The sequence below is a fragment of the Mesoplodon bidens genome (assembly GCF_964165515.1).
Source record: "Mesoplodon bidens genome assembly, chromosome: 1".
In the NCBI taxonomy this organism is placed as follows: Eukaryota; Metazoa; Chordata; class Mammalia; order Artiodactyla; family Ziphiidae; genus Mesoplodon; species Mesoplodon bidens.
The window spans coordinates 189,854,970-189,927,058 of NC_138176.1; the positions used below are offsets into that span (position 1 = coordinate 189,854,970).

The 72,089-nt window shown below is 45.1% G+C and overlaps 1 protein-coding gene across 1 annotated transcript; it reads left to right on the forward strand.

Annotated features, from left to right (window-relative positions):
- Positions 1–8,119: 8,119 nt before the first annotated feature.
- Positions 8,120–41,800, forward strand: LOC308630019 (COP9 signalosome complex subunit 4-like; the record flags this gene model as incomplete). The annotated part of the gene is made up of 5 exons (XM_081258416.1): positions 8,120–8,200; positions 29,122–29,422; positions 33,923–34,038; positions 36,205–36,289; positions 41,280–41,800. 5 exons carry the CDS (start codon positions 8,120–8,122, stop codon positions 41,411–41,413), a joined length of 717 nt encoding a protein of 238 aa, XP_081114542.1. The 3' UTR covers positions 41,414–41,800.
- Between the last annotated feature and the right edge of the window lie 30,289 nt (positions 41,801–72,089).

Genomic DNA, 72,089 nt, shown 5'->3' on the forward strand with positions numbered 1-72,089 from the left:
TGAATCTGTTTCTTTTTTGTTATATTAACTAGTTTGTTTCATTTTCTAGATTCCACATATAAGTGATAACATACAGTATTTGTCTTTCTCTGACTTATTTTACTGAGCATGGTACTCTCTAGGTCCATCCATGTTGTGGCAAGTTACACAATTTCATTTTTTTTAGGGCTGAGTAGTATTGCATGGTGTATGTGTGTGTGTGTGTGTGTGTGCGCTGACAATGCGAGCAACAGCTATCGAGGGGGAGGCACTCCTGGCTGGGTCAAAGGCAGATCTTTGGTCTGCAGAGCATTTGTGCATAGTGGGCATACATTAAGGCGAAATTGGCACACCTCCCCTGTAAGGAAGAGAAGAGAGAGGTCACTGAGAAGCCACCAGAATTGGGAGCAGAAGGCTGTGGTTTCCTTGGTTCAAGGGGAGCAGGCTCAGGACCTGTTAGGATCCCCAGGGTGAGCCCTTGTTGATGCCCTTCCTCTCCCTGGGTGCTGGCCTCCAGTCTGTCCTCCTATTTCTAGACTCAGTTCAGACATTGGACATCTGCCCTCCCTTCTCCAGGGAACCCTGTTGTTCTGACTCTGGCCTGCCTTTGCTCTGGTGTTGAACTTGCCTGCTTCCTTCTGGACTGGGAGCCTATGGAGCAAAGACAAGGGCTGATTGCCACTGTAGCCCCAGCATTGCCCAGGCTCTCTTGATGAGTGTGTGCCAAAGGGCTGAGTCCCCACTACAATCCTCAGGCTGGGCTCTGGGCCCACAGGGCAAGGGCAGGTGGGGGCACCGTCAGACGGGTGATGGGCTATGGAGGCACATGGGCCCTTAGGTTTGGGTAAAGATTGATGCAGATCCTTTGGGACAGTGTAATCCGTCTGTAGCAAAAACTGCCCCTGGCTTTTCTGTCATTTCCTCCTTGTCCCCAGCTCCTGCTCAGCTTAGGACTCCCAGCTGAAGAGCCCAGATTGCCAGACAGGGTGCCCTAAGCACTCTGGAAGCTGGCAACAACTCTGAGCACTCAGCTCCAAGAGATGCAGACAGTGAGTAAGAAAGGGTCTCCATGCTCTGAGGCAGCATAAGGGAGAAGAGGGAGAACACCTTGGTCTTTCCCAGACTCCCAGCTCACTTCCAGTGGGCAGGTCCTCAAGGACCACGGGCTCTCTCTTTACCCCCCAAAATCTCATTGGCAACCAAGGCAGTCAGAACGTAGGAGCACAGTTTGAGCCATGGCCCCTGAGTGTGGACCCTTCTTAGCCTGATCTGTGCATCCCCACACCATGTACACTCACACCTTTGTGCCTTTGTGTCCCTCTGTTCTTTACATGAAGCATAGTATGCAAGGTGCCCTATAGAACAGTCCCTGCTCTCAAGGAAGCTTCTAGTTCAGTGGTTTGCTATGGTCGCTTGAATAAAGGCCCCGAATATATCCCAGTCCTAATCCGTGTCACCTGTGGATGTTGTAGGTCATATTGCAAAAGGGCCTTTGCAGGTGTGATTAAGGATCTTGAGATGGGGAGACTGTTCTAGGTTACCTGGGGGAGCTCCTACACTTGATCAAAGGGTCCTGTGACAGGGAAGCAGAGGGAGATTCGCCCAAAAAACAAGGCCATGTGACTGTGCAAGCAGAGAAGATTGAGGTGCTGCCCTGCTGCCTTGTAGATGGAGAAGGGCCAGGAGCCAAGGAACACACGGGATATAGCTCTGGAAGCTGAAAAGACAGGAAAAGCATTCTCTCCTGGAACCTCAGGAAGGAGTGTGTTCTGGAAGGGCCAATATTAGAAAAATTCCTCTGGGGATTAGAAGGTGGTGGAGCAGAGAGACACTGTCATTTCACAGAAGGTAACGGTGAACAAGACCGACTGCCATAGTGCGTGGACTGTGATAAGGACACTCCTGGGTACTGTGTCCCCATAGCCTGTCTGGGAATCTCCTGCTGCACATTCAGGGCTGGGCTTGGGGGCCGACTGTGGTCTGCAGAGACTGTAGGTCCCAGCTGACACCCCGTCACTTAGACCAAGATTGACTTTAAGCCTGGGACCAGAGCACGGAGGGCTTCAAGAAAGGAATCAGGACTCACTCCTGCACCTACTGGAATACTGGGGTATCCACAGAAATCCTGCAACACTAGGTCTCCAGGACGAAGGTTGGGAGGGACAAGGTCAAATGGGATGGGGGCAGAGGAGGGGGAGGGGTCACGTCCACCAGGCACAGTTACGGGCTCCCAGCCCCTCTCAGGATGAGCAGGGCTGATTTCAGGCAGCTCTGGCTGCTGCCACTTAACTCTCTGGGTGGTCCTGGCAAGTCCCCTGATGTGTCAAGCCTCAGTTTTGCCTCCAGCGAGCACACAGGTCACTGTGAGCCACAGACTGCTGGGCGGACTCGAGAGCTGGCATTGCAGGGGCCTGGCAGGGCCCTGGGCAGCTATAAGGCCCCCTAATCCGTCACTCTGCCACTTCCCCAACCTGAGCTTCGAAGAGTGGCCCTGGGAATGGGACCATTTCAGAGAGGTGCTCAGCACCCCTGCCCTTACCTCGCTGGGCAGGAAGGCCATAGCTGGCACCTTCCCTTGGTCCACCCTCTTGTCTCTTGCCTCCCTCTGCTTCAGCCCTCTGTCTTGCTCTGTCCCTCCTGGTCCTGAGTGAGCATCTCTGGGTGGCTGTCTCCACTGTTCAGGGCATAAGGCTGGGGTGGGGCTCTTATGACTATAAAGGGGCTGGTTCTGGGAGTGGCTCCAGGAGAATCAGGTGGCAAATGGGGCTTCTGTGCAATCACGGCTGGGACTCAGAGCTCGATTCAGACCCCTAACTGGGAGCCCAGCTGCCATAGGAGCCCTGACACCACTGTCACCAGACAGTGTCTCTGCTGGGTGTGAGCATGCCTCAGGTATGTCACCTGTAGTGTCCAGAGGCTTTCAGTCCTGTCTAGAGTTTCCAAACTTGGCGGCCCAGCCACCAAGAGCCAGTGTTTTCCTGATTCAGTGAATGTGATCAGTGCAGCCCTCACTACAGACCCTGAGACCACAACATCCTCTAAGTCCCTGACCCAGTGTGTACAAAATGTCTGAGCATGGGGACACCCAGGAATATGATGCCCAGGCAGATGATTATAAGGGAAATCAGGAGCACCATTCTCTATGGGCTTGGGGACTGAGTAGGGCCAACTCTGGTGGTTTCGGGGTAACCAACATGAGACCATGAGTGCTGAACCGAATGGGGGACAGAGCGGTGAGAAGGGTGGAGCCAGGCTCCGAATTCAAGTCCCGCTCTGCTGCTCCCAACCTTTGTGAGCTGGGACAAGTCACTCAGCATTTCTGTGGGTCAGACCCCCCTTGGTAAAGATGGGATAATAAGAGCACCTAAAAATACAGTTACTGGGAGGATGAAAACAGTGAAAACATGTAAAGTTCTTAGTCTAGCAACTGACCCAGAGAAAGGACACAATAAAATTATCTATCATTTTTATGATTAAATAACAAGGATGACAAGTGGAGAAATTGGGCTTCTCCACATTGTCACAGGCACTGACACAGGCGGGCATCTTTACTACCTGGTAAAACCAGTCAGTGTTGGCCAGACAATATTGGGGAGGGGGTGTCACCATGTCTTCCGCCACACCTGCAGCTGAGTGAGAAGCCCAGGAGGGTCTCATGGATGGGGTGCAGCCAGCAGTTCCACAGGGTCGGGTAGACAGTGGGGAGGGACAATGGACGGGAGTCCAATAGGCCTCTCCAGCCCTTTTCGCTTAAGATTGCAATTGCTGGGTATTGCTCTGGAGATGAAAGGTCCTGACATCCTTGAGACGAGGACGCAGGGGAAATGCACGGGCACCATGTTGAGAATCGTCTGGAGGCTCATGAGTTTCAGGTCTCCACGCCTTGGGCGTTCCTCTCGGCAGATGCCCGGAGAGGGCTCTCTGACCCAAAGTCCCAGGGGCAACTGTCAAGGGCAAAAGCAAGACCCCAGCCCACGGGGAGCATCCCTGTGCCCTGCTTACCATGTCCCTGGGTGGATACCACATCAGTGGCAGCTGGCTGCAGTGCTGGGCAATGTCACAAAAAGTATCCAGTTTTCCCTGAAAAGCAGACGTGGTTGTGAGGAAGCTACAGGCACAGACGCTGCCTCCAGATGGGTGGTGTCCCCTCTGTCTCCCATGGCTTCCCAGGGCTGTGTCCCCACAAACTGGCTGAGATAGCACTGCAGCCATCACCTGGGGCAGGGGGCTTAAAAGCCTTCTGTGATTGTTGGGAGCTCGTCACTGTGGGTCACAGATTGTTTTGGATTCTGGAACAGATCAGTACTTTTGGTGTAGGAGGAGAAGTCGGGGCTACTTTTGAAAAAAGTGTCAAAGTTTGGTGGAGATATGCAGTAGCCAAGGAGAGGTCTTCAAGGAGAAAGGTGAGGGGGGCATGGGGACTGGGCAGCAGCTTGAAGAAGAGGGAAGAGGGACTGCTCTTGGGGGGCTCAGAGGGAGAAGGCAGGGAAGAGACCCAGTCCCTGCTCAGGGGTAAGGGTCCTGAAATGGGGGGGAAAGAGAGAGATGAGGAAACTAAAAAACCGGTGAAAACGTGGACATGGTGTGGGCGGAAGGTGGGGCCGGGCCTGCGGCAGGAACGAGCCCATGGCAGGTGCTTCCTCCGTCTCTGGAAGGTGAGCTCTGGCTTCTCTGTGCCCTCACACTGACTCTCAGGGGAGATGCGGGGCCCGCCCTCTGGCTGCCGTTTGAAGCTCCCAGGAGGACCAATGGATCCCACAGCAACAGAGGCAGGACCAGGGGGAGGAAGGCAAAGTGAACCCAGAGATGGTGGGGTCTTTCTTCCTCACCTGCCACCTGGGGCCCTCTTCATCCCTTTCATCTCTTAGCCCCCTGCCAGCTGGGGTCTCAGTCACCTGGGGGAGGGAAGTGTCCTCAGGCCCCCTCCTCCATGTGGCCCTTGTCACCCCATCTCAGGGGCCTCAAGGACAATGCAGTGAGCTCTCTCCCTCCCTCACTGAGCAGACAGGAGCCATAGGCACTCCCGGGTAGTTTAATGCTGGTAAGATCTTGTCTCAGAAATATTTGTTACTGACCCGCATGAGGTTATTGGTAATTTGGTTTGTTCTCACTCATCCAGTCACTGGCCAGTGAAATCCAGGCCACTGCTGAAGCTGATGACAACCTCTGTGAGAACTAGGGAATGGCCGGCTGTGAGCCAGCCACCAACATCAAGAATCCTGGGCCCGTTCCAAGGGGGAGACCCTGGTGCTGGGACCCACATGGTCAAAGGCTAGCACCCATAAACTCATCTCCACCCAGCCAGGACTTTGAAGCCCAGGCCTCTGCTGCAGGAGGCCTGCAGGCTTCCTCCCACCCCCCCTGCTGTGAGGGCATTCTGTCTCCCTTCCTAAGGACACTTCTCACCTCCAGCAGCCTTATCCTGTCTTCTTGGCACCCACAGCTAGGGATAATCACTGCAGTATATATCCCTGCACGGGGCATGGCTTCTAGAGAGAAAATTATTGTTTGAGTCCTTGTCTGGAAGCTCCTAGGTGCAGACACATGACATCTGTTGCCTGGGCTCCTGTCAAGTACTGGCCAGTCAGCAAATGTTTCTTGGAGAATCAAGGACAAATGAGCAGCACCCAGCACAGTAAGAGAGTGGCCTCCATGTGAAAACCCCACCAACTCCTTTTGGTTTACAAAGATGGCTCTTTTCCAAATATCAACAAACTCTATCCTGTCCCCTTGCTTCCAGGCAGCCACCCTTGTAGTAGAAGCTGGGCGTGAGACTGTGCCATGTGACGGAGGCTGGCAGGGGTGTGGGCATTAGCAGGTGACAGGGCTGTATTCACCCGACTCTGGCAGATCCAGCCTCCCCAGGCCACACTGCAGCCAGTGTAGACGGCAGCCTGGGCAGTGACCCTGTTTCCCACCAGATCTCAGGCCCAGGCCCCCCTGCCTTGGGACACGGCACCCCTCCTCTAACTACTTCTTATGGGCCCTGGCTTGGCCCCTACCCCGGGTCAGCCCCAGCCTCGTCACCTGACCCTTGGTCCCTGTGCTCACCTGCGCTATGCCCCAACAGCTCAAATTCAGGTTAGGACTCCCTCCACCCTCCCCAGTCCCCAGTCCCTAAAGGCTAACCCTGCCACGACCCTCATCCTCACATGAGCCAGGGATGAAGACCAAGGAAATGGAGCCCAGCATACTTCAGATCCCGGGGATGGGACCAGGTCCCTGAAACCTGAGGATCCTTTTCCAAATGCTCGCGCGAGTCCTGGGAAGGATCAGTCTACAAAGAGTCTTTTGGGAATTGAGAAAAGGCCCATTTATATCACGAGGGACCATAGCTGTTTCTGAAATAGGCTACCCCATGTTGCTGATTCAGTGATAAAGGCCCTGGTGCAGGCTGTCTTCGGAGGTGGGGAACCGTGTTGTCTGGGTGACATTTTGTGAGTCTCAGGTCCTCTCTGGGGTCCCTCCCTGCCCTCTGTCACCCTCTTCTTTCTGCCACCTCTCTCTGCCCAGGTAGGTGGGAGCGGGAGGGGTGGGGGACGGCATCTCCCCATACACGTCAGAGGGCCTCTCTGTGCAGGTCAGTGTGGGCATCAAGTATGCTGACAATATCACTACGAAACACACCACTTACTTTTTCTGGTTTCTGGGCTGGTGGTGGCTCCTTGACGATCTAGGATGTTAAAGAGACATAAACACAGGCTGGAAGGGGCATGGAGGGCTCTGGCTTAGCTATGCAGACAGAAGGGGACCCCGCTCGGCAGCAGTAAGGGATCAAAACATGGGCTTTGGGGTGTCAACCTAGGTGCCCAGAGCCTGAGGGTCTGTGGCCAGCAGGATCCACCTCCCTGAGCCTCAGGCTCCTCAGTCATGAAAGGGGAATCGGTATCTCGGTGGAGGGTCAAGGGGGAGAGAGGCAGACTAAGGCCCCTGGTCCCTGGTCGAGTTTTCAGCAGCAGCCCTGACATCCTATGAAGACAAGAGAACACTCGCCACACCCCTCCTCCTCTCCCCTTCCCTCCCTCCCCCTGCAGCCCTCCCTGCCTCCCAGCCCTCAGGGATGACAGTCCACCACCCTCTCCGCGACCCGGCTTTCTCTCCTCACTTCTCGCCCTTTGCAGAAATTTGACCTGCTGGCTTCTATGCTGCTTTGCTTGTCCTTTCTCAGCTCTGCTTGATCCTCCTCTTCACCCACCGCTGGCCTGTGTCCTTGCAAACCCAGCCGGCCAGCGCCTCTGCCTTCCAACCCACCCCGGGCCAGTCCCTGTCCTTTATCATTATCAGGGCACCTGTCACACCCTCTGAAGGTGACATTTATCCTCAATGCCCCCCAGCTAACAATACCAGACCAGACACCAGATGGTGAGCTCCTGTGGGCAAGGGAGGCGGCTGCTTCATTTCCGCCCCTCTGTGCCCAGCACGGTGCCCTGCACATCCTGGTGACTTAGTGATGACTGATGAAGGAATGACCGAAGGCACCAGAGATGAACAGAGATCCATGCTGTTTTCAAAGGCGCAGCTGGCCCCGGGGTTAGCATCCTCCCGGCCAGCATCCTTCTCCCTTTGTACCATGAGTGCACTTGCAGACCCCTCTTTATCCCCGAACAGCCGAGGATCCCGGGGCCTTGGTCTACCTGAGTCCTTCAGAAGCCTGACTGCTGTGGGGCAGCCCTGGTCTCAGGAGGCCTGGGGTCCTTTTTCCCCAGTGGCTGGACATTCCATAGGCCACCTCCCTGTGAAGGTGAAAGCATGAAGCAGGTGGCCCCCTAGAAGCCCAGGCTGTGTCTATGCCCGGGATGGGAGGACAGAATCTGTGCCTTGTTTGCTGGTGTGAGGACCCCAGAGCTGAATGGAACCTGGCCACAGGCAGAATCATGGGGCAGGCATGGGGCTGGTCCCTCAGGGGTCGGTGAGGGCTGGATGCAGGCTGTGCGGGCAGGGGTCACTCAGCCTCTTGCAGCAGCAGATGCAGACAAGCAGCAATGGTATCACGACCAGGGACGGGATGAGTGTCGGGTACAAGAGATAATTGTTGGGACCTGGGCTCTGGGTGACAATCATGGGCACTGTGGTCTCCTCCTCTGCGACAACGGTAGTCACTGTGGTTGTTGTGACCACTGTAGTCACTGTGGTGGTTGTCATGGTGACAGTGGTAGGCACCGTGGTCTTCGTTGTCATCGTTGTCGTCGTCCTTGCTGTCGTCCTCCTGGTCCTGACGGTGGTAGGCACTGTGGTCACTGTGGTTGTAGTTGGGACAGCTGGGCTCTCCACAGTCTCATGCTGTACAGGGCACACATGACAAAGTCCTGGGGTTGGCCTGGGTGATCTCTTCCCGTGAACCCAATATCCACTTCCCACACCAGACCTCACAGTTCCCCTTCTCCTCAGGTTGCCTCATCCAGAGGGATCACAAAGGGGCGAGGAGATCATGGCTGGTGCCCAGAGAGCCAGTGTGGAGCCCTGGGCCCCAGACCCCACCACTGGCCCTGTTCCGAGACTCTCTTCAGGGCCCTGTCAAGGAAGCCCAGTCCTCTAAGGAGTGACAACACAGCCTTCACTGCCTCTCTTGGCTGTGAGCACAGGGCTTTTGTGAGGACCACAAAATGCTACGACACACAGATTGGTGAGGGAGGTGCTTCGGGGCCCCAGAGAGGTGTGGGTGCAGGAGCAGAGGCAGGACACCCTGCTCACCTCCCCGTAGCCTCCCTCTCCTACTTCCCCACTCTGCATCCTCGGGCCGAGCTACTCCCTCTCTCGGAGCCTCCGTCTGCACATCGGGAGTGAGGAAGAGAGCAGTTACTTGAGAGCGTTAGAGAGCAGCTATAGAAAGCCCACGCACATGCCAGGTCCACGTGTGGGATTAAGGAACGGGCTGTGTTCTCTTGTTTTGTGCATAACCAAGGGCACGTGTGCTGCATCTGTGGACCCGCGCTGCCCAGCCCTTCCCTACATCGAGCCTCTGCTTGAGAGAAGCAGGGGGTGAAGGGGGCAGAGAGAAGCTATGCCCAGGAAACAGGGAGGCCAAAAGGAGAGGCCGAGTGGGGCTGAGGGTGACCCTGTTCTGGGCCCGGAGCCATGGGTGGCTCTCGAGTTCTCAATGTGCCTGTGGATGGGGGCCATCCGGTGGTGGGACTCCTGCTGGGAAACGTGGAGGTGAATCTCAGGTCCAGAGGTGGATGTGCAGGGACCAGCGGAGACAGACACACAGGGGACCGTCACGCTGCGGGAATCCTCACTAGATGGGACTGGACACAAGTTTGGTGGCATTAGGCACACACGTCCCTCCTCCCAGGGGAACCTCACTCCAGGCTCACACGCTCTGTCCCCCATGGCGGGCTGCCCCAGGCTAAGGGGCCTGGAGGCTGTGGAGCTGGGAAAAGAGGGCCCCTGGGAGCAGCACTTTGTTCCCAGCTTCCTCTCCCTGAGCTGAGCCCTGCCCTTCCTACCAACCCTGCCAGCTTCCCAGCAACAGAGGGGAGAGTCCCCGTGCAGAGGTCAGAGCCAGTTAGGGGAGATGGGTAACTGTGGAGCATGAGAAAGGAGGAGTGGCCTCAGTGAGGTTGATGACATGTGCAAAGTGACAGCCGGTGTTCCCCAAATGGGTGTGGGAGGCCAGGGCTGTGACGGTCACGAGAGGGTCCAGAACCCTGCCCGCTGCTACACCAGCACAGTGCAAACACACCCTGACTATGCACGGCCACAGCTGCTTCCACCCTCCTGACCTCTGTGCCAGGGACCCCGACTTGGAAGGCCCAGGGTTCCTAGAGGCCCTGGACCCTGTCCCCTAGCACACAGTGCCCCAGCCTCTCCAACTCACCCCGGCTGGAATCCAGGATGGAGCCTTGAGCGCCCCACCACAAGGCTGGGGCCAGGGGAGGTGGCTAGGTGGGTCCAGGGTGGGCAGAGCCTCAGCACTCTTTCTGGAGTCTGCTTAGGGCTCGAATTGGTCCCTTTCAAGTGCCTTCAGTGACACTTGGTTCACAGAGAGAGCAGAGATTCTGCAAGACCTGGACAGCTGCCTGCAACCTTGGTGCTCTTGTAGAAGAATTTGCAATGAATTTTACCAATGTGATGAAGGGCTAAGGGCACCTGTCTGTCTGTAAGGTGCTGCCCGAGATGCCTGTCTCAGAAGCTACGTGCTCTGCCTTCCACAGGGACTTTGCTCCCCTCGCCTCATCTCCCCAGGATGTCTCTGCCTCCATCCACTTAGGGAGGCTCAGGCTTACCCTGTCATTCACACAGTTCTTGCTGGCAATTTTCAGGTCTTCGCCTCGAAGGTGACACCATTGTCCAGGGTGTAATCAATGAAGACCTCCCTAAAGCACAGAAAGGCAGAGGGTAAACACCAGATCAAATAGACACAGTTCTTGCGCTTGGCTCAGTCCTTAGCACACAGCTCTCCTCATGGAAATGACTTTGAACGTCAGCCATTCAGGGCTACCAGAGAGTAGACAGTAGGGGTAGGGGGCGTTCATCCCCAAGCACCATGAGATTGGCCTCTGCAATGAGGGCTGACCAGGCAGTGAGGAACCCTGCATGGGGTCAGATGCCCTCAAGACCAGGAGCGAAGTGACCAGGGATGGCTTTTTGGTGGCACCATGCCGATTCCTCTGTATGTACACGGTATGTTGGCTTCACTCGGAAAACTGCCTGGAGCAAAGGTACCAGCCCTGGGGCACACCAACTCCCACATCCTGCCCTCCTCAGCAGAGCCTGGGCCACCGTGGATCCCTGAGCTCCTCGGGGGATTGTCAACCAGGGCAGGTGCGGAGGATGCCCTGAGTCCTCCCAGAGACCGACATGTGCTGCCCCAGCAGAGGTGGCTTCTGATATTCTTGGCTCAGATGGCCCCCAAGCCTAATACTTACTTGTCAAATATATGTCCTGGGCAAATTAATTTTTTTGATTCATAAAAGTGGGTGTTTTATCTAGAAGAAAACCACGTGAGAGGAATGTCAGTGGACTTGTCCACCCATCCACCCCTCCCCTTCTGCCTGCCTTGGAAGCAGACCTGCCACTTTGGCAGAAGCAGCTTCTCTTCTCTGCCTTCTTCTGACATGTACCATGTGTCAAGTGTGTGCAGAGCTCTGGTATTTCGGTTTTTTAAACTTTATTTATTTAAGTACAGTTGATATACAATAAATATTCCCTAAATTACAAGTGTACAATACTGTGATTCACAGATTCACAGTACAACTTTTAAAAGTTGTACTCCATTTATAGTTGTTATAAAAGGCCCTGGTATTTAATGGGAACAAGGCACGCAGAGGCCCTGCTCTCAAGGACCTGACATTTGCGGGACTGGAGAGGGAGACAGACAATAAAGTAACAAACAATGAACAAAATACGTGCCGGAGTGAAAAGTGCAGTGACATCAATAAGTAAGGGACAGGATAGAGAAGGGAGGGGAAGAGACAGCTGCTTAGGAGCAGGTGACCTGTCCTGTCCTTTAGAGACTCAATTTCTCTTTAAGGGAAAGTGAAATATTTATACAGGACATGATGGGATGTCTGGGATTTGCTTCACAATAATCAATGGTGAGACTATCAGCAAAACCAGATTGGCCAGGATTGGTAATTCCTGAAAGTAGGGGAAGGCTGCTTCAAGGGCATTATACGATTTTTGCTACTTTTGTGTATTATTGAAAATTCCCACTAAAGATAAGGTCTTTCTGAGGCGGTGTTCCTGGAGCTGAAAGCGGATGAGGGGAAAGGCAGGGAAAGGCAGGGAGAGGTCTGGGGAAGAGGGTCTGGGCTGTGGACACCTGTTCCGGGGCCTGAGGCATAACTAGCTGAGCTTGTTGTGGGAAAGAGGTGAGTGAGGAGAGGGGGCGGGGCCTCGTGGGCCCTGGGCAGGGGTTTGGGCTTTATTCTGAGTTCAGTGAGCCTGTCGCGTGGCTCGCCAGGTTTGGGTAAGTTTGGACACAGAGGTAGCAGGGCCTGCAGGTGGACTGGATGTGGGACGAGAGCAAAGAGGAGTCAAGGACGACGTGCCCGTTAGTGAGCAGAGCGCCTGGGCGGGTGGTGGTGACATTTATGGACACAGGGAAGCCTGAGGGGAGCGGGGCTTCTGTGTTCGTGTTTGTTCTGTAATTTTATGGGATCTGGGAGGTGGCACTCTGGAGGCTAGGACAGTCTGTAACTAATAGCTGTGGAACCTTCTCTCTCCTGAACCCTAAATCTTCTCACACCCTGACAGTGGCCACAGGTCAGGCCTATTCTGCACAGATGGTCCTCTTCCAGGTGACCAGCTATCGGCCATAACTGAGTTGTCAGATTAGCTAGGAACTTCTGAACTGTTTTCCCCTCATTGGTGCTGACATAGAAACTAATCACCAGTAATGTTTAGGGGGAATGATTTGTGTCTGAGGGGTAGGGTGATTGGGATTAGTGTGAAAAAAAATCACAAGGAAATGTGGTGTAATTTCCATAGTATTCACAGAGCAGAGAGATTGAGGTGATGTAGGCCCCTCGTATACTGAGGGCCAAGGAAGGCATGGTTGGCTGCAGAGGAGCTTTCTTTTTTTTCTTTTAATTGAAGTATAGTTTTTTTTTATAATATTATACTAGTTTCAGGGGTATAGCATAGTGATTTAAAATTTTTAATAGATTATACTGCATTTAAATTTATTATAAAATATTGGCTCTATTCCTTGTGCTGTGCAATATAAACTGTAGCTTATTTGTTTTATGCATAGCAGTTTTTAACCTCTTAATCCCCTACCCCTGGATCTTGCTCCTCCCTGCTTCCCTCTTCCCGCTGGCAAACACTGGTTTGTTCTCTACATCTATGAGTCTGTTTCTGTTTTGTGATATTCAATCACTTGTTTTATTTTTTAGATTCCATGTGTACGTGATAACACAACAGTATTTTCTTTCTCTGTCTGACTTATTTCCCTTAGCATAAATACCCTGTAAGTCCATCCTTGTTGTTGCAAATTATGGAATTTCATTCTTTTTTATGGCTGAGTAATATTTCCTGAGCAATATATACCACATCTTTTGTACCTCTTCATCTGTGATGGACACTTATGTTGCTTCCATATCTTGTCTATTATAAATAATGCTGCTGTGAATGTTGGGGTTCATGTATCTTTTCAAATTAGTGGGTTTTTTTCTTCAGATATATATCCAGTAGTGGAATTGCTGGATCATATGGTAATTCTATTTTTACATTTTTGAGGAATCTCCATACTGTTTTCTCTAGTGGCTGCACCAATTTTTGGTGCAATACATTCCCACCAACAGTATACTGGGGTTCCCTTTTCTCCACATCCTGGCCAACATTTGATGAGAGCCATTTTGACAAGTGTGAGATGATATCTTATTGTGGTTTTGACTTGCATGATTAGTGATGTTGAGCATCTTTTTATATACCTGTCGGCTATCTGTATATCTTCTATGGAAAAATGTCTATTCAGGTCTTCCGCCCATGTTTTAACCGTTTTTTTTGACACTGAAGTGTTTGAGCTATTTATATATTTTGGATATTGACTCATCAGTCATATCATTTGTAAATATTTCCTCCCATTCAGTAGGTTATCTTTTCATTTTGTCAATAGTTTCTTTTGGTGTGCAAAAGGTTATAAGGTTAATTTGGTCCCATTTGTTTATCTTTGATTTTGTTTCCTTTGCCTTAGGCAACAGGTCCAAAAAGGTATTGCTACAATTTGTGTCAAAGAATATTCTGCCTATGTTTTCTTCTAGGAGTCGTATGGTTTCAGGTCTTATATTTACATCTTCAATGCATTTTTTTAATTGGAGTATAGTTGCTTTACAGTGTTGTGTTAGTTCCTGCTGTATAGCAAGGTGAATCAGCTATCTGTATACACACATCTGCCCTTTTGTGTATTTCCTTCCCATTTAGGTCACCACAGAGCACTGAGTAAAATTCCCTGTGCTATACAGCCAGTTCTCATTAGTTATCAATTTTATACAGTGTAGTGTATATATGTCAATCCCAATCTCCCAATCCATCCCACCCTGCCCCTTCACCCCTTGGTAACCATACGTGTGTTCTCTACATCTGTGTCTCTATTTCTGCTTTGCAGATAAGTTCATCTATACCATTATTCTAGATTCCACATATATGTGTTAATATACAATATTTGGTTTTGTCTTTCTGGCTTACCTCACTCTGTATGACAGTCTCTACGTCCATCCACGTCTCTGCAAATGGCACAATTTTGTTCTCTTTTATGGCTGAGTAATATTCCATTGTTTATATGTACCACATCTTCTTTATCCACTCCTCTGTTGATGGACATTTAGGTTGCTTCCTTCTCCTGTCTATTGTAAATAGTGCTGCAATGAACATTGGGGTGCATGTTTTGTTTTTGTTTTTGTTTTTGTTTTTGTTTTTTGGCGGTACGCAGGCCTCTCACTGTTGTGGCCTCTCCTGTTGTGGAGCACAGGCTCTGGATGCGCAGGCCCAGGGGCCATGGCTCACGGGCCCAGCTGCTCCACGGCATGTGGCATCCTCCCAGACCGGGGCACGAACCCGTGTCCCCTGCATTGGCAGGCGGACTCTCAACCACTGTGCCACCAGGGAAGCCCATGCATGTATTTTCTGACTTATGGTTTTCTCCAGGTATATGCCCAGGAGTGGAATTGCTAGGTCATATGGTAGTTCTATTTTTAGTTTTTTAAGGAACCTCCATACTGTTCTCTATAGTGGCTGTATCAGTTTACATTCCCACCAATAGTGTAAGAGGGTTCTCTTTCCTCTACACCCTCTCCAGTATCTATTGTTTTAATGCAATTTTAGATTTTTTGGTATATGGTGTGAGGAAATGTTCTAATCTCATTCTTTTATGTGCAGGGTGTCCAATTTTCCCAGCACCACATATTGAAGAGACTGACTTTTCTCTATTGTATATTTTTGCCTCCTTTGTCATAGATTAATTGACCATATGTGCATGAGTTTATTTCTGGGATCTCTCTACTCTTCCATTGATGCTATATGTCAATTTTTGGGTCATTACTCTGCTGTTTTGATTACTGTAGCTTTGTGGTATTGTCTGAACACAAGGAACACAATACCTCTAGCTTTGTTCTTTTTTCTCAAGATTACATTGACTATTAGAGTTTTTTTGTAGTTACATACAAATTTTAGGATTACTTATTCTATTTCTGTGAAAAATGTCAGGGATTTTTTTCCTAGCAATTGTATTAAATTTGTAGATTGCTTTCAGTAGTATGGACATTTTAACAATATCAATTCTTCCAATCCATGATCAAGACCTTTCTTTCCATTTATTTGTATTTTCTTCACTTTGCTTCATCAATGTTTTATAGTTTTCAAGTATAGGTCTTTCACCTTCTAGGTTAAGTTTATTCTTAGGTATTTTATTCTTTCTGATGCAATTGTAAATGGGATTGTTTTATTAAATTCACTTTCTGACATTTTATTATTAGTGTACAGAAATGCAATTAAATCATTCAACTTATAAAGCAGGAAAGGGCATTGAGAGGAAATGCTGATAATTCTAAGCCATGGCTTTTCTAAATCATTTTAGAATGTCTTTTTTTTTTTTTTTTTGCCATGCGCGAGCCTCTCACTCTTCTGACCTCTCCCGTTGTGGAGCACAGGCTCCGGATGCGCAGGCCCAGCGGCCCTATGGGCCCAGCCACTCCGCAGCATGTGGAATCCTCCCGGCCCAGTGCACGAACCCGTGTCCCCTGAATCGGCAGGCGGACTCCCAACCACTGCGCCACCAGGGAAGCCCTAGAATGTCTATTTGGAACTGTGTTTAGTTGAGAGCCTAATGACATGTTCAGACTACACATTTCATTCTCTTTGAAGCAGTCATTTTACTTATTTTATTTTTGTTACTGAAAAGGCAGTACATAAAATGGACTGCTTTGTCCTCTGAAGAACTATTACTGATTCTTTTATTTCCTTCAATATAAAAGTGTGTATCCTCTATTTTATACACAAATGATAGCATGATAAATACACTTTTGCAACTTTCTTTTTTTAATGTGGATATTCATCACAGTGGTCTTTATATGTCATTACATAAAGCTCATTCTTTTTGATTTTCTATTGTTTGGCTTTATCATAATTAGTCAATTATAAACAATGCTGTAGTGATTATACACATATATGAATATATGTATAGGTGAAATTCTTGAATCTAAGGGTACATACATTTAAAATTTTGATAGAAATTATAAGTTGCTCTTTAATGTTAGACCTTCTAAACAACAATATCTTTGTGAACCTGATTACTCACACACACATTACCAAATTTTTTTATCCTTGCTAACCTGGTAGAAGAAAAATAGTATTTCATTCTAGTTTTAATTTGCATTTCATTTATCATGAATACTCTTGGACATCTTTTCATGTGTTTAAAAAAATCATTGAAAAACCCATTTTTTTGAGTGAATTATCTGTTTATGTCCATTAGCCATTTTTTTGTGTTTTTATCTTTTTTTTTTTAATAAAAGCTCTTCATGTATATAAGAAATTAACAGTTTCTTACCTCCCAATTTATTGTCCCCTTTTTGGCTTTGGTTATGATATTTTTGCGATGCAGAAACTTAAAATTTTTATATAGTTAAATATTTTAGTTTTTTATGGCTTCTGGGTTTTGTTGACTTGCTTAGAAAGGTCTTCTCCATTGTGAAATTACATATTTTAAATTCCTTCATGTTTTCTTCCAGTACTTTAAGTTTTCAAATTCTCTGGTCTCAGGACCCCCTTAGACTCTGAATAATTGAGAACCCTAGAGAGCTTTTGTTTATGTAGGGTATATCTGTTGATTATTGAATTAGAAATTAAAGTGAGAAATTTTAAAATATTTATTAATTCATTTAAAAGTAACAATAATAGATCTATTAGGTATAAACGTAAATGACATTTTAATTTAATTTAATTTGTTTTTTGGTCGCACCACACGGCTTGTAGGATCTTAGTTCTCCGACCGGGGATCGAACCCAGGCCCTGGGCAGTGGGCGCGCACAGCTCTAACCACTGGACTGCCAGGGAATTCCTGACATTTTTATAAAATAGCTGTTTTTTCTAAAACAAAAAAAGTTAGAGAATTGGAATTGTTTTACTTTGGACTTTACAAGTCTTTTCATTGTCTAGCTTAATAGACAGAAATTGAATTCTTAAATGTACTTCTGTGCTTAGCCTGTTTTGATGTTTTGGTGGGAGTATATGAAGAAAACCCAGCCTCACATAGATACGTAGTTGGAAAAAGGAGGCATGTTTAGTGACTTTTTCAGATAATCGTGGGTATTCATCTTTGATACTATAAGTTGACAAGTAGTGTAGTTTCTTATGGGTTAATTGGAATGTGGCATCTGAAACTATCAGTGAACATTTTGCACTCTATAATGTTAAAATCTTGGTCTGTCTTCAACGTTGATGGATCTTTTACCCATGTAAGATTTTGTATCATCATGTATTGGTTGTTTGGAGAATGTTGGTTTGCTGATTTTTGCGGAGCTTCCAAATATTGATGTACTTTATTATCCAATATCCAATATCCAATATATTACCACTGATCTCATCAGAAAAACCTTTAAGTATTGGGAGGTTGTCAGCCTCATAGTGGCAGATACAAGTTTTCAGAAATTTTAATTTTTTTCTTTAAAACTCAAATTTTATCAAGGGCAGCAAATGCTGTTGATTGGTGGTAACAGGCTCACTTTGCTCATTTTTAAGAAAATGTCTGCCAAATACCTAAGTCTGGAAACCATAATTTGTCAGTTGTTATTTTAAGTGAATGTGTTCCATGAAAAAGAGACTAGTTCAGCTTGCACTGTTTCCTTGGGACAACCATTATACTTTGGTTTATAGCAAAAGTGCTGTAAGTACATTTCCCATTTTGTCACACAAAATATAAAAAAGGTATGTTCTCAAGTGTCAAGATTTAATGAAAATAATTTTTTACTGCTGCTAGGACCTTCTTAAGTGAAACTATCTCTTTTGACTGTTGAGTGTGTGGCATGATATAGTTTGTTGCCAGCGCCACTGCCTTGATTTGTGCTATGGTGCCAGTAGTCTTTGCCACCATTGCCTTTGCACCAGCAGTGCAAATGTCAACTCAGTGAACAAGGCACAGGATGTCTTTGTTATTCTAAATTGAGTGTCAACCGCTGATCCCTTGAAAAGGTCATGGAGACCGCCTTTGAGAATCGCTGCTTTAGGGTTTCATTTTTTACCTTCATGCTTCCTCCTAGTCACGATCTCTAACCCCTGCCCCCCAAGAGTAATCACTAGTATAGATTAGTTTCGCCTACTTAAATTTACCTATAAATCCTAATCCAGTTGGATTTATTTTAGTGTAAGAAATGAGATAGGAAATTAACGCTTATTTGTTTGTTTTTCTAAATGGCTAGTTATTTGACCTGGCAGTCTTTATTGAATAATCCATCTTTTTTTTCCCTATTGATTTGAAGCACACTGTAGTAGATTTCTGGACATAGTATTCTGTTCTGTTAATGAGCCTGTCTATTTATGAATATACTTGTACTATGCTCTTCAAATTATTATAGCTTTATAGTGTTTTATTATCTTGCAGATCTACTTACCCTTCATTACTCTTTTTCTAAATTTTCCTGGCTTTTTGTCATATTTGCTTTCTCTCTCACTCTGTCTCTTACGCACACACACATATTTTTGGATGTGTCATTTTAAAGTAAGTTGTAGGCCATCATGACACTCCTTCTTTATATATCATCATGTATCTCCGTAGAACAGGAACATTTTTCTGCATAACTGCAATACCATCATCATCCCTAAAAAAATTAACAGTGATTCCACTGTAGAATTTAGCAGCTGGTCCATATTATCACTGCCCCAGTTAGCTCAAGAATATCTTTTATACCTGCCTTTTTCCTCTTGAACAAGGAGCAACTTCATGTGTGCCATTTGGTGATTATGGCTCTTTAGTCTTTAGACTCTTTTAGTCTCGAGTAGTTTCCTTATTTTTCCTGCCAACTTTATTGTGATATAGTTGACATACAACACTGTATAGTTGCCTCACTTAAAAAAAGAAAAAATACTGACTTTGAAGTTGTTAGGTAAAATGTCCTTCATCCTAGATTTTTTGATATATATATTGTTTTTTTATTCCTTAATCCCCTATATTTCCTGTAAAATGGAAGTTAGCCAGAGGTGAGATTAGATTCAGGTTATTTTTTTTCTAGCAAGAATACCTTATAATGATGCTATGTACTTGCTATTGAATCACGTCAGAGAGCACACACTGTCAGGTTGGTCCCACTGTTAGTGATGCTGAGTTTGTTCATTTGATGAAGGTAGAAATTCCATTGTAAAGGTACATTGTCCTCTTTGTATTTTGTAAATAATTCATGGGGTGCTGCTTTGACACTACAGAAATCCTGTTCTCCAAATTCCTTTCACATATTCCTTTCCATAATTTAAAATCTATTAATAATCCTTGCCTGGATCACTCATTATATGTGTAATATAAAATGAAAATGAAAAATGTTGATTTACTAATTCTTTTCTTCTGTATTTATTAGATAGTATTCTTCAGGAGCTTTCCTTTTTTCTCCTTTTTTTTTTTTTCCCAAATATCACTGTGGATTTTTTCTTAGCTTATTTCTCTGCATGTATAATATACACACAGAAAACTGTACATATCAGAAGTGTACAATTTGGTGAATTGTCACAAATGAACACCATCACGTAATCAATGTCCAGAACAAGAAACAAAATACTACCAGCACCCTGAAATATTCTGTCCTGCTTTCTCCTAACCACTGGCCCCAACCCCTATCCCCCAAGAGCAATTGTTAATATATATTAGCTTTGCCTGCTTCTTATATTTATATAAATGAAATCATATACTCTTGTCTTGCCTCTTTTGCTCAACTTTATGAAATTTATCCACATTGTTACATTCAGTTTCTTCATTTTCATTGTTATGTGGTATCCCATTATGTGAATATACCACAATTTGTTTATCCTATTGCCTTCTTATTAGCTATTAGTAATAGTACTGCTGTGAACGTTCTTGTATATTTGACTCTGTTTTTTATTTATTCAGTGTGTCACAATAAATTATAGTTGTTATTCTTTTTGATGCTCAACTTGTCCCAAATATGACCAAATTATGTCTTTTTGACACAGCCCCATTAGTCTTTGAGTACTTGCCTGAAATGTATCAGTAGCATAAAAAGATGCTTCAGGCCCCGTTTGTATTTTCCCTGTTGCAGACATGAAATCTGCTGTTTTTTGAGGATCTCTAGTTCCTTTTAATGAGGATAGTGAGATCAGGTTACTAGGTATGCTCATTGATGCTGGGTATCATTGTTATTAGGCTCTTTCACTATATAGAGCTAAAAATAAATTTAAAAAGAAAAAGTTTGTTCATAATATTATTTCCATTAGTTCAGTTCTTTTTTTAAACCCAAGATTTTATTTATTTTAGTGATTTTTTAAAATTAGTTTCTGCTTTATAACAAAGTGAATCAGTCATACATATACATCTGTTCCCATATCCCTTCCCTCTTGCGTCTCCCTCCCTCCCACCCTCCCTATCCCACCCCTCCAGGCGGTCACAAAGCACCGAGCTGATCACCCTGTGCTATGCGGCTGCTTCCCACTATCTATCTATCTTACGGTTGGTAGTGTATATATGTCCATGCCTCTCTCTCGCTTTGTCACAGCTTACCCTTCCCCCTCCCCATATCCACAAGTCCATTCTCAAGTAGGTCTGTGTCTTTATTCCTGTTTTACCCCTAGGTTCTTAATGACATTTTTTTTTTCTTAAATTCCATATATATGTGTTAGCATACGGTATTTGTCTTTCTGAACTAACTTCACTCTGTATGACAGACTCTAGGTCTATCCACCTCATTGCAAATAGCTCAATTTCGTTTCTTTTTATGGCTGAGTAATATTCCATTGTATATATGTGCCACATCTTCTTTATCCATTCATAAGATGATGGACACTTAGGTTGTTTCCATCTCCGGGCTATTGTGAATAGAGCTGCAATGAACATTTTGGTACATGTCTCTTTCTGAATTATGGTTTTCTCAGGGTATATGCCTAGTAGTGGGATTGCTGGATCATATGGTAGTTCTATTTGTAGTTTTTTAAGGAACCTCCATACTGTTCTCCATAGAGGCTGTACCAATTCACATTCCCACCAGCAGTGCAAGAGTGTTCCCTTTTCTCCACACCCTCTCCAGCATTTATTGTTTCTAGATTTCTTGATGATGGCCATTCTGACTGGTGTGAGATGATATCTCATTGTAGTTTTGATTTGCATTTCTCTAATGATTAATGATGTTGAGCATTCTTTCATGTGTTTGTTGGCAGTCTGTATATCTTCTTTGGAGAAATGTCTATTTAGGTCTTCTGCCCATTTTTGGATTGGGTTGTTTGTTTTTTTGTTGTTGAGCTGCATGAGCTGCTTATAAATTTTGGAAGTTAATCCTTTGCCAGTTGATTCATTTGCAAATATTTTCTCCCATTCTGAGGGTTCTCTTTTGGTCTTGTTTATGGTTTCCTTTGCTGTGCGAAAGCTTTGAAGTTTCATTAGGTCCCATTTGTTTAGTTTTGTTTTTTTTTTTCCATTTCCCTAGGAGGTGGGTCCAAAAGGATCTTGCTGTGATTTATGTCATAGAGTGTTCTGCCTATGTTTTCCTCTAAGAGTTTGATAGTTTCTGGCCTTACATTTAGGTCTTTAATCCATTTTGAGCTTATTTTTGTGTATGGTGTTAGGGAGTGATCTAATCTCGTACTTTTACATGTCCCTGTCCAGTTTTCCCAGCACCACTTACTGAAGAGGCTATCCTTACTCCACTGTACATTCCTGCCTCCTTTATCACAGATAAGTTGACCATATGTGCGTGGGTTTATCTCTGGGCTTTCTATCCTGTTCCATTGATCTATCTTTCTGTTTTTGTGCCAGTACCACACTCTCTTGATTACTGTAGCTTTGTAGTATAGTCTGAAGTCAGGGAGCCTGATTCCTCCAGCTCCGTTTTTCGTCCTCAAGACTGCTTTGGCTATTCGGGGTCTTTTGTTTTTCCAAACAAATTTTGAAATTTTTTGTTCTAGTTCTGTGAAAAATGCCAGTGGTAGTTTGATAGGGATTGCATTGAATCTGTAGATTGCTTTGGATACTAGAGTCATTTTCACAATATTGATTCTTCCACTCCAGGAACATGGTATATCTCTCCATCTATTTGTATCATCTTTAATTTCTTTCATCAGTGTCTTATAATTTTCTGCATACACGTCTTTTGTCTCCTTAGGTAGGTTTATTCCTAGATATTTTATTCTTTTTGTTACAATGGTAAATGGGAGTGTTTTCTTGATTTCACTTTCAGATTTTTCATCATTAGTGTACAGAAATGCCAGAGATTTCTGGGCATTAATTTTGTATCCTGCTACTTTACCAAATTCATTGATTAGCTCTAGTAGTTTTCTGGTAGCATCTTCAGAATTCTCTATGTATAGTATCGTGTCATCTGCAAACAGTGACAGCTTTACTTCTTCTTTTCCAATATGGATTCCTTTTATTTCCTTTTCTTCTCTGATTGCTGTGGCTAAAACTTCCAAAACTATGTTGAATAAGAGTGGTGAGAGTGGGCAGCCTTGTCTTGTTCCTGATCTTAGTGGAAATGGTTTCAGTTTTTCACCATTGAGGACGATGTTGGCTGTGGGTTTGTCATATATGGCCTTTATTATGTTGAGGAAAGTTCCCTCTATGCCTACTTTCTGCACAGTTTTTATCATAAATGGGTGTTGAATTTTGTCGAAAGCTTTCTCTGCATCTATTGAGATGATCATATGGTTTTCCTCCTTCAATTTGTTAATATGGTGTATCACGTTGCTTGATTTGCATATACTGAAGAATCCTTGCATTCCTGGAATAAACCCCAGTTGATCATGGTGTATGATCCTTTTAATGTGCTGTTGGATTCTGTTTGCTAGTATTTTGTTGAGGATTTTTGCATCTATGTTCATCAGTGATATTGGCCTGTAGTTTTCTTTCTTTGTGACATCCCTGCCTGGTTTTGGTATCAAGGTGATGGTGGCCTCGTAGAATGAGTTTGGGAGTGTTCCTCCCTCTGCTATATTTTGGAAGAGTTTGAGAAGGATAGGTGTTAGCTCTACTCTAAATGTTTGATAGAATTCGCCTGTGAAGCCATCTGGTCCTGGGTTTTTGTTTGTTGGAAGATTTTTAATCACAGTTTCAATTTCAGTACTTGTGATTGGTCTGTTCATATTTTCTATTTCTTCCTGTTTCAGTCTTGGCAGGTTGTGCATTTCTATGAATTTGTCCATTTCTTCCAGATTGTCCATTTTATTGGCATAGACTTGCTTGTAGTAATCTCTCATGATCTTTTGTATTTCTGCAGTGTCCGTTGTTACTTCTCCTTTTTCATTTCTAATTCTATTGATTTGAGTCTTCTCCCTTTTTTTCTTGATGAGTCTGGCTAATGGTTTATCAATTTTGTTTATCTTCTCAAAGAACCAGGTTATAGTTTTATTGATCTTTGCTGTCGTTTCCTTCATTTCTTTTCCATTTATTTCTGATCTGATCTTTATGATTTCTTTCCTTCTGCTAACTTTGGGGGATTTTTGTTCTTCTTTCTCTAATTGCTTTAGGTGCAAGGTTAGGTTGTTTATTCGAGATGTTTCCTGTTTCTTAAGGTGGGATTGTATTGCTATAAACTTCCCTCTTAGAACTTCTTTTGCTGCATCCCATAGGTTTTGGGTCATCGTGACTCCACTGTCATTTGTTTCTAGGTATTTTTTGATTTCCTCTTTGATTTCTTCAGTGATCACTTCGTTATTTTTTTTTTTTTTTTTTTTTTTTTTTTTTCTGTATGTGGGCCTCTCACTGTTGTGGCCTCTCCCATTGTGGAGCACAGGCTCCGGACGCACAGGCCCAGCGGCCATGGCTCACAGGCCCAGCCGCTCCGCGGCATGTGGGATCCTCCCAGACCGGGGCACGAACCCGTTTCCCCTGCATCGGCAGGCGGACTCTCAACCACTGCGCCACCAGGGAAGCCCGATCACTTCGTTATTAAGTAGTGTATTGTTTAGCCTCCATGTGTTTGCATTTTTTACAGCTCTTTTCCTGTAATTGATGTCTAGTCTCATAGCATTGTGGTCGGAAAAGATACTTGATACAATTTCAATTTTCTTAAATTTACCAAGGGTTGATGTGTGACCGAAGATATGATCTATCCTGGAGAATGTTCCATGAGCACTTGAGAACAATGTGTATTCTGTTGTTTTTGGATGGAATGTCCTATAAATATCAATTAAGTCCATCTTGTTTAATGTATCATTTAAAGCTTGTGTTTCCTTATTTATTATCATTTTGGATGATCTGTCCATTGGTGAAAGTGGGGTGTTGAAGTCCCCCACTACGAGTGTGTTACTGTCCATTTCCCATTTTATGGCTGTATTTGCCTTATGTATTGAGGTGCTCCTATGTTGGGTGCATAAATATTTACAGTTGTTATATCTTCTTCTTGGATCGATCCCTTGATCATTATGTACTGTCCTTCTTTGTCTCTTCTAATAGTCTTTATTTTAAAGTCTATTTTGTCTGATATAAGAATTGCTACTCCAGCTTTCTTTTGATTTCCATTTGCATGGAATATCTTTTTCCATCCCCTTACTTTCAATCTGTATGTGTCTCTAGGTCTGAAGTGGGTCTCTTGTAGACAGCATATATATGGGTCTTGTTTTTGTATCCATTCAGCCAATCTGTGTCTTTTGGTGGGAGCATTTAGTCCATTTACATTTAAGGTAATTATCTATATGTATGTTCCAATTCCCATTTCCTTAATTGTTTTGGGTTCACTCTTGTAGGTATTTTCCTTATGTTGTGTTTCTTGCCTAGAGAAGTTCCTTTAGTATTTGTTGTAAAGCTGGTTTTGTGGTGCTGAACTCTCTCAGCTTTTGCTTGTCTGTAAAGGTTTTAATTTCTCCATCAAATCTGAATGAGATCCTTGCTGGGTAGAGTAATCTTGGTTGCAGGTTTCTGTCCTTCATCACTTTAAATATGCCCTGCCTCTCCCTTCTGGCTTGTAGAGTTTCTGCTGAGAGATCAGCTGTTAACCTGATGGGGATTCCCTTGTGTGTTATTTGTTGTTTTTCCCTTGCTGCTTTTAATATGTTTTGTGTTTAATTTTTGACAGTTTGATTAATATGTGTCTTGGCGTATTTCTCCTTGGATTCATCCTGTATGGGACTCTCTGTGCCTCCTGGCCTTGATTAACTCTTTCCTTTCCCATATTAGGGAAGTTTTCAACTATAATCTCTTCAAATTATTTTCTCAGTCCCTTTCTTTTTCTCTTCTTCTTCTGGAACCCCTATAATTTGAATGTTGGTGTGTTTAATGTTGTCCCAGAGGTCTCTGAGACTGTCCTCTGTTCTTTTCATTCTTTTTTCTTTATTCTGCTCTGCAGCGGTTATTTCCACTATTTTATCTTCCACCTCACTTATCCGTTCTTCTGCCTCAGTTATTCTGCTATTGATCCCATCTAGAGTATTTTTCATTTCATTTATTGTGGTTTTAATCATTGCTTGATTCATCTTTAGTTCTTCTAGGTCCTTGTTAACTGTTTCTTGCATTTTGTGTATTCTATTTCCAAGATTTTGGATCATCTTTAGTATCATTATTCTGAATTCTTTTTCAGGTAGACTGCCTATTTCCTCTTCATTTGTTAGGTCTGGTGGGTTTTTATGTTGCTCCTTCACCTGCTGTGTGTTTTTCTGTCTTCTCATTTTGCTTATCTTACTGTGTTTGGGGTCTCCTTTCTGCAGGCTGCAGGTTCACAGTGCCCGTTGTTTTTGGTGTCTGTTCAGTGGCTAAAGTTGGTTCAGTTGGTTGTGTAGGCTTCCTGGTTGAGTGCCTGTGTTCTGGTGGATGAGGCTCGATCTTGTATTTCTGGTGGACAGGTCCACGTCTGGTGGTGTGTTTTGGGGTGTCTGTGGCCTTATTATGTTTTTAGGCACCCTCTCTGCTAATGGGTGGGGTTGTGTTCCTGTCTTGCTAGTTGCTTGGCATAGGGTGGCCAGCACTGTAGCTTGCTGGTCGTTGAGTGAAGCTGGGTGCTGGTGTTGAGATGGAGATCTCTGGGAGATTTTTGGCATTAGATATTATGTGGAGCTGGGAGGTCTCTTGTGGACCAGTGTCCTGAAGTTGGCTCTCCCACCTCAGAGGCACATCACTGACTCCTGGCTGCAGCACCAAGAGCCTTTCATCCACCCGGCTCAGAATAAAAGGGAGAAAAAGTAGAAAGAAAGAATTAGTAGAAGAAAGAAAGAAAGAAAGAAAGAGAAAGGAGGGAGGGAGGGAGGAAAGAAAGAACGAAAGAAAGAAAGGAGGGAGGGGAAGGGAGGGACGAAGGAGGGAAGGTAGGAAAAAGAGAAGATAAAGTAAAATAGAATAAAGTATGATAAAATATAATAGCGTTATTAAAATTAAAAAGTAATGATTAAAAAATTAAAAAAACAAAACAAACAAATAAAAAGAGAAACGAAAAAAACAGACGGATAGAACCCTGGGACAAATGGTGGAAGCAAAGCTATATAGACAAAATCTCACACAGAAGCATACACATACACTTTCACAAAAAAGAGAACAAGGGGAAAAAAATCGTAAATGTTGCTCTCAAAGTCCACCTCCTCAATTTGGGATAATTCGTTGTAGAAAGAGGAAAAGGGGAAAAAATCATAGATCTTGTTCTCAAAGTCCACCTCCTCAATTTGGGATGATTCGTTGTCTATTCCTGTATTCCACAGATGCAGGGTACATCAAGTTGACTGTGGAGCTTTAATCCGCTGCTTCTGAGGCTGCTGGGAGAGATTTCCCTTTCTCTTCTTTATTCTCACAGCTCCCGGGTCTCAGCTTTGGATTTGGCCCCGCCTCTGCGTGTAGGTCGCCGGAGGGCGTCTGTTCTTTGCTCAGACTGGACGGGGTTAAAGGAGCAGCTGCTTCGGGGACTCTGGCTCACTCAGGCAGGGGGGAGGGAGGGGTACGGAGTGCGGGGTGAGCCTGCGGCGGTAGAGGCCGGCGTGACGTTGCACCAGCCCGAGGCGCGCTGTGCGCTCTTCCGGGGAAGCCGTCCCTGGACCCCGGGACGCCGGCAGTGGCGGGCTGCACAGGCTCCCTGGAAAGGGGGCGTGGACAGTGACCTGCGCTCGCACACAGGCCTCTTGGCGGCGGCGGCAGCAGCCCCAGCGTCCCACGCCCGTCTCTGGGGTCCGCGCTTTTAGCCGCGGCTCGCACCCGTCTCTGGAGCTCCTTTAAGCAGCGCTCTTAATCCCCTCTCCTCGCGCACCAGGAAACAAAGAGGGAAGAAAAAGTCTGTTGCCTCTTTGGCAGCTCCAGACTTTTTCCCGGACTCCCTCCCGGCTAGCCGTGGTGCACTGACCCCTTCAGGCTCTCTTCCCGCCGCCAACCCCAGTCATCTCCCCGAGCTCCGACTGAAACCCGAAACCCGAGCCTCAGCTCCCAGCCCCGCCCACCCCGGCGGCCGAGCAGACAAGCCTCTCGGGCTGGTGAGTGCCGATCGACACCGATCCTCTGTGCGGGAATCTCTCCGCTTTGCGCTCCGCACCCCTGTTGCTGCGCTTTCCTCCGTGACTCCGAAGCTTTCCCCCTCCACCACCCGCAGTCTCTGCCCGTGAAGGGGCTTCCTAGTGTGTGGAAACCTTTCCTCCTTCACGGCTCCCTCCCACTGGTGCAGGTCCCTTCCCTATTCTTCTGTCTCTGTTTATTCTTGTTTCTTTTGCCCTACCCAGGTACGTGGGGAGTTTCTTGCCTTTTGGGAGGTCTGAGGTCTTCTGTCAGCGTTCAGTAGGTGTTCTGTAGGAGTTGTTCCACGTGTAGACGAATTTCTGATGTATCTGTGGGGAGGAAGGTGATCTCCGCGTCTTAGTCTTCCGCCATCTTCCCCCAGCTCCCTCTAGTTCAGTTTTTAATGTCATCAGTTGTCATGTATTTTTTCACCATTTAAAGGTCCTTGAAGGTATAAATGGAAACTATGAAAATCAAGTTTCCCATCTGAGAAATGTTTGTTCATCTTTTATAAATTTTTTATTATTAGGGGAAGAATGCATGTTCATTGTAGAAGTACAGATAAGCAAGAAGAAGAAAATAACAACTATAACTGGAATCATGTGTAACATTTTGGCCTATAGTTGGCTCTCCATATCCAGGGGTTCCTCATCCACAGATTCAACCAACTGTGGATTGAAAATATTTGGGGAAAAAAAATTCTAGGAAGTCCCAAAAGGAAAACTTGAATTTGCCATGTGCCAGCAATGATTTACATAGCATTTACATAGATAGATCATGTCTAGGTATTATACATAATCTAGAGATGATCTAAAGTATAGGGGAGGATGTATGAAGGTAATGCAAATACAACATCACTTTACATAAGTGACTTTTGCACCTGCAGATTTTGGTATTTATTGGGGGGGGTGGTCTTGGAACCAATCCCCATTGGATACTGAGGGAATGATTGTATATCATAGTCTTCACAAATGAATATACAGTTGATCCTCATTATTCACAGATTCCACATTAGTGACTTTGCCTACTTCCTAAAATTTGTCACCCCCAAATCAGTACTCCAAGTACGATGCTTTCACAGTCATTTGCAGACATGTGCAGAGCAGCAAAAAATTTGAGTCCCCCTGTTTATGTTTCTAGCTGGGATCGAACAAGGCAATGCTCTACCTTGTTTCAGCTCTCATACTATAAACAAGTGTCGTATTTGTGGTCTATTTAATACCACATTCTCCACATTTTCATGCATTTTGTTGTTGGTTTTGCTGTCTAAAATGGCCCCTAGCATAGTGCTGAAGTACTATGTTGTGTACTTAAGTGTGGGAAGTCTGTGATGTGCCTTTTGGAGAAACTACGTGTGTTAATTTAGGTAAGCTTAATTCAGGCATGAGTCATAGTGTAAACCATGAATTCAATGTTACTGAATCAACAACATGTATTGAATGTGGTGCCTTTAAACAGAAATACACAAAACAAGGTTACATATTGACCAGCTGACAAAAATGTTGTGACCAGAGGCTCATGGAACCTAACCCCATATATCCCCTAGGAGCAGGAGTTGAGTATTCACTAATACACTGTTGGCAGCAAATTTATAGAACATAGCTACCAGAAATAATGAGAATAAACCTGCATATTTTAGTAGGCAAATATGGGGTCATAAAAATGATTGCTTTTCATTGAAAAAACAGATTGTGAGAATATGTGATGCTCATTTGTTCCCCTTAGGACAGCAGCGTTCTCGGATGCTTGCTACTCTTTTTAAGGATGAAAGGTGCCAGCAACTTGCTGCTTATGGAATCCTCGAGAAAATGTACCTAGATAGGATCATCAGAGGAAATCAACTTCAAGAATTTGCTGCCATGCTGATGCCTCACCAGAAAGCAACTACAGCTGATGGTAATGATTACTTCTTATAAGTATGTGGTAGTAAATATTGAGGTCACATTATTAGAACATATGTTAAATTTGAAGCATCTTGATATCTTTCTGTAATATTTTTATGTAACACTTGGTAAAAGAAGGAGTATTGACTGAAGATGAATATTATACACAGATACGAGTCTGAAGTATAAGAGTAGCTCTATTGGAAAGCATTTCGTGGAATAAAGCATTTTTTTGAAACTGTAAGAGCAGAAGAATTATAGGCTAGGCTTATAGCGCCTGGTTTTTTTAAGACTCAAACCATTTGATAAGTACCTTAATCTTAAACATCAATTTGTAACAGAGCATAATTATCCAGTCCTATTTTAGACAGAGCAAAATTTGGCACAATAGCTTGCCCAAGGTTACTGAGGGGAAAGTGTTTCCAATAAGAATAGAACTTGGTGTCATGTTTCCTAGTATTTGCTTAAGTCAGACTGCCTTTGCTGGGAAAGAATTTTGTAATAGATGCTTGTTCGTAACATCAATTATTTTACGTATGTTTATCTACAGAGGTTTTAAAGTAGCTTATAACAGTAACACACATGATAATAAAAATATAGATGTAGGCCACCAGAAACATGGAAAAGGTCAAGACAAACATGCAGATCTGTCAGACTCATCGCCTTGGATTCACTGTCATCCCATATTGAAGAGAATCTAACTGTAAAGAATTATTTATGTCAGATTTGGCTGAAAGGTATATACCTCACCAGTCTTACTGCCCTGAGTTAAACCAGATCATTGAAGCAATTATATTGACCTATAGAATTTCTTTTATTTAATTGTACTTTAAGAAACAAATCAATTGATTATTATCTTTCTGTCTAAAGGAGATATTTATTCTATAGGATATTCTTTATGCAGATCCTCAGAAAAATTCCTTTTCAGCCTTAGGATTAGTTGTGATTCTCCAGAGCAATTGATTTTTTATCTTATTTAAACACTGTGAGTTGATAAACTGGTTGGTTTTCTTAATTTTTTAAAAAAATTATTTATTTATTTTTATTTTCTGCTGCTTTGTGTCTTTGTTGTGGCACGCAGGCTTTCTCTAGTTGCAGTGAGCCGGTGCTACTCTTCGTTGCGGTGCGGGTGTGCGGGCTTCTCATTGTGGTGGCTTCTCTTGTTGCGGGGCATGGGCTCTAGGCACATGGGCTTCAGTAGTTGTGGCAAGTGGGCTCAGTAGTTGTGGCTTGTGGGCTCTAGAGCGCAGGCTCAGTAGTTGTGGCTCACAGGCTCTAGAGCACAGGCTCACTAGTTGTGGCCCATGGGCTTAGTTGCTCCGTGGCATGTGGGATCTTTCCGGACCAGGGCTCGAACCCGTGTCCCCTGCATTGGTGGGCGGATTCTTAACCACTGCGCCACCAGAGAAGTCCCGGCTTTCTTAATTTGATGGGCTGCTAGAAAGTTTAAAAAATTAAACTTGTAGCCCACCTGTAGTGTGTGTGTTTTGATTGTTTTTATTCTTTTTCTTTTTAACTTTTAAATTTTCTTGTCTTCTGTGTATTCTGAGCAGCTTTAAATAAATTCTTTTGCAAGAAGATGTCTGACAAACAAAAGCTAGATAAAGATGAAAGAGTTTCCAGAATTGACGTAGTTGAGCTTCACATTTGACTTTGAGCTTTCTGGCCATGAAAAAAAAAAAAGATAACATCAGATAATTCTTTTCTCAAATGAGGGCTACTCATTAGGATCTCGGAGAATGCAAATGATTTTCAAATTTCTCATAGGAGACTATGTATCAATATATAGGACAGGCATTTTGTCTTCTTCCTCTTTCATTTTAGACTTTATTGCCTTCCTTATTTATCTTTCTTGGACATCTTTGTTTATTGTCATTACAACCCTAGGCTAGCAATCTTGAGACATAGCTTTGTTGTTATTACAATTCAGTGGTTTCAGTATATTCTGAGTTTTACAATGTAACAACTAGTCTACTTTCTGCTCTATAGATTTGCCTGTTCTGGACATTTCATATAAATGGAATCATACAATATATGATCTTTTGTGACTGGCTTCTTTCACTTAACATGATGTTTTCAAGGTTCATCCGTGTTGTAGTGTGCATCAGTACTTCATTCACTTTTATTGCCAAATAACATTCTGTTAACCACATTTTATTTCTTCATCAGTTAGTGGACATTTAGGTTATTTTCACTATTTGGCTATTAATAATACTGCTGTGAACATTCATGTATAAGTTTTTGTGTGGACATAAGCTTTTAATTGTCTTGGATGTATATCTAGGAGTGGAAGTACCGGGTCATGTGGTAACTCTATATTTAGTCTTTTGAGGAGCTGCCAGACTGTTTTCCAAAGTGGCTGCACCATTTTACATTCCTGCCAGCTGTGTGTGAGGGTTCCATTTTCTCCATATTTTCTCCCACACTTGTTATATTATCTGTCTTTTTGATTTAGTCATCCTAGTGGGTATGAAGTGTGGTATCTTATTGTGGTTTTGATTTGTATTTCCTTGGGGGCTAATGGTGTTAAGCACCTTTTCATATGCTTATTGGCCACTTTTAAATTGGGTTATTTGTGCTTTTATTATTGAATTGTAAGAATTCTTTATATATTCTAGATCTTATTATCAGATAAATGATTGGCAAATATTTTCTCCCATTCTGTGTGTTGTTTCTTCAGTTTGTTGATGGTATCTTTTGAAACACAAAAGTTATTAATTTTGATGAAGTCCAGTTTATGTTTTTTCTTTTGTGGCTTGTGCTTACAGTGTTGTATCTAAGAAACCATTGCCTAATCCAAGGTTATGAAAAGTTGTTCTATTTTCTTCTGTAAGTTTTATAATTGTAGCTCTTACATTTAGGTCTTTGATTCATTTTGAGTTAATCTTTGTATATGGTGTAAAGTAGGCGTCCAACTTAATTATTTTGCATGTGAATATTCAGTTGTCCCAGCACCATTTGTTGGAAAGACTCTTATTTCCCCACTGAATTGCCTTGGCATCTTTGTTGACAATCAGTTGACTGTAAATGTGAGTTTATTTCTGGACTCTAAATTCTATTCCATTATTCTGTATGCCTGTCCTCGTGCCAGTACCACACTGTCTTGGTTGCTCTATCTTTGTAGTAAGTTTTTTTTTTTTAAGTTTTAAGTTTTGGCTGTGTTGGGTCTTCGTTGCTGCACGCGGACTTTCTCTTGTTGCCGTGAACGGGGGCTACTCTTCATTGTGGCATGCGGGCTTCTCATTGCGGTGGCTTCTCGTTGCAGAGCACGGGCTCTACGTGCACAGGCTTCAGTAGTTGCAGCACGCGGGCTTCAGTAGTTGCGGCATGTGGGCTCAGTAGTTGTGGCTTGCAGGCTGTAGAGCGCAGGCTCAGTAACTGTGGCACACAGACTTAGTTGCTGTGTGGCATGTGGGATCTTCCTGGCTCAGGGATCGAACCCACGTCCTCTGCATTGGCAGGCAGATTTTTAACCACTGTGCCACCAGAGAAGTCCCTTGTAGTAAGTTTTGAAATCAGAAAATTTGAGTCTTCCAGCTTTGTTCTTTTTCAAAGTTGTTTTGGCTTCTATGGGTCCTTTGAATTTCCATAAAGATTTTAAGATCAGCTTGTCAATTTCTGCAAAGAAGCAAGCTGGGATTGCACTGAATTTGTAGATCAATTTGGGGAGTACTGCCATCTTAGCAGTATTAAGTCTTACATATTTTCCTGTTTATTTAGGTCTTTATATTGGAAAGTTGCTAAAAAAGTAGATCTTAAAAGTTGTCACAAGAAAAAAAACTATAACTGTGTGAGGTGATGATGTTAATTAACTAAACTTCTAGTGGTAATCATTTCACAATATATACATATATCAACTCATTATGTTGTACACCTTAAATGAATACAATGTTATATGTCAATTATATCTCAATAAAACTGGAAAGGAAAAAAAAAGAAGTGGGTGAGCCACATCTTCAGGATGGGGCGTGAGGTCCATAACTTTGTCAGGCCCTGTATTATCTTACTTAAGGGAGGATCCTATGCCTGATATCTCATGAAGGGATCCTGCCTTCCAAACATTTCTCATGTTTGCCTCAGAGTGAAGTGCTTGTGAAGTGCCCGGGGGAATAGAGATCTTTCCATTGAGCAGTCTTTTTTGACTTATCAAGCTTACAAACAGCATGATTGTTTGCATGATTGTTTTGCTGCTGCTTGCTAATAAAAGTATGTGCTTATAGTAAGAAAAGTTAGTGAAGTTGATAGCTAGTCCAAGGAAGCAAAACCCCAAACCCAGAGGATTAAATCTGTCCAGCTAGTTAATAAATACTTGCCAATCATTTTCTAAATGTTAGTTATATTTAACTGCATGTTATTCAAAATGTATCAAGGGATTTTGGTTACTTTTAAAATTTTGATAGGAATAAAGGCAATGATTATGAGTTAGTACATGCCTAGAAAATTTTTAACAAGATGCATCTTTTAAGAGTGTAAAACTAGTTTCAAAATTATAACATTCTTGTTTATATTTAAGGTTCTAGCATCTTGGACAGAGCTGTTATTGAACACAATTTATTGTCTGCAAGCAAATTATATAATAATATTACCTTTGAGGAACTTGGAGCCCTTTTAGAGATTCCTGCAGCTAAGGTATTTTCTTATTTCCAATACATAAAAGGAAGTTTAGAGACTAAATTATTGACATAAAGAGAAAATAAAATATATACAGTTGGACCTCCATATCTGCGGATACAAAATTTGTGGATATTTTGGAGGAATATTTTGGAGGGCCAACTGTATTCATTGTAGTACTACATTTTATATAAGGGTCTTGAGCATCCGTGGACTTGGGTATTCATGGGGGCTACTGTAACCAATCCCCCATGGATACTGAGAGATGACTGTAATTGATAAATATTGGCAGTTGCAACAAAAATATACATTAAAAGCCTAAGGTAAATGGAAATAAATTATTTGAATGTCAAAATAGTACTGTAATGGAATTGTCTTTGATTTTTTTTTTAAGTTGTATTTTATGGTAAAGTAACCTAGAATGGAAATCTTAAAGGGGTTCCAGGTTATGATACCCATTTTGTAAGAATAGCTTTGTTTAGTATCTGTTTAAATCCACTTCATAGTGGTTTCTGATTTTTAACTAACATTTGATCTATGCCTTAATTGTTTTTTCTGCCCTAGATTGACTCATAGTTTAAAAAGTTCATCTCTTTGAGAGAATGACTATGGTAATACTCTAGGCTATTCTATTGTAACTTCTGTGCTCGATTTAACTTAAGAAGTTGACTGAGTTATTAGGGAGTTAATTTTATTCTTAGTCATGATAACATTTGGTTGTCTATGTATAGATTCCAAAAAAGTACTGGTTGTATTTAGAGAGTATTTCAGGTAACATCTATAAAACATTCTCTTAATTTTAAATAACAGTAAAAGCAAGCAATCAACCTTACTTTTACCTAACTTGTAGAACTTTTTTTTTAACATCTTTATTGAAATATAATTGCTTTATATTGTTGTGTTAGATTTTGCTGTATAACAAAGTGAATCAGCTATATGTATACATATATCCCCATATCCCCTCCCTATTTTACCCTCTAAGTGGTCACGAAGCACCGAGCTGATCTACCTAAGCTGATCTCCCTATGCTATGCGGCTGCTTCCCACTAGCTATTTTACATTTGGTAGTGTGTATATGTCAATGCCACTCTCTCACTTCATCCCAGCTTACCCTTCCCCCTCCCTGTGTCCTCAAGTCCATTCTCCACGTCTGCGTCATTATTCCTGTCCTGCCCCTAGGTTCTTCACAACAATATTTTTTTAAGATTTCATATATATGTGTTAGCATATGGTATTTGTTTTTCTTTTTCTGACTTACTTCACTCTGTATGACAGACTCTAGGTCCATCCATCTCACTACAAAACTTGTAGAGCTTAGAGTCACGTAGTTATGGTCACATCCCCTTTTATCTGTTAGTGAAATTGTAATTTAGTATTTTCTAATACAATTCCTTTATGTATACACATTCAACACACAGTAAAGGAAGTGGAACAATTTCGGAACCAAGGCTTCAGTTACCATTAAAAGATGCTTCCTTTTTAGGCTTTGAGGTATGATCCCTTGCTGAGACTAAGGGAAGTGAATATATTTTTAACAATAAATGCTAGTCACAGTCTGTTCAAGAGTGATTTAGGGTTGATTGTGAAGATGGTCAGAGTTACTAAAACGACTGTCACAACCCAGTTTGCTAAACAGACAGTAAACATGAAGTATTTCTTTAGGAATTAGGTAGAGAACCTTTTGCTCCCCTTTAATGGTCTTTTAAATCCTTTCGTTTCCCTTTTAAATTTGAACGTTATTCCTCCTTTCAATATTTTCTTCAAAAATATTACTGTCTTAGAGAGTTTTGGGGGTGATAAATACTGTGAAAACTGAAATGAAATAAAATAAGAAAAGCTAGGGATTTTTTTGAGATGTGGATCCCAGTGAGAGGAAAAATTGTTAGTTTGATTTTGAGCAGAGAGAAAAATTGGTTAGAAGGCTAGATTCTTGCTTAAAATCTTACAACAAGAAAAACAGATCCCAATTAACTTAAAATAATGGATTGTACCCAGAAAGAATTGGGGGGATATAACAGACAGATTTACAAGGTTTACTCTTGTAATGAATGGCAGATGAACACATAGGTAAAGCTTAGTGATGGGGAGCTAAACCAAGAGCTTTCAGTTCTCTTGGTGAGAATATGTGAAGAAATAGAAATGATAATTAAAGTGTCTTAAGAATTTATTGTTTTTTTTAAACAGGCAGAAAAGATAGCATCGCAAATGATAACAGAAGGACGTATGAATGGATTTATTGATCAGATTGATGGAATAGTTCATTTTGAAAGTAAGAAGTTTTTCTTGTTTATATCATAATGAAATGGCAGTGAAGTGTTGTACATTTGTGATTAAAACATGTTGAGCGATTTCCTTTGACCCAGAATCTTCCTATGGAATGAGCTTATTTCCCAAAGTAATAATTTAAAATAATTTTTATGAACTTATATTCATGAATCTGATTAATGCAGCATTTTCTATGCCGTGGAAAAATTTGAAACTGGAATTGTTATATTAGTTGACTCATGAATTACTCACCAAACATTTATTGACCACATACCGTGTATTGGGCATGTAGAAAAGACAGTTGCATATCCTGTTCAGCAGCTCACTAAACTGATGAAGGCAGACAGGTAAGTAGATCTCTTGTCTTTCTCATTGTCTAATACCTCCTCAGCCCTCTTCCCACCTCATTTATGCCCTGGACCTTACCCAGAACCATTCCACTTGTACACTTTTAATTTGAAGTATCCCACTCTGACCATGACCTTTTCCCAGCCTTTCTAGTGGTCTTTCTCAGGTACTTCAACCTCACCTCTTCCTTGACTGCATTGGAGCCTCTGGTCTATTGACTTTCACTTTCTTTCAGTCATCTCAGCCCTTTTTTTTTTTTTTTTTTTGTGGGACGTGGGCCTCTCACTGTCGTGGCCTCTCCCGATGCGGAGCACTGGCTCCGGATGCGCAGGCTCAGCGGCCATGGCTCACGGGCCCAGCCGCTCCGCGGCATGTGGGATCTTCCCGGACCGAGGCACAAACCCGTGTCCCCTGCATGGGCAGGCAGACTCTCAACCACTGCACCACCAGGGAAGCCCAGCTCAGCCCCTTTTTAACCTTTACTGTTCTTCCTATCCAGCTTAGATTTCATGATTCATCGTGAATCATGAAATCAGGATTTCAATCATTTTCATGATTCAGTTACTTCTTTTACAGATGCCCCAGAACACTTGCCAGCGAACTTTCTGTTCCTGCTGTCCTGCAAAACTTCACCTTGAATGAACCCATTCTCCATCTTTCCCATGCCTGTACTTGAGTAACTAACTAACGTTGCTGGAGAAGAGTCACAGCACCAGACAGATTGATACCACTGCAAAATTCAAGGTCCTGGATTCTCGATGCTGCCCGGGATTCTTGATACATTTCTCTAGTCCACTTTTTCCGTACTCTGCAATGACGATTTCAAATTTCATTTTCCTAAACCTCTGACTTTTCTCCTCCTTCACTCTCTGTTCAATATAGATCTCATTCTGTCTTTTTCTTCTTTCGTGTTATATGGGAGATGGTTTCCATCTCTCTCGCCAGTTCTTCCTCTTGCACTTTGGATCCCTTCTCTGAACTCTGCCACTCCCTGCTCCAAAAAAGAAATCTTTTTTAGGAACCTGAGCTTAGCAATTATTTGTCTATTTTCATCCTGTTTTTCTCTGTTGGCTTCTTTTTATCGATATTTAAACATGGTCAGGTCTCTTCCGGTTTAACAAAAATCCTTTTATCTTTCAGGGATAGGGAGGGTGGGAGGGAGACGCAAAAGGGAGGGGATATGGAAACATATGTATATGTATAACTGATTAAATTTGTTATAAAGCAAAAAAAAAAAAAATTTAAATATTGGGGTTGCTTGGGACATACTCCTCGGCCTTTTTCTCCTCACTCTACTGTTACCCTAGGTAATCTCACCTATTCCCATTGATTCAGTTACCATCTCTATGCAGACAGCGCTTAGACTTCTAGTGTAAATCTCCCTTCTGAGTCCCAGGTTCAGCGGCTCTAATTGACTAATAGGTGTTTCCCACCTGATTGCTTCGTGGACTTCTCAGAATGAATATACCCAAAACTGAATTCACTGTCTCCTCCACTGCCTGCCTCCCAAAACAGCCAGCCAGCCAGTCAGAAACTACACTGTTCACTTTCTCCAGCATTCCTTATCCTTGACCCCTTCTCTTCTTCACTGCCCAGAATCCTTCGAATTTTACCTCATAGTGTATCTGGAATCCATGTACTTTTCTTCATTTCTTACTGTCACCAGCCTGTTCTGAACCCCCAAAACCCCTTCTGGGCTTAAGAAATAGCCTTTTAGCTTTTCTTCTCACATCTACAATAGCTCCTTTCTAGTCCAGTTGCCCTAGTAGAGCCAGAGGGATTGTGATCTTTTAAAAATGCGAACAAACAGAAAAAAGAAATAAAAAACAAATTATTAAATGTTACTTTCTTCCTTGACATGCTGATGAATGGCTTCCCCACTGCTTGTAGACTAAGATTCTACAAAGTCTCCAAAAGGTCCTACGTGATCCTTTATGGTTTTCCCTTTCCAATCCAGCTCACAGGACTTTTTGTTTTTTCCAGCATTGTAAATTCTTTCCCACTTTAAACATTCCAAAATAGTCATCCCTCTCCACAAGCAGCCTCTCCAGCCATCTTCTATTTGTCCCCATGTCTTAGTTTGAACAATGTTAATCAATAATGATTTTCCTGACTTCCCAGGTTACGTATGGCTTTAAGTTATACATTCTTGTCACCCTGAATTTCTGAATTTGTCTAAATGTCTGTTTCTGTTAACCAAGCTCAGCTTCCTAGTGATAGATATTAAGTGTCTCTTGTTCTCCATGGTATATCCAACATCTTTTCCAGTGCCCTGCACATTGTAAGTGGGAAATAAATAATTATTGAATGAGCAAACACAATGTATGATGAAGAGTATAGCAGAGGCATCACCAAGTAAACACAGTTTAAATTAACATATACCAACTTGATAGAATATGGGATATTTTACTTTCTAATTTTCTTAGATTTAAAAACTACAATGGTAAATCTGCTCATAATGAGAAATAAAACATTACAAGGATGAATAAAGGAAGAGTCCGTAATGTCTTTCCACTTTCACCTGCATTCCTCTGATCCCAGCTGCCTGGCATAACTAATGTCAGTCTAAAGTCTCGTGTGCCTTTCTACATGTTTATATAGATAAGTAAAAACATGTAGGGATTTTTTAAAGTGGCATTATACTTTAATGTACATAGTGTTCTATGAAGTGTTTTTTGTTTGTTTTTGTTTGTTTGTTTGTTTGTTTGGGGTTTTTTTTGGCCACACTGCTTGACACGTGGAACTTCCCCGAGCAGTGATCTAGCCCATGCCCCCTGCAGTGGAAGCTCAGAGTCTTAGCCACTGGACCACCAGGGAAGTCCCAAAGTGGTTTTGCTTTTTTTTAAGTTAATGTACCGTGAATATATTTGTGAGTCACTAGATATAAATCTCATTTATTTGTTTTAATAGCTGCATAATATTTCGTGGAGTTCAACTATTCACCTGTTGATGGACATTCAGGCGGTTTCCTTGTGCGTACCTTTATATACTGGGACACTTAGTTCTATAGAACAGAGTCTCAGAAGTTGGATACTTTGCATCAGAGGATATACATGTTTTGATTCTTAATAGCTACTGCCAGTTTGTTTTCCAGAAAGGTGTAGCCATTTACACTTCCACCAGTATGAGAGAATGAATCTTTAAGAGTTGGATATTCTTCTTCTTTTTATCTTTTGCCAATTGTTGGGGGGAAAATACTATGTTATTGTTTTATTGTGCATTTCCTTGGCACTAGTGAAGTTGAATATCTTTCCATGTATTGGCCATTAGTATTTCCTTTTCTGTGAATTCATGTTAGTTTTTCTTGTCTATTTCCTTCCTTCCCCCTCCACACCTTTCCTATCTGTGTTACAGATATTTTTCTCTTTCTGTCGGTTGTGTTTCTGTAACGCAATGCATACCATAAACACATTTAAAAGCTCTTTTGTAGCCAAATATGTCCATTTTTAATTTTATGGCTTTTGTGTTTTCTGTATTGATTAAGAAAGTCTCCCTCCCACCTAGAGGGGTGGGATAGGGAGGGTGGGAGGGAGACGCAAGAGGGAGGGGATATGGGGATATATGTATATGTATAGCTGATTCACTTTGTTATAAAGCAGAAACTAACACACCATTGTAAAGCAATTATACTCCAATAAAGATGTTAAAATAAAAAAGAAAGTCTCCCTCATTTTGGGATAAAATTAATATTTTCCTAAAATGTCTTCTAATATTTTATTTATTGTTTTATATTTAGAAATTCAATCGGTCTGCAGTTCATTTTTGTGAATAATTTTAAGGCATGGTGTAGTTGTTTTTTTTTTAAAGATGGATTGCCAATTATGCAAATATCTTTTATTAAATAAAACATGCTTTCTGATCTTTGGCGTATATTAGGTTCCACATATATGTTCGGATCTATTTCTGTTCTGTACTCTCTTTGGTTCCATTGATCTGTAACAATATTAGGTAATAAATTTATAGTAAATTTTACTGTTAGTAAAGCAATACCTATTCCTCCACTACTATTTTTTAATTGAGTTGAAATTCACATAACATGAAATTAATCATTTAAAAGCGAAAAATTCAGTAACATTTAGTATGTTTACAGTGTTATGCAACCACCACCTCTACCTATTTCCAGAACATTTTCATCTTCCCAAAAGGAAATCCCATGCCCCTTAAGCAATTACTCCTCATACCTGTCTCCCCAACCCCTGGCAACCAATTTCTATTCTGTCTCTATGGATTTACCTGTTCTGGATATTTGATATGAATGAAACCCTACAATATGTGACCTTTTAGCTTCTTTCACTGAACGTAGTGTTTTCAAGTTTCACTTTCTCCAGTGGGTGGCAGTGTCTTACGAAGCAGTAGACATTGGTGAGGGAACAGGTGGCCTCAGTGAAGTTGTCTGTCTGACTGCTGCAGTTGAGGTGGTTTGGTTTTATTTTGTGTTTTTTTGTTTTGTTTTGTTTTGTTTATACTTTGTGCCAGTGATTGGGGTACTTTTCTTAACTATTTCTTAATTAGCTTAATTTCATTAACTAAGATTTTTGGAGTAAACTTTTAAAAATCAATGTTACTGTATTTATCTTCTAACTCAACATTCACTGTGGTTGCAAAGGAGTAATTTCAACTTTGTACATTATTCCTTTTTTCTTTAGCACGAGAAGCCCTGCCAACGTGGGACAAACAGATCCAATCGCTTTGTTTCCAAGTGAATAACCTTTTGGAGAAAATCAGTCAGACAGCACCAGAATGGACAGCACAAGCCATGGAAGCCCAGATGGCTCAGTGAATCCTTGCAGACCTTCTGTGCACATTACATCTTTTTCCATGTTGTACAGATTAATTTCACTATCTCTCAAAAGCATTTGCATCATGACCTTACATATTTCCATCCCTTTTATGCTGGATTCAATTTAAAGAAGACATTATTAGAACAGGAAGTACAAGCATTTAAAAATATGTAGTTCCCATTTATTCAGGGTCTCTGTATCAGGCTAAGTCAGATGTTTTGAAAGCTTTTTCTTTAAACAGAGTAGGTGAAGTATCTGTGGCTAAAACGTTTGGGATTTGTGATAACTTTGTAGTTATGTAAAACTTAAGTGCTTGGTGCCTCTCCACATGTGGTTATCTAATAAATGGAGAAGTGAGCCAAATAAAAGTAGTACTTTGTTTTTAATTAGTGAACAGTGTTTTGTTCCTTTTTCCTTTCAATTAAGCAGACAATTATTTATACCATATGCAAGAAATGCAAAGATAAGCCAAAAAGCCTGTTCTCCAGGCATTCACAGAGTCACAGAGCTAAGAGTCAATATATGAAATACTTGTAGTTGTACTAAGTACTAGAGTACACAGGCAGGAGCTTTTCATTTAGCAGAGAGAGATCAGGGAAGACTCCTCAGGATTATTTCAGCCTTGCTTTACAGTGAAAATGGGGAAGAACTTTTAAAAAGGAGTTTGGGGGCTTCCTTGGTGGCTCAGTGGTTGAGAGACTGTCTGCCGAAGCAGGAGATGTGGGTTCATGCCCTGGTCCGGGAGGATCCCACATGCCGCGGAGCCACTGGGCCCGTGAGCCATGGCCGCTGAGCCTGCGCGTCCGGAGCCTCTGCTCCACAATGGGAGAGGCCATAACAGTGAGTGGCCCATGTACCGCAAAATAATAAATAAATAAAAATAAAAAAGTTTGTAGGCAATTACCAGTTTCAGCTCCAGCATATCAGGCGCTGAAGTCATCACTCCATCCTCACAGCAAGACACATGCCACAACATGCAAGGACAGATGGATAATGTAAGCAGACAGATTGACATTTCAGAACTATAAAAGTTTAAAAAATATAGTTGATATGCTAAGAGAGGATGGAGAAAATGGAATCATAAGAAAAAGGCTGAACAGGTGGGAAAATCAATGCCTTTTCTTAGATCCGAAGGAGAATTGAGGTCATAGGGCAAACCACCACTCCCAAACTGGAGAAACAGCCAGATAGAATCACATTAGAGATCAGCTTACCAGGAGCAGAGCTGCTTGGGCCAGTAACTGATATGAACAGTGAAATGGTAACTTTGACAAGTTACTGGATGCTAACTGGCTTGACAGTTAAAATCCCCACTCATGGGCTTCCCTGGTGGCGCAGTGGTTGAGAGCCCGCCTGCCAATGCAGAGGACACGGGTTCATGCCCCGGTCTGGGAGGATCCCACATGCCGCGGAGCAGCTAGGCCCGTGAGCCATGGCTGCTGAGCCTGCACGTCCGGAGCCTGTGCTCTGCAACGGGAGAGGCCGCAACAGTGAGAGGCCCGCGAACCACAAAACAAAACAGAACAAAACAAAAACCCCACTCTTAGGAGAACCTCCACACTTTATAGGATTTATCCCCAGGAACCCCACCAAGTTCTCATGATTAAGATCAGGGATCCCCTTGTGTTTCCGGGGAGGAGAAGGTAACTATTTTGAAATACACCCATATCATTTTCCATGACAAAGGCCTGCCCTCTGAAGGAAATTACTCTACCAGAGCCTTATCTCACCTGGGGATAAGCAAGTTAGACAATTTCAGCCCCCTTTAGCCTCCTTATATCATGGGAGAAGAGAAAAAAATGTCTAAGAAATACTTCTGAAGGTCACAGCCCAGGGACCCAGGCCAAATAAAAGACAGAGATATAAGATTATTGAATGCTTCCGAAATACCCTTCCACCATGATAACAGAGTTCCAGTGTAGTATCTGTGGAGTATGACTTAGAGCTCCAAGACAGACTCTTCAACAAAGAATTCTTAGGGAAAAAACACAACAGGGAAGAAGACAAAACAACAAGGAAAATAGAGGAAACAAGCCTCTGCCACTTAGAGCTACAGAAAACGTTAAGTACTGCCTAGCTCCTATCTAGATTCACATAAAACCTTATACTAAAAGCCTAATTGCCTCAGTTCCTCTTTCCTGATACATCATGTCTGGCCTCCAACCAAACAATTACAAAGGATGATAAATGGCAAGAAAAAGCACAATTTGAAGAGACAAATCAAGCATGAGAACCAGACTCAGATATGGCAGGGATGTTGAAATTCTCCGAACAGAACAGAAATTTAAAACAGCGATGTTTAATTTGCTAAGGGCTCTCATGGAAAAAGTAGACAACATGCAAGGACAGATGGGTAATGTAAGCAGACAGATTGAAGTTTCAGAACTGTAAAATTTTAAAAAATATAGTTGATAGCTAAGAGGATGGAGAAAACGTAATCATAAACTGCTCAGTTAAAATCAGAGCGTCAACAATAGAGTGTCAAAATACATGTGGCAAAAACTGATAGAACTGCAAGGAGAAGTAGACAAGTCCACTACTATATTTGGAGACTTCAATACCCTCTATCAGCAATGGACAGATTCTGCAGGCAGAAAAGTAGTAAGGACATAGTTGAACTCAACAGCACCATCAATCAATTGGATCTAATTGTTATTTCTAAACCAGTACATCCAACAACAGCAGAGTACACTCAAGCTCACATAGAACATTCACCAAGGTAGACCACATCCTGGGCCATAAAACACACCTTAACAAGTTAAAAAGAATAGATATCCTAAAATGTATGCTTTCAGACCACAATGAAATGAAACTGAAAATCAATAACAGAAAGATACCTGGAAATTCCCTCAAAACTTGGAGATTAAACAACATACTTCGGGACTTCCCTGGTGGTCCAGTGGTAAAGAATCTGCCTTCCAATGCAGGGGACGTGGGTTTGATCCCTGGTCGGGGAACTAAGATCCCACATGCTGTGGGGCAGCTAAGCCCATGTGCCTCAACTAGACAGTCTGCATGCCACAAACTACAGAGCCCAAAAACCCTGGAGCCTGTGCACCACAACTTGAGAGATGCCTGTGAGCCACAGTGAAGAGCCCTCGTGCCGCAACGAAAGATCCTCCATACTGCAACGAAGATCCCACGTGCTGCAACTAAGACCTGACGCAGCCAATAAATAAATAAATAAATAAATAAATAAATAATAAACAACATACTTCTAAATAACACATGGATTAAAGAAGAAATCTCGGGCTTCCCTGGTGGCGCAGTGGTTGAGAGTCCGCCTGCCAATGCAGGGGACCTGGGTTCGTGCCCCGGTCCAGGAAGATCCCACATGCCGCTGAGCGGCTGGGCCCGTGAGCCATGGCTGCTGAGCCTGTGCGTCTGGAGCCTGTGCTCCACAACGGGAGAGGCCACATCAGTGAGAGACCAGCATACCGCAAAAAAAAAAAAAAAAAAAAAAAAAAAATCTCAAGAGAAATTTAAAAATATTTTGAACTAAATGAAAATGAAAATACAACTTATCAAAATTTGTGGGTTGCAATGAAAGCAGTGCATATCTTAGGAAAGCATAAAGATCTAAGATCAATAATTTAAGCTTCCACATTAGGAAACTAGAAAAAAAGCATATTAAATCCAAAGTAAGCAGAAGGGAAGAAATAATAAAAATTATAGTAGAGTGTAAATCAGTGAAAGTTGAAAACAGGAAGTTGATAAAGAAAATCAATGAAACCAAAGTCTGGTTCTTTGACAAGATCAATAGAATTGGTAACTCTAGCCAGAGTAAGATAAAAAGAGAAGGCAAATTACTAATATCAGGAATGAAGGGGGCCATCACTACAGATCCTATGAAGAATAGAAGGATAATTAAGGAATAATATGAACAACTCTGTGCTGACAGATTTGATAACCTAGATGAAATGGACCAATTTCTTTGAGAGACATAATTACCAAAAGCCTCACAAGAAGAAATAATCTAAATAGGCCTATATCTATTAAAATTTTTTAATCAATAATTAATAACCTTCCATGACAGAAAGCACCAGGCCCAGATGGGTTTACTGGTGAATTCTATGAAACATATAAGGAAGAAATCACACCAACTCTCTATAATCTCTTTCAGAAAATAGAAGCAGAGAACACTTCTTAATCCATTCTATGAGGCACACATCACCCTTCCAGCAAAAGCAGATAAAGACATTACAAGAAAGGAAAACTGCAGTCCAATATCTATAATGAAAATAGATGCAAAAATTCTTAACAAAATATTAGCGAATCAAATCCAGCAGTACAGAAAAAGAAATATAAACATCCTAAAAAAGAAAAAAAAGAGCTCTTCACCTATAAGGGACAGACAAAAAATAGGGTTAAATTTTCTCAATCTACTTTTTTAATTTTAATAAAGGCCTAATTTTAGAATCATTTTAGATTTACAGAAAAGTTGCAAAGATAGTACAGAGAGTTCCCAGATACCTTGCACCAGTTCCCTTATTGGTTAACATCTTACTGTGGTATGTTTGTGACCACGAACCAATGTTGATAGATTATTAATCAAAGCCTATCCTTTGGGCTTCCCTGGTGGCGCAGTGGTTGCGAGTCTGCCTGCCAATGCAGGGGACACGGGTTCTGTGCCCCGGTCTGGGAAGATCCCACATGTTGTGGAGCGGTTGGGCCCATGAGCCATGGCCGCTGAGCCTGCGCGTCCGGAGCCTGTGCTCCGCAATGGGAGAGGCCATGACAGTGAGAGGCCCGCGTACTGCACAAAGCCTATACTTTATTTAGATTCCTCAGTTTTTACCTAATGTTCCTTTGCTGTTCCAGGAACCCATCTAGATGGTGTATTACCTTTAGTCGTCATGTTTCCTTAGGCTCCTCTAAACTGCAATTGTTTCTCAAACATTCCTTGTTTTTGATCATCTTGACGGTTTTGAGGAGAATCTGCCTCAATTTTTTTTTTTTTTTTAAATTTAATTAATTAATTAATTATGTATCTATGTATGTATGTATGTATGTATGGCTGTGTTGGGTCTTTGTTTCTGTGCGAGGGCTTTCTCTAGTTGTGGCGAGCGGGGGCCACTCTTCATCGCGGTTCACAGGCCTCTCACTGTCGCGGCCTCTCTTGTTAAGGAGCGCAGGCTCAGTAGTTGTGGCTTACGGGCCTAGTTGCTCTGCGGCATGTGGGATCTTCCCAGACCAGGGCTCGAACCCGTGTCCCCTGCATTGGCAGGCAGATTCTCAACCACTGCGCCACCAGGGAAGCCCTCTGCCTCAATTTTTGTATTTTGTACAATGAGTCTCAATTTTTGTTTGTCTAATGTTTTTCTCATAGTTGGACTGGAGTTGTGGGGTTTTGAGAGGAAAACCCTAGAGGTAAGGTGCCAATCTCATCACATCATTTTAGGGGTACATGCTATCAACAGGACACCACTGATGATGTTAACGTTGATATTAACTGGCTGAGGTAGTTTTGTCAGGTTTTTCCACTGTGAAGTTAGTTTTTTCCCTCCTTTTCATACTATACATTTTGAAAGAAAGTTGCTATGCAAACCCACAATTAAGGGGTGGGGAATTATGCTCTATCTTCTTGGGGGAGGTGTACCTACATACATTATTTAAAATTCTGTATTTCTGGGAGATTTGTCTATTCTCCCTTCCTTGTTTGTTTTTAACATTTTTATTGGAGTATAATTGCTTTACAATGTTGTGTTAGTTTCTGCTGTATAACCAAGTAAATCACACCATGTACACACAACCCCCAGTCACAACACCCACACACCACCCAAATGTGTCACATACACACACATAGAGCCACACACTTCTGTATAGATATGGGACTCTGGCTCCTACCTCCTACACAGGCAAAGTAAGTGTCCCCAGCCATCAGTTCCATACAGGAATTTTCCACCAGCTGGAACAGACAGTGGGGTGGCAGGGTCAGGGAGACTGATGACAGAGGCATAGGGAGAAGACACCCCATCTCCCCTCTCACGGTTAGCCCACACTCACCGAGGTAACAAGCTTTTCCAGGGACTTGAATTCGTCTATCCCATACATTTGGTCTTTTCTTTCTACAATATCATGCAGCTACAAGGGAATTGGAGATGGTGGGCACACAGCCAGGGCTTGAGGACACAGCAGATCCTGTCTCAGGAGACAGGCTCTTGCTTTCTGCTGTGTTAGACTCCAAGGGCCACATCCTGGTGTCTGCCAGCAGCCCAGCCTTAGCGAGTGGAAAGCTCCTCCATCCACACCTCTGGTGTGTAGGTTTCCACAGCACTTGCTATTCATTGGCTGTGGCTATCTGTTCTCCAGACAGTCGGGGTGGGTAGAGGGCCATCCTCTGGGGGTCTCTGGGACAGCTGGCTGCCTTTGAAAGCTTTCCCCATCTGGGCTCAAGAGTGGCACCTCGTTAGCTGAACACCTGGTTAGCTGTTCTGAATTACCTGGTATTTCTTATAGTCTTTCACACCCAGACAGTAAACTTTGGCCCCCATATTCCGAGGTTTTTCAGCCTAAGAGGGAAAAAAAGGTTTGAATAAAAATATCCCAATACATGGAGCACAAAGCTGGTAATGATGGACAGGACTCACTTCACTCTTAGTTTCCTGTAATGTCCTTGGCAGCAGTGGTCCAGTGGTCAGAGTGATAATCAGGCTGGAAGCACTGCTATCTGCAGAAGAAGCAGGGAGTGGCCTCAGCAATGCACCTGGAGTGACTTGCCTCAGGCTGCCAGTCCCACAGCACTGCTCCCACACCTCCTCCTCCTGGGGAGAGGCCACCCTGACCTGAGTACCCACCACCCAGAGCACCTGGAGGGAGAAGGGGCCTCAGCCCAGGACCCACTTGACAGACGAGGAGCCTGAGAACGGATAAGAGCCCTTCCTAGTGGACCTTCACTATGGGCAGGTGGCATAGCCTTTGCCCTGAAAGGCAACTGCAGCTACTTCACTGGACGAGGACAAGCCTCTCAGGTGAGCACAGGGAGAAGCAGGTGACCGACTGCACAAGACATCCCCCTGGGTCCGGGGGGCAGTGGGCTATGTCCTGGGCAGCGCTGGCAGGCACTCCTGCTGGCTCTGTGGGTCCTGCTATTTAGAATTTGAGGTCAAGGTGCTTGGACAGCAGCCCCCGCCCAGCTCCCTGCCTTTCCCCAGCAGCCCATGCATCCTTCCCGACAAGGGCTGCAACCCTACAGTCTCGATGCAGCTGGTCTGGGCCAAGTACAGCCATTTCCACAGTCGGAGGCACAGTCAAAGGATGAGAGTCAACCGGAGGGAAGAGGCTTAAGGGAAAGGAGGAAGAGCCAGAACTGTGGTGGACCAAGTGTGGGCAGCCAGGGGGACACCAAGGTCTCTGTTCCCTAAACTGAACCCCGTCTGCTCGCCATCCTTGGAAGTTCTCTTTTCTTTTTCAGGCAGCCCAAACATAGGTCAAGCACTTGATATCTAGTAAGAACCAGGAATGTAATGCATGATCCCATGTGGTTCTCGGAAGCATCCCTGGGGGTGGTTTTCCCCCTCACTGTGCAGAGGAGGAACCTGCAGCCGAGAGAGGACAAGGGACGCGCTCCAAGGTCAGCGCTAGGAATTGGCCGAGGGGGGTCTGCACCTGCCCTCGCTGAGGCCCGCGCCTGGCTCTGTCCCACCTGAGCACAGAGACGTCAGCAGGCAGCTTACCTCCTGAGTTAGCTTGTTGAATCTGCTCATTTGCCTGCAACAAAATGAAGGAAATTGGTGGAGGGCAGTGAGATGACCCAAAAATACTCTAAGAACTTGATAAAGCAGAAGAAAGTCTCAGAGCTGTAGGATCCGTACCTTTTTAAATCCTTCCTGCATGTGTTTGGTTCCTGTAGGTACTATATTCTGAAGTCTGCTGAGACCATCACGAATTTCATTTCTGAAAAAAAACAGTAAAGGGGGTTGAGGAGGAATGAGGGTTGACTGTTACAAAACAGACCACTTGACCTGGTGCCATTCTGCCCTGTGGAGACCTGCCTGGACTAGAGAGGACACAAGTGGCCCTGTGGTGACCTCTCTGCCTGTGTCTTTGACACTGACAGGCCTTGGTCAACGCTTCTCTGTCCCCCATTCAGCGGGTGTGGAGGATGCTGCTTTGCTGGTCCCATGGGTAGGGCCTGGCTTTCAATGTGCTCATCCCTGTCTCAGGCATGCAGACCTCAGGGGACTCAGCAAAGGCCCTGCCTTGACCGTCCGTGGTGAGGGGGGAGCACCCATGGATACGCACCTGTGAATTCAGCACCCCCAGTGTGACTGGCGGTACTGCTGGCACCTAAGGGGTCCCTGGTGAGGGCACATCACCTTCCAACAGGCAAGCCTGAGCGTGGAAGGGTCACTGTGCTGATACCCCTGCCCTGTCCCCTCCTCCCCTACCACAGACCCCTGAGGTGGACTTGGACCCTCCAAGCCACTTCCCCCTCTGGATCCATACTAAAGCAAGTAGTCAAGCTGCTGCATTAGAGTGTAGGGCTCCTGGGCTTCATGTGCTCCTGAAGAAATAGACCGTAAGCTGGAAAAGAGGCCTGAGGCCTGTCCATGCAGGCGGAGGAGCAGTGACCCCAGGCTGCCATGGGGATGGGCTGTTGGCCTCTGTTAAAGCAGATAGGAGCTGATGGGACTGGGACACACCAGGGGTGGGGCTTAGGCTCAGGCTAATGCAGTGTGATGGGCTTAGGTGTCACAGCAAGTCTAAGGAGAACGTGGTCCCTGAAGTCTGGCTCTTGCCTTGCGCAGAAGGGATTCTGCCGTGAGGTGCGATCTGAGAGCCCCAGGTCCTGCCCTGCCTGGCCCAGCCAAGGAGCTCAGGAGGCTGTGACCCAGGTCCAGTGGAGGCCAAACCAGGCCCTGCCCACCCCAGCACAAACACCCTCCCCTCTTCCTGACACTTTTGGGAAGATTTCTGTTTTGTTGACAGCACCCCCAAATATGCTGGAGCTCTCATCTCTCCCCAGCCTTCGGTCCAGGACTGAGCTTGGCCAGGCTTCACTCCTGCCTGAGCGGGCCTTTTTCTTGGGCAGCCCCCCGACCCCATCCTTACTCCCAGCTCTGTGCACTAGGCTGCTTATGCCCTCATCAGGCCCTTCGCTTCTTAAGATTCCACCCCATTTTTCACTCCCCTGAGCCCACTCCCACTTCTGACACCTTCCCTTGAGGAAGACGTCGTCACCTCTACTTCTAGAGAGGACCCCGGAGACCCTCAAGACCCTCCCCACAGCTCCCTTGGTTCAGGCTCTGAACCTCTGCCTCGGAGGATGCAGTGGTCCTCCTGTCCCCCACGGGCAGCTCCTCCCCAAAAGGCCCCCGCCCATCTCCCGCCTCTCTTTCTGCCACCTGCCTGACAGGCCCCCACTGACTTGGTGTCTTCCACCTCAACCCCACTCAGGTCTCTCTGAAATGCAGAAGACAGGGACACACAGAACCACGCCTTCCCCTAGCTCACCTAACAGGAAGCACAGCCCCTGATTCTCCTGGAAGCCAGGCATGGGGAGTGCTGTGTCCACGCACTGGCACCAACACACTCCCTGGGTTCCGATCATTTGCATCATGAGCATCTTAACCTCCCGGCTACTCAGGAGCTCCATATCTTCCCACCTCCAGGGTTTTGGGCACATCGCTGGGCCCTCCTAATAGCCCACCTAAGATTCTGGTGTGTCATGCTTCCCTCCCACACCCCAGCCCACACTCATGGGCTCCCTTGTCTCAGACCCACCAAGGGACCAAGCTCCCCTCCACTGAAGCTCCAGCACTTCAGCACTGCCCACCCCTGCCTCCTGGTTCTGACTGTGCCTCCCCTCTTCCGCCACTGGCCCAGAGCAGAGAGTGACACACAGAGCAGGTGCCCAACACAGGCCAGTGTTCACAAAGGGCCCACACGTCTGCTCCACCAGGTCCCGGGCATCCTTGCAGTGAGCCAGTTCTCAGAAAAGGGAAGAGCGCTGAGAGGACACAGGACAGGCGGAGGGCGGGGCTTAGAGGGGGCTGAGATGGTCTAGCAGCACGGGGTCTGCCAGGGCCAGCGCAGCCAGGGGTCAGTGGGAGCCATGGAGACGGGGCTGGGGTTCACAGTGGACCCTGAGCGGAGCCCAGGACGGCCCAGCCTGCTCCCAGTGGGTCCACATGAGGTCTCAGGGAACCCCTCAGTTTCCTGTTTTTCCCTGTGAGCACTCCCACCTGGCCTGCTTTGGGGGATTCAAGCAGTACTTACCTGTCTGAGGTGAGCTTCCTGAGGGTGTGACCCAGTGTGGAGTAGGTGATGAAGGACACCCGCAGGTTAGGGCTGGAGAAGTATGAAGACAAAGTCAACAAGCAACCAGCAAAGGGTTGCATGTGAATTTCCCAGCTCCCATTCCAAGTGTTTTGCTCCGGGGACTCGTTTCCTGAACACTGGAAGTTCCTATAACTTAGTAAAGGCTTCTGAGGCCTGTGGAGGTGTGGGGCCTTCCTGCTCCCTCCTTATACTCCCAACCCCCAACATCTCTCTGTCTGTCTGTCTCTCTGTCTCTCTGTCTCTCTCTCTCACACACACACACACACACAGAGAGGCATGCACAAGAAGATAGATACTCATGTACTTCTGCATGAGCCTCCCAACTGGCCTCTTTTTTACTGTAAAATTCTCTGAGCCTCACCCCTTTTCTCTCCTTGCCCACCTCCCCATGTCCTGCCCATCTCAAAGAAGTCATTCTACCTCTTTTCAGCCTTTCACACATCCCTCCCTTTTCTCTCCCTCCACTGTCTTCTGCCCCATTGACCCTCATTATTTTTTCTCTCAGTGGCTACCATACGTCCCTAGCTGTGCTCTCTACTGCTCTTGGCTCTTGTTGCAAATCATTTTAAGCACTCTTATCAGACTTTACTACCTGGAGGACCTCATGTATCATATCAGGCACTTGCTCAAGAATCATCTAGAGCGCCCAATTACAGCGGAATTCTAAGCCCCTTGTCCTGGCATTATGAGCCTCAGTGGTTTTGGCTCCACAGTGCTCTGTCTAGACTCATCTCTCAGCCTTCCCTGAGTTAACGCTACTCTCCAGTCAAATAGACCACTCGCTCCACAAGAAATCTCCTTGATCATTCTTCTACCCTCTTTTCCCCATTCTTTAGGATCTCGTTCAAAATTCCACATCCCCTAGAAAGTCATACTTGACTTTCAAAAGATAAGAATACTTGCTTTTTCCTTGAAGTTACGAGAAATTCCTTCTCACTTTTCTTTTAGCCCTTGGCACAATTTAACTGGGTGTTTGGTTACTGGTTTGCCTGTTTATTAATCTGTGTGGTCCTCAAGGGCAGACTGTGTCCCCTACAATGTGGCCTGACCCCAGGCAGGAGCCAAGAAAGCTGCTGAGACCTGATGGAACCAGCGTGATCTGTCCTTTCTGCTTCAGAACACCCCCCTGGATTCTGTGCTCCCGACCAAAGGGTCTTCTGTGACCACCAAGTCTAAAGAGCTATGTACCCTGCCCGGCAGATGAAAACACTAGCCGTACTTTGTGTACTTCTCCAATATTTCATCCACTACTATGTAAATGTCCTTCCAAATATCGTTCGCCTTCTGTGACCTGAAAACAAAGAAGACGTGAGTCGGAGGGATGAGGCGCATCCATCCAGTGGGCAGTGTTTCTGCCTCTCGAGCTCCCAGCAGACACATTGGCAAATCCTCCCCATCCCAGGTACCGAAAGGCTGCCACACTCCCTCAGTGACCTCAGTGGGTCACCCTGGTGGTGACTTTCATCACTGTGAGTGCTGGGGAGGGTAAACAACCAGACCCATGTGCAGGGGGATGAGGGTCTTTGGGTGGCAAACCAGGATGGTTGATCATTTTACTTGGGGCTTTAAGACAAGGAAAGAGGGAGAATTCATTGGTTAGAAACGCCTCTAGTGCTTCTGACACGTTGGCTCTCGTTGTCCCTCACGTATGGACACCCAACAGGTACCCTGGCCTCAGGCCAGGGAGCATGTGTTACTCAGACTGTTTTATTACCGTTTTTTTTCTCATCAGCCTGCAAACTAGGCCTGGGACACTGCTGTCCTGACATCATGATACCCACCAGCAGGGAAAACTGCAGGCCCTTCCTGGTCTCCTTCAAGTTTTTTGCTCCCATTGTCTTTAACTTTAGTGCCAGGATGGAGACTGAGGAGCCTGAAGGGGGTGAGGGTGAGGAGTGTGCTGTGCTTTCAGATAAGCCTGGCCTATCCCACTGTAGCCATGCTCTAGGCTTACTCCTCACTGATGGCCTGGGCATGGGAAATGGGTGCCTAGGGCCCATCCTTGGAAACCGTCAGCTCCTCTTCCCCTTTGCAGAACCCTGCAAGGCTCAGTCCTGTCACACCCACTAGCCTCTGGGCTACTTCATCCAATGTCTAGGAGCTTTCCCCCTTTCCAGTTGATTGCATAAGCAAATACCTTCCCTACTCTACCTCCCAGAATGTTTTGAGGATGACAGATGTGCAGTAAGGGGCTCTGGGGACCGTAAAGTGCTTCAGTGATATTGGGAGCCATACCACTGTTACTACTGAATGAGTAAAATGTATCCTCAGCCCCACGGAGGAGTTGAAAATGGAACCTAGGCAATCTGTCCAGTCTGAGGACACGCCCCTCCCTTTCCTTCCTTGAGGGCCAGAAGGTACAAAATGCACAACCCAGGTTTCCCAAGGCCACAAGCAGACAGACCCAACTGTTCCTCATGTGCACACAAACTGCAACGTGGGTCTCCAAGTTGTCAAAGAAAGAAGCAAAACATTTAGAACCAGCAAAGCAAAGGACTGTCTAAGCAGTGACACTAGGAGAATGCCTAACAGATGACATAGCAATCTCCCTGGGGCCCAGGAAAAAGAGAAGTCATTCAGGTAAATAACAAAACAAAACAAACACCAAACAAGCCCAGAAATCCCAGTGAGCTTCTTCCAAGTGCTGACAAGACAGCTTCTAGCAATCACCTGCCCCTCGAGCTGTTTAAGGGACGTGCAGGTCACAGATCCAGGTCAAGCTGATGGAGAGACTGACAACCATCCAGAAACTCTATGGTGCTCTGTTTACTTTCCAAATATAAATGTTCCCGGGAACAAAGGGCTGGGGCACTAATTCTAACTCAGGAACAAGGAGGCCACAGAGGTGTGTTCCTTGGGTCTAATCAAGACTGTTCTTGTCTCCCCTCTGTCAGAGGCTGGGTTCCCTTGGACTACTTCCTGTCATCAGTGGTCCTGTGGACAGAGGTGCCCTGAGGAGCACCCGGGCCAGGCAGGAGAGCCACTCACGCGTCCACTCTGAAGTATAGGTCAAAGGCACCCTCGCAGGATTTCAGCTTGTCCCAGTTGTTTCTGTGATGGCTGGTGCCCAGGTGGAAGCTTCTGTTGTTTGGGAGGTGGTGCAGGGATCTCCCTGGGCACAGCTGTAGAGGCTGTAGCGCCAGCATCAGGAAGAGCATGGAGCCCAGCATCCTGGGCCCAACATTCCCCATTTTCTTGGCCAGCCCCCGTGGTCCCACTGGACCCTGGCCACTTCAGGCCATCTCAGGCTGGGGCATGTGCTACCTCCGCTGGTTCCCAGGAACCACTCCTCCTCCAGCCCTTTCACTAAGGTGCACTGTGCTGTAAGCCTCCCCTGGTATCTGCCCTCAGGGCAGAAGAGGCAAGAGGCTGGCCTCAGGGGATGTCCTCACTACCTGCATAATCCTCCTCTGTGATGTCCCTTATGATGGACAGGAAGGTTGGCATGGTGGCTTTGTGAGCCGCAGGTCTGCTCAGTGTCCTGCTATTGACAATCCCAGTGGGGAGGCATGGGTGGGAGTAAGATGAAGCGCCCATTTGTTCTTTATCCCAATCCCTCTCAGGTGGCCATTAAATTCCTCGGGAAACCCTGCCTTTCTGTCAACTGAAAGAAGGCAGCTGAGGTGGCTTAGATAAGGGCATCACTGTTGGGTCAAGGAATTGGGAGCCTAGAGTGCTGCAGTGTCACTCGTGTGACCGAGTGGATGGAAAGGTCTACAAGTGGAGGAAGGCCCGTAACGATGTCAAAGTCCTTTGTGAATGAGAGACATTGCAGTTATCTTCTTCTGTGTAGCAAATCACCCCAAACTCACTCGCATAAAACAAGAACTATTTTATTATTCTCCTGGGTTCTGTGACCAGAAATCAGAGAAGGCTGAGTGGCAATGGTTTGTCTCTGTTCTATGTGGGCATACACAACGCTAAGTCAAAAGTGATTAAAAAGCCAAGACTCTGAACGTAAAACTTCTTAGAATACCTTAAACAATTGATTTTATTACCTTCATTTTTATATGCATAAAAGAAGAGTGATATATGCTAAAATCCTTCTCTAGTAAGCTTAGCTATTTCAATTCGTAAACCATAAATTGGAAGTGATCTAAAGCATTTTGGGAGTGGCATTTAAAATAATGGGATATTTTAAATAAATGGTGTTTTGGAATTGAGGCAATTAATTAGTGTACTTCTCCCAATAGCCTATTAGGTTTTCCTTGCTTCATATTCTTCATGACACTTGGTATTGTCCTATTTTTATATATTTTCCTATCGATTCAGCATCTCTTTTTGGTCTTAATTTGCATTCTTCTCATTACTAATGGGATTGGTCTTCTGTTCTAGAGACTTAGGGTCCTTTCTGAAGGAGGTAACAGGTGTCAGGGCCTGTTCCAATTAATTCTTGCGGTTTATGTGCTTGGTGAGCTTGGAATGTGAACCTACATGTGGTTAGCAGGCTTTTACAGAGAATGTTCGTGTATAGGAACCGCATGTCTTGGTACCCAGAGTTGAAAGTCCCAGTCATGACTTTTCTTACACCCCTGTCCTCATCAGACACTTCTTGATGATTCTGAGAGTCGGCTTCTATCAGAAAAGCAACTGCACAGGATCCTCCCCACACGGATACAGGGACCTTCTCGGGGGGAGAGAGGGCATCCTTGTCAAGTGCCAGATCTCAGGGAGAAGCTGTCCCCATTGAACCACTGTGGGTAAGGTAAGCTGAGAGAATGTGTGCGGATGCCTTTTGTCAGGCTGCTCCTGTTATGATGCTGGACTTGAACTTATGACAACTTTTTTCTTCATTCATTGAGATAATCATGTTGTCCTTCTCCATTTTGCTGATGTGGTCAATTCTATTGATATTTCAAACCTGAATCAGACTCGCATTTCCGGGCTGATCCCTAATTGGTCTTGATGTATTGCCCTTTTTATACATTGCTGTATTTCATTTCTTAGTATTATGATCAGGGTTTAAAAAATATCTTTTATGATTTCTTAATTATATTTTTGGTTTTGAGTTTTAAAAAAGTAATTACTCCAGCTTCATCCCAGCTGGAGTCATACGTTGGTAGATTTGGAAAGGACTGTGGAGATAAGTTAGCCCAACCCCCGTTTATTGATGGGAAACTGAGGCTGAGAGAGATGGAATAGTCAGTTCAGGGTCACTCACTGGATTGATATGGCCACTTCTGTCTCTTCTAAGAACATTGGCTGTCATTAATCTCTGATGTTAATGGCATCTCCTTTGAGGAATCAGTCTGGAAAGGATGTTAGGAGAGGCTCAGATGTCCCTGGTGGCACAGTTTGGACATCCTTTGAGGATAAAATGGCAAATGAAACCCAGGGTCACACAGGAGTGGGATGAAGGGTAACACTGGCATGTGCTTCCTCAGGAGCTGTTGAAAGCTCAGAGGATAGACATAGAAGCTGACTTTTTTTCTTTTTCTTTTTTCTTTAGTGGTATGCGGGCCTCTCGCTGTTGTGGCCTCTCCCGTTGCGGAGCACAGGCTCCGGACACGCAGGCCCAGCGGCCATGGCTCACGGGCCCAGCCGCTCCGCGGCATGTGGGATCTTCGTGGACCGGGGCACGAACCCGGGTCCCGTGCATCGGCAGGCGGACTCTCAACCACTGTGCCGCCAGGGAAGCCCTAGAATGTGACTTTTTGATGGGGTAAAAGTTTGGGAGAAGTTGGAAAGAAGGCAGGAAAAGGAGACCTAAACCCTCAACATGCCCTCATTTGGTGTTTGGGTCACATGGTTGACTTGTTGTTTACCTCTGGGGCCTCTGGGAGGGCGACATGGCCAGTGCAACCAAAGCAGGCTTGGGGACACACACTTGGGTTTCAATCCCAGCTGCGCCTCATCCTTGCAGGCGACATGGGGCAAGATGCTTAGTATCGCAGGACTTGGGTCCTCTTCATCTGTGAAAGAGGGTGATGACCCTCCAGGTGTGTTGAAGATGGAAGGAGGTGACATATGCAAAACATGTGTCACAGACTCCTGTTGCCTAGATAGTGAGAAGGAGGGCAGGCCCCTGTGCTTCCTTTTACAGGTGGGGCAGGAGGCGGGGCGAGAGGAAGGAGCTAAGTTGGACTCAAGTGATGTTCCTGTGAGGAGGGAGCGGAGCTGTCCCCTCCTCACGGTCCTCCCGGGCTCAGGAGACGTATTTGTTAATGATGAAAACTCAGGACACTCAGCTGAATGTGGTCCAGCAAACCTCTCACAAGCTGATGGGGCGCTTGAAGATGGGTTTGCAAGCCTCAAGAACTTGCTGGTGGAGCAGATCAGGGAAGGGCAGGGATGAATGTCTTCCCAGAAGGGCTGATGGCTCCCTTTCCTCCTGGGTGCCACCCTCACTTATGGCCATTGTGTGTCTCCCCTGCAGCCGTGAGTGCCTCAAGGGCAAAGCAGAAGCTGATTCACCTGTTAGTGCCCAACAGGTTGTCCCAAGAGGGCATTTGACAGTTGACAGGTGAGCAGAGCAGAAGCAAGTGTATGAACATGTGAAGAACAGTTGTGGTCACTTCAGGAGAGTGGAGAGGGAGACCCACACTTGGTGCAGGGGCAGGGCCTGGTGGATAGATGGCTGCCCCCAGGTGGGGGAGCAGGCAACAGGAACAGCTCCAGACCCAACCCACCATGTCTGGATGTTACCGTCCAGCTTTTCCCCTCTGGTCACCTGTGCTGCCGCAGCTCCTGTGTCCAGGGCTTTAAAGTGTCCAAGCACATCTGATGATTTGTGAGGAAAGGTGGCATGCAGAGCAGCAAGGAAAATCATCTGCTGTGAATCAGGGTGCAAGCATTTTAGAGGTGTCAACCAAGTCCCTACTGACTGGTGGAAGCCTTGTGCAAGTACAGCAGCTGCTGCCTGGATGCTGACAGATGTGGGGCAGTACTGAGCCTGGCCTCTGGGTGGCAGAGTTGTGCGGTGTGGTCCCTCCTCTGTGTTGGAATCCTGAAGGTGAGAGCAGGTGGCGTTGCGCTCTGAGTCAGGGTGAGTTGCTGCATCTATAGCAGTCTGGGTTCTTTAGATACCAACAACAAAGACCGACTCTGGCCACCTTAGTCAAGAAGATGAGTTAGAAGGTTTTGGTGAAGGTGAGAAGCGATGGGAGAGGAGAGAATAGATCTCAGCATCAAAGGGAGGACTGGAGAACTAATCTTGGAAAAATACAGGGATTGAGCTGCTTCAGAGAGTCTGGTAATCCCCTCAAACTGAAATTAGGTGTTCTTAGGAAGGATGATGGCAGCATAAATTCAAACCAAACCATCGGATGTCTGCTTTACTCTCATAGTTAGCATGTAATCCTGCCTTCCCATTTGCTGGTTTGAGAACCTGGGTACAAAAGAGTGCCCTTAAGTCCGCTGCAGCCAACACTTCCTGAGAGTGTGCTACTTGCCACCTCATGAAGCCCTGTGGGGTACACAGATAAACAGACACGCAGTCTTTCTCCAGGAGGAGAGGATCAGGCTGGGTAATAGCAAGGACAGTGTTGGGGCCCCAGCAGGCTCCACACACCCTGAGCTTTGGCTCTGCAACCCTGACAGCAAACCTGGCAGTCCTCACACAGGATCAACTTGCTAGCTGTGGGAGGGCATAGCACTGGATTCTAATAATTTCTACTGGGGATAAAAGTAGTCCTCTCTCAGCCTTCAGTTTAGGTACTGGCCCCTGGAGTGTGGGCAGAACTTTTGTGAGTCTCTGCACTGGGGATCAGGACTCCTGACTTGCGCCCCTGCTCTACCTGCTCTACCTGGCAGGCGATTATGAGTACCTTCAGCCCACCATCTGCACTGTGACCCGGGCAGGGCATCAGACGGGGGGTGGATGCCTGCTCCCACCTCCCAGGGGAGCCTGAGGACATGAGGGTTAATGAAGGTAAGCTGTTCTGAGGTCTGTAGAGAAAGCTGTGCAAGTGGATGGCTCTTACTGTGACTCTCTTCCTTTTCCCTCCCCTGACGCACTCAGTGGGGATGGAGTCACAGCTGGGTCTGGATGGCTTAGTATGAATAGAAGGGTATCATTTAGGGGTGGCTCTGTGTCCTACTAAACTTGTGTCCCTCAACATTTTCCTCATGACTGGAGGATGCCTAGACCTTCTTTGCCTGTGCTATTTTCACCATTGCTTCTTGGAAAACTCCTATTCATCCGTCAAACTCCAGAGCTAATGTCACCTCCTTGATGGGGCATTTCTTAGGTAGCACATTATTAGTGACTATTCATCCCTGATCCTACAACAGTTTCCTCACACCGTTAACACAGGCTTCAGTAGATCCTACTATAACTAGGCTTTCTTCCTCTTACTGAATGTGCAGTAGTGGCTCCACTGTATTCATCTTTTTATCTACAGGCTGAGCAGAGATTTGTATTTGTTGAATAAATGAATGAAAATCACCCCTAAGAGATATGGAATGGGTTTCTGTGTCTGGACCATATGCCTTGTGCTCATAAACAGTCCTTGCAACACACTCATGATTGAATTCTTACCTTTTTAACTGCCTTGCACCTGCTTTTGCAGTTCCCTCTGACTTCTCTTTTTGTATTGTATTTTTTCCTGCCCTTTGGAGGATTTCCTGCCCCCTTTCTAATACCAGGTGGGTGTCTCTGGTATTCCAGTACCCAGAATTCCAAATTATTTGGGTCTCATGGGTGGTGTGCTGGTAAATGTTTAATAATTGGCTCTCAGCATGTAGTTACAACAGGAATGTCAGACAGTATTTTCGTTTGTGGTAAAGTTAACATGAAAATGAAACAATGAAGACAGCTGTCTAAATTTCACTTGTTTCTCAGTGCTTTGAGTGATGTCTTTTTCAAAATAGAGAATAGTTTAACAGTTGAAGAATATTCTTTCAAATTTTTGCACTAGTCACAATGGAAAGAATTCAGACAGGACATAATGTTTAGTTTAAACGGAATTAACTTTTCACCCTCACATTCTTAAGTCCAGGTAAACAATGAACCAAGAAATGAAGCCCCGATTTATAGCATATGCCATAGATGCCCCCATCATGGCTGACTTGATGTCATTAGATGTGGAGTGGGGGAGATATGCACAGGAGCAGGGCACCACAGCCCACATACAGGCCCAACAGTTGTGGTACCATCGGCAGCAAGATATTCAATAGTGAAAACTAGTAAAAGAATTAGGAAGTGGTGAGTTTGGGATACTTATTGTGTTTATATAATTTATTAATAGTTTACTTAATGTGGTTTTTGATAATGCCTGTGTTAAAACAGCTAGCTCACAAAATTCCTGAAAATCTCACAAGGCACTATGAGCTGGCTCTGACCGACCACTGGCCACATGCCACCAAAAAATTGTTTACTCAAAGAGAGTTGAGGGGAGAGAGGACACTTTTGGGGGACAGAGTTGCATGTATGTGTCCCCTGAGCCTCTTCATGTGGTGAGCTGTACTCAATGCCACAGTGACAGGTTCTGTCTGTTGGTTCAATCAACCTGTGTATGTCATCCCTTCTACTTGGCTTTCCTGCACTGTAGTGGTGGAAAAGCTAAATGTACATTTTATAGACCCCTTGCAGTGAGGACATGGGCTTTTGACATGGATCCCTCCAAGCATCTCCACCCATCAGTGCACCTGGCTAGGAATTCCAAAAGGTGTGAGGTGATATCTCATTGTGGTTTTGATTTGCATTTTCCTAATGAGTAGGATGTTGAACATCCTTTAATGTATTAATCTATCACATTTATTGTTTTGTGTATGTTGAATCATGCTTGCATTGCAGGGTAGAATCCCACTTGATGATGATGTATGATCCTTTAAATGGTTCACTAGAACTTTGTTGAGATTTTGTCCATTATATTCACCAGGGATATTGGTCTCTCGTTTTCCTTTCTTAAGTGTCCTTTTCTGGCTTTGGATTCAGGGTAGTGCTGGCCTTGTAAAGTGTCTTTGGTAGTGTTTCTTCCTCTTCATTTTTTGCAGAAAAGCTTGAGAAAGGTTGTTGTTCATTCTTCTTTAAACATTTGTAGAATGTACTAGTATAACCATCTGGTTCTGAGCTTTTCTTTGTTGGAATGTTTTTGATTACTAATTGAATCTCCTTACTCATTATTGGTCTGTTCAGATTTTCTGTTTCTTCAGGATTTAGTCTTGGTGGATTGTACTGTCTAGGACTTTCCCCATTTCTTCAATATTGTCCGATTTGTTGATGTACAGTTGTTAAATAGTAGAGTTTTATAATTAATTTTGGTAATATCAGTTTTCATGTCTTCTCCTTCATTTATAATTTTATCAATTTGGTTTCTCTTTCTTTTACTTGCTTAGTCTAAACTATTGTCAATTTTGTTTATGTTCTCCAGAAAACTAACTCTTCATTTTGTTACTCTTTTATATTGTTTTCTTGTTTTGTATTTCATTTATTTCTGCTCCAATCTTTATTAGTTTCTTCCTTCTACTAACTTTGTGCTTTTTTTAATAGTTCCTTAGGTTGAAATATTATTTTCCTTAAAATATGCATTTACTTCTATAAATTTCCTCCTTAGAAATGTTTTTGTTGCATACTGCACGATCTGGTTTACATACTGTGTTTGCCTTTTCAAGATATTTGTTTGTTTTTAAAAAAGTCTTCTCTGGTCCACTGGTTGCTCAGGCATGCGTTGTTTAATTTTCATGTAATTTAGCATCTTCCAGCTTTCCTCACAATATCCATTCCTACTTTCATACAATTGTAGTTGGAGAAAATGCATGGCATGATATCAGTCTTCTTAAATTTATCGAGACTTGCCTGTGGCCTAAAATATGACGTATCGTAGAAAATAGTCCATAGGTGCTTGAGAAAATTGTATATTCTGCTGCTGTTGTATGAAATGAAATGTGTATATCTTTTAGGTCTCTTTTGGTCTATAATTTTGTTCAAGTCCGCTGCTTCCTTATCATTTCTCTATCTGGATGATCCTTCCATTGTTTAGAGTGGTTATTAAAGTCCTCACTTATTTTTGTGTTATTTTTTTGCCTTTTGTTCTGTTAATAATTGCTGTATATACTTAGGTGCTCTGATATTGAGTGCATATATATACGTGCAATTGCAATGTTTTCTTGATGGGTTGTCTTTTTTTTTTATCATTATATAATGACCTTCTTTGTCCATGGAGCATTTTTAGCTCAAAGTCTATGTCATCTGATGTAAGTATAGATATCAATGCTGTCTTCTGGTTACCATTTGCTTGAGTATCTTTTTCCATTCCATGACTGTTAGTCTTTGGGTGTCTTTAAAACTAAAGTAATTCTATAGTGGGGAGCATATTTCTGAACGTCTCTTTTGTTTTTGATCCATTCAGCTATTTTATGTGTTTCTATTGAATTTAATTTTTTTTATGTTTAAAGTAAGTATTGATATGTAAATACTTACAATTGCCATTTTGTTAATTTTTTCAAGTGTTTAATAGGTCCATTTTCCCTAGCTTCTTACCTTCCTGTCTTTTGCTAATTGATGACTCTTTGAAGCGGGTATGCTTAGATTCCTCTTTTATCATCTTTTTTATATGTACCAGAGGTTTTCTCTTTACGGTTATCATGAAGCCTACCTAAAATATATTTATAACATCCTATTCTAAGCTGATAACAACATTGATAGCATACATAGATTTTCCCTTTATTTCTCCATCCTACACGTGTTAGGTTATCAATATGGCAATTTATATATTTTAATGTTTCGTATCCAGTAAGATATTATTGTAGTTATGGTTGTTTAATACATTTTAAACTCTTAACTAGTGTTCTAAGTGAATTACACACCAAAATTACAACATTACAGGGTCTGGTTTTGACAATATGTGTCATTAGCGGTGAGTTTTACAAACTTCTTATGTTTTCACAATGCTAACTATTATTCATTTATTTCTGCTTGATGAAATTCCTGTCGAAATTCTTTTATAGCAGGTCTTCTGGTGATGAACTCTTTCAGTTTTCTTTGTTTAGATATATTTTCAATCTCTTTCTTCATTTCTGAAGAACAGATGTGCGGGGTACACTATTCTTCAACAGAATTTTTTTATTCTTTCTATACTTGAATACATCACCCCTCTCTCTCCTGGACTACAAAGTTTGTATTGGGAAGTCCCTCTAAATTCTTATGGTGGTGACTTACATGTGGTGACTCATTTTTCTCTTGTTGCTTTCAAAATTCCCTGTGTCTTTGACCATAGACAATTTACGTACAATGTGATTTCCCATAGCCATTGCAGATTCAACTTATTTGGGATTCTTTGTGCTTCATCAATTTGGATGTACATCTCTCATTCCATGTTTGGTAAGTGTTCAAGTCTTTTGTTTCAAACATACTTTTTCTCTTCCTCTTCTCATAGGGGACTCCCATAATTCACTCTTGTTTCTGTTTGTAATGTCCCATAGTGTTTCTTTACTCTTAAATTAATTTTTCTTTTCACTCCTGTGGCAGGATAACTTCAAGTGACCTATCTTTTAGTTCACTGATTCTTTCTTCTGCTTGCTTGAGTTTGTTGTTGAATCTCTTTATTATATTCTTCAGTACAGTCATTGTATTCTTCAGCTCTAGTTTCCAGTTGTTCTTTGGAGGGTTTCTATTACTTTGTTGAACATCTCATTTTGTTGATACATTTTCTTCCTGAATTTTATGAAGTTGTGTGTCTATGTGTGTTTCTGTATTTCACTAAACTATTTCAAGAAGATTATTTTGAATTCTCTCTACAAGAGTCCATAGATCTCTGTTTCTTTAGAGAGTTTATTCTTTTCATCATCTCATGTTTCCTTGATTCTTCATGGTCCCTGATTTGTTGCATTGGTATGTGCACTGGTATTTGAGTAAGCAGTCTCTTCTTCCCTTCTTGGATTCTGTGGTCCATGTGTTGCTTCATCTTCACATATATATTCTGTGATTTTCACAGTGAATTCTTGCCTATTGATAGTCCTCTAGCATGTAAGTGTGGAAGGAAGCCTGATCATGTTTTCAAAGTATTCTTTAGGAGGGATCTGATAAATTGGGAGGTCTGTCTGTGTCATCAGAGGAGCTGGTGGGAAACTGGGACCCTGCAATTCCCTTAATATTATGAGAAATATTAAGGTACAGGAAGGGAACTTACACTTCTGAAGGAGGTGGTAGGTTTGAGGACCTGTTTTTGACAGTGTCTTGGAGATTACATGGGTGGTGGCCTCGGATGTTAACCTACACGTGGTCAGCAGTTTACAGAGAATTCTCAAGTGTGGCAACCCCAAGTCCTGCTGTCCAGAGCTGAAAGGCCCAGTCATGATTTCTTCTAACACCTTGGTCCTCACCACACAGTTCTTGATGTCTCTGAGCTCATCATCCTCTCCCTCCCTGGGGCAGAGGAGGAAGACATTAACTACTGGGCCCCTGAGTCTTTACAAGTCACCTGGCACTGTTCTGAGCATACGGCAGCAGTTACTATCACCCTCTTGGCACCCTGTAGAGGCGACACCATTATCCATCTTTTCAGTGAGAAATTGAAGCACAGGGAGGTTAAGTAACTTGCCCAGGAGATTAAGTAGCGGCAAGTGAGTAATGGACACCAGACTGTATTCATACATCAAAGATATTTGGCGCTTTTTGGAAAGAGCATATTTTGGCTAAAACCCCAGGTATCTCAACCCATGGTGACAGATGAAGGCCTGTCTGTGGGGAATGAGACTCATCATGTCTACATCCACAGGATACCAGGGTGCTTTGTCCTGGCAGGAGCAGTAGAGCTGCATCTCATACAGTGGAGCAGTGCTCACCAGGTAACAAACTCTCTTGCTCATCAACAACAAATCCCAACTCCTTTTGACTGTAAACCAAAACACAGTATATGTGTCCAATTCAGTACTAAAGGGGCTCTTAACAATTTTGTGTTTTTGGTGCTTTAGATGTTCGGCTCTGGGGGTGGGGGTGACAAAGTACTTCTGCAGAGGTACTGGGCAGTAGGAGGGATCAGCGGCAGCATCCTGGACAGTGACTGAGAGCATATGGGGGTGGGCGTGACAAAGTACTTCTGCAGAGGTACTGGGCAGTAGGAGGGATCAGCGGCAGCATCCTGGAGAGTGACTGAGAGCATATGGGTGGGAGATCTTGACAATGTGAACAGCCGTTCCTGAGGGGGAAGCACTCCTGGCCGGGTTGAAGGCAGATATTTGGGCTGCAGAACATTTGTGTGCAGTGGGGATTCCTTAATGTGAAGTTGATGCACCTCCCCTGTGTGAAGAAGAGTAGAGAGAGAAGGTCACTGAGAAGCCATTGGAATTGGGAGCAGAAGGCTGTGCTTTCCTTGGCTCAAGGGGATTAGGCTCCGTACCTGTCAGGATCCCCAGGGTGAGCCTTTGTTGATGCCCTTCCTCTTCCTAGGTCCTGGCCTCCAGCCTGCGCTTCTAATTCTAGACTCTGTTCAGATATTGGACATATGCCCTCCCTTCCCTATGGAGCCCCGTTGTTGTGACTCTGGACTCCCTTTGCTCTGGTGTGGAACTTGCCTGCTCCCCTCTGCACTGGGAGACTGGTTAGCCAGGACAAGGGCTTATTGCCACTGTAGCCCCAGCATTGCCCAGGCTCTCTTGATGAGTATGTGCCGAAGGGATGGATTCTCACTGCAACCCTCAGGCTGGGGTTGAGTCCAAAGTGCAAGGGCAGGTGACGGCGCCCTCAGATGGGTGATGGGCTCTGGAGGCAACAGCACATACAGACCCCTTGGTTTGGGTAGAGATTGATGCGGACCCTTTGGGACACCATAATCTGTCTGCAGCATCACAGGGAGGGTGGTGAGCACACAGACCCGCTGACAGCATCTATGGGCAGCCCTGGACTGGATCTGTCAATGGGACTCCAGGACCTCTGGACTTTGGGTTATTCAGACTCACCTGGACACTATCTTAGCCTCACCAAATCTGACCTAGCATTCTTCATAACTGCATTATTTGTTCAGTGGCATTTTATTATTTTACCCCTGGTTTTGTTTTAAAAAAAGGTAAGGCTTGGAGCGTTTCAGAAAGTAGACGAACTTCGCAGATTTAGTAACAGGTTGAAGTCAGTACTTTCCTACAATCACTCCTGAAAATGCCAAAGGGACCTTTCCCCATCCCTGCACAGTGCCCCGCAATGCAGATTTCTGTGCCCTATATTGTCAGATCCAAAATGCCTCCTTGTGTCACAGCAATGACCTAAAGCCTCTACACAGGAGCACGTGTAACTAGAAGTGCCCATTCATTCATTCATTCATTCATCATCAGAGAGCTCAGCGTGTGTGGACCACGTGCATCGGAACAACTGGATTTGGTGCCCTCGCAACACTCTGACCTGCAGGACTGGTGTGCCTCTGTCCCCCACACCCTATTGGGTGACACTGGGTATCCTGTGAACATCTTGACCATTGGATTGATGAGGACCGTACTTGATTTCCAGCCTTTCAATTCACCAAGCCCTACAGCCCCAGGGCATACGCACTGGCTGTTTCCTCCGTTTGGAAGGACCTCTCTGGATTTATTTTTATCAGTTATTTCTCAGCTTAACTGTCACTCTCTCACAGATTCTGATCTGGCCAAACAGCCACTCACTGAGATATTCATGACTTTCAAGTGTCTAGAGAGCTGTCTAGAGACAGGTGGAGAATGGGGCTTCTGTGCAAGCAAGCTGGGACTCAGAGCTCGATTCAGACCCAGAGCCGGGAGCCAAGCTGCAGAAGGAGCCCCGACACCACTGTCACCAGACAGTGTCTCTGCTGGATGTGAGCATGCCTCAGGTGTGTCCTCAGCAGTGTCCAAGAGACTTTCAGGCCTATCCAGAGCTTCTAAATGCCCACCTGTCCAGCCACCAAGAGCCAGTGTTTTTCTGATTCAGGGAATGTGGTCAGTACACATCTCACTGCAGATCTTGGGACTGCAACATCCTCCAGGCCCCTGGCCCGGTCTGTACAAAAGGTCTGATAATGGGGACACCAGGAATATGATGCCCAGGCAGGTGCTTCCCAAGAGAACCAGGAGCAAGGCCCTCCTCGGATCTGGAGGCCTGAGAAGGGCAGCTCTCTGACGGTTTGGGGGTAACCATCATGAGACCATGAGTGCTGAACCGAATGGGGGACAGAGCGGTGAGAAGGGTGGAGCCAGGCTCCGAATTCAAGTCCCGCTCTGCTGCTCCCATCCTTGGTGAGCTGGGAAAAGTCACTCAGCCTCTCTGTGGGTCACACCCACCTCCATAAAGCTGGGATCTACCAGTACAGTAGTATCTACCTGTACATTCACTGGGAGGATTAAAGCAGTGAGAACATGTAAACTTCTTGAGCAACTGACCCACAGAAAGGATGCAATAAAATTATCTATCATTATTATTATTAAATAACAAGGATGACAAGTGGAGAAATTGGGCTTCTCCACATTGTCACAGGCACTGACACAAGTGGGGCATCTTTACTACCTGGTAAAACCAGTCAGTGTTGGCCAGACAAAATTGGAAGGGGGGTGTCACCATGTCCTCCGCCACTGCTGCAGCTGAGTGAGCAGCCCAGGAGGGTCTCATGGATGGGGTGCAGCCAGCAGTCCCACAGGGTCGGGTAGGCAGTGGGGAGGGACGATGGACGGGAATCCAATAGGCCTCTCCAGCCCTTTTCGCTTAAGATTGCAATTGCTGGGCATTGCTCTGGAGAAGAAAGGTCCTGACATCCTTGAGACGAGGACTCAGGGGAAATGCACGGGCACCATGTTGAGTATCGTCTGGAAGCTCATGAGCTCCAGGTCTCCACACCTTGGGCGTTTCTCTCGGCAGATGCCCGGAGAGGGCTCTCTGACCCACAGTCCCGGGGGCTACTGTCAAGGGCAAAAGCAAGACCCCAGACATGGGGAGCATTCCTGTGCCCTGCTTACCATGTCCCTGTGTGGACACCACATCAATGACATCTGGTTGCAGCTCTGGACAAAGTCACACGTGGTATCCAGTTTTCTCTGAAAAGCAGATGTGGTTGTGAGGAAGCTACAGGCATAGATGCTGCCTCTAGAGGGGTAGTGTCCCCTCTGACTTGAGATGGTCTGTCAGGGCTCTGTCCCCACCAATTCCCTGAGACAGCACTGCAGCTACCCTTTGGCGCCATCCACCAACATCCAGAAACTTGGGCCCATCCCAAGGGGGAACCCTGGTGGTGATGGGAACATGAGCCCTCGTAATTTTTGGCCTCCCCTGGGCCACTAGGGTCGGGAGGGCTTTGGCTTTTCTCTGGCACCAAGTGACTGTAGTCCAGTACCCAGAGCTCATTGCCATGCCTTATGGGTCTAGACCTGTGCACGAAACGGCTACCCTCACCTCCTGCTCCCCAGCCTTGGGGTCATCACTCCTTCCCAAGGGACTTTCTCACCTCCATTTGTTCCATCCTGTCTCCCTGGAACCCACCATGGACAGTCACTGTGGGGCATGACATTTCACATGTCTCCTCTGGCTCCGAGGAAGAGAAAACACCGTCTGCGTCCTTGTCTGGCAGCTCCTGGGTGCAGACAAATGACATCTGTTGCCCCGGCACCTGTCAAGTACTGGCCACTCAGCAAATGTTTGTTGGAGAATCAAGGACAAATAAGCAGCACCCGGCACGTAAGAGAGTAGCCTCCATGTGAAAAACACACCAACTCCTTTTGGTTTACAAAGATGGCTCTTTTCCAAATATCAACAAACTCTATCCTGTCCCCTTGGTTCCTGGCGGCCACCCTTGCAGGAGAAGCTGGGCGTGACAGAGGCTGGCAGGGGTGCGGGCATTAGTAGGTGACAGGGCTGTATTCACCTGACTCTGGCAGATCCAGCCTCCCCAGGCCACACTGCAGCCAGTGTAGACGTCAGCCCGGGCAGTGACCCTGTTTCCCACCAGATCTCAGGCCCAGCTCCCCCTGCCTCGGGACACAGCACCCCTCCTCTAACTACTTCTTATGGGCCCTGGCTTGGTCCCTACCCCGGGTCAGCCCCAGCCTCCTCACCTGACCCTTGGTCCCTGTGCTCACCTGCGCTATGCCCCAGCAGCTCAAATTCAGGTTAGGACTCCCTCCACCCTCCCCAGTCCCCAGTCCCTAAAGGCTAACCCTCATCCTGACAAGAGCCAGGGATGAAGACCAAGGAAATGGAGCCCAGCATACTTCAGAGCCCGGGGAGTTGGACCAGGTCCCTGAAACCTGAGGATCCTTTTCCAAATGCTCGCGCGAGTCCTGGGAAGGATCAGTCTACAAAGAGTCTTTTCGGAATTGAGCAAAGGCCCTTTTATGTCAGGAGGGACCATAGCTCTTTCTGAAATAGGCTACCCCATGTTGCTGATTCAGTGATAAAGGCCCTGGTGCAGGCTGTCTTCGGAGGTGGGGAACCGTGTTGTCTGGGTGACATTTTGTGAGTCTCAGGTCCTCTCTGGGGTCCCTCCCTGCCCTCTGTCACCCTCTTCTTTCTGCCACCTCTCTCTGCCCGGGTAGGTGGGAGCGGGAGGGGTGGGGGACGGCATCTCCCCATACACGTCAGAGGGCCTCTCTGTGCAGGTCAGTGTGGGCATCAAGTATGCTGACAATATCACTACGAAACACACCACTTACTTTTTCTGGTTTCTGGGCTGGTGGTGGCTCCTTGACGATCTAGGATGTTAAAGAGACATAAACACAGGCTGGAAGGGGCATGGAGGGCTCTGGCTCAGCTATGCAGACAGAAGGGGACCCCGCTCGGCAGCAGTAAGGGATCAAAACATGGGCTTTGGGGTGTCAACCTAGGTGCCCAGAGCCTGAGGGTCTGTGGCCAACAGGCTCCACCTCCCTGAGCCTCGGGCTCCTCAGTCATGAAAGGGGAATCGGTATCTCGGTGGAGGGTCAAGGGGGAGAGAGGAAGACTAAGGCCCCTGGTCCCTGGTCGAGTTTTCAGCAGCAGCCCTGACATCCTATGAAGACAAGAGAACACTCGCCACACCCCTCCTCCTCTCCCCTTCCCTCCCTCCCCCTGCAGCTCTCCCTGCCTCCCAGCCCTCAGGGATGACAGTCCACCTCCCTCTCCCCGACCCGGCTTTCTCTCCTCACTTCTCGCCCTTTGCAGAAATTTGACCTGCTGGCTTCTATGCTGCTTTGCTTGTCCTTTCTCAGCTCTGCTTGATCCTCCTCTTCACCCACCTCTGGCCTGTGTCCTTGCAAACCTAGCCGGCCAGCACCTCTGCCTTCCCTCCCACCCAGGGCCAGTCTCTGTCCTTTATCATTATCAGGGCACCTGCCACACCCTCTGAAGGTGACATTTACCCTCAATGCTCCCCAGCTACCAATACCAGACCAGACACCAGATGGTGAGCGCCTGTGGGCAAGGGAGGCGGCTGCTTCATTTCTGCCCCTCTGTGCCCAGCACGGGGCCCTGCACATTCTGGTGACTTAGTGATGACTGATGAAGGAATGACGGAAGGCACCAGAGATGGGCAGGGATCCATGCTGTTTTCAAAGGCACAGCTGCCCCCGGGGTTAGCATCCTCCCGGCCAGCATCCTTCTCCCTTTGGGCCATCAGTGCCCTTGCAGATCCCCCTTCGTCCCCCAACAGCAGAGACCCTTGGGGCCTTGGTCCACCTGAGTCCTTCAGAAGCCTGACTGCTGTGGGGCAGCCCTGGTCTCAGGAGGTCTGGGGTCCTTTTGCCCCAGGGGCCAGGACAGCCCATAGGCCACCTCCCTGTGAAGGTGAAAGCATGAAGCAGGTGGCCCCCTAGAAGCCCAGGCTGTGTCTATGCCCGGGATGGGAGGACAGAGTCTGTGTCTTGTTTGCTTGTGTGTTGGCCCTGGGGCTGATGGGAACGCGCCCGCAGGCAGGATCGTGGGGCAGGCATGGGCATGGTCCCTTGGGGCTTGTTGAGGGCTGGATGCAGGCTGTGCAGGCAGGGGTCACTCACCTTCCTGCGGCACAGCCACCAGATGCACCAGAGCATCAGGGGGAACAGGAGCAGGGCTGGGATGAGGGCATATAAGTAGACAGGTTTGACATAGAGGGTGAACTGTGGGGATGGTGATGAGGGAGGCTCCTCGGGAGGCTGCTGGGCATCTAGTGGGGCAGCTGGTGGAGCATTCTTGCCATCTGGTCCCGCTTCCTACAGAAAAAACACACAGCAGAGTCCCGGCATGGACCAGGCGCCTGCTACTTGGATCCCATATCAGCCCACCCTGTCCTCTCAGTCCGCTTTCTAGTTGGTTGCCCCACCTGAGGAGACAGATTCTAAGAGGTCGGGGCTGGTACCCAGAGAGCCACTGTGGGGCCCTGGGCCACAGACCCCACCGCTGGCCCTGCTCAGAGGCTCTCCGCTGAGCCCTGTCAAGGAAGCCCAATCCTCCATGCAGTGACAATCCAACCCTCACTCCCTGCCTAGTATGACATACAGGGGTTTTGTAAGGACCACAAAATGCTACGACACACAGATGGGTGAGGGAGGGGCTTTGGGGCCCCACAG